Source organism: Panulirus ornatus, chromosome 10 (genome assembly GCF_036320965.1).
Source record: "Panulirus ornatus isolate Po-2019 chromosome 10, ASM3632096v1, whole genome shotgun sequence".
In the NCBI taxonomy this organism is placed as follows: domain Eukaryota; kingdom Metazoa; phylum Arthropoda; class Malacostraca; order Decapoda; family Palinuridae; genus Panulirus; species Panulirus ornatus.
In genome coordinates, this window is record NC_092233.1 from 27,201,472 (window position 1) to 27,273,560 (window position 72,089).

The 72,089-nt window shown below is 43.6% G+C and overlaps 2 protein-coding genes across 3 annotated transcripts in view; both read left to right on the top strand.

The window, feature by feature from the left end:
- Positions 1-7,003: 7,003 nt before the first annotated feature.
- LOC139750837 (alpha-tocopherol transfer protein-like) lies at positions 7,004-57,149 on the top strand. Of its 2 annotated transcripts, XR_011713232.1 has the most exons (8): positions 7,004-7,155; positions 43,005-43,205; positions 46,482-46,703; positions 47,481-47,674; positions 53,048-53,164; positions 53,451-53,544; positions 54,911-56,974; positions 57,045-57,149. XR_011713232.1 is itself a non-coding variant. In XM_071665622.1 (7 exons), exons 2-7 carry the CDS (start codon positions 43,013-43,015, stop codon positions 55,054-55,056), a joined length of 966 nt encoding a protein of 321 aa, XP_071521723.1. In that variant the 5' UTR covers positions 7,004-7,155; positions 43,005-43,012; the 3' UTR covers positions 55,057-57,149. The 2 variants fall into 2 exon arrangements, 1 of the variants encoding a protein (XP_071521723.1); XM_071665622.1 differs by having other exon boundaries at positions 54,911-57,149.
- An 11,748-nt stretch (positions 57,150-68,897) lies between these two features.
- The window catches only part of LOC139750838 (apolipoprotein D-like), a 9,602-nt gene continuing 6,410 nt past the window's right edge, over positions 68,898-72,089 (top strand). The window contains exon 1 of the mRNA XM_071665623.1: positions 68,898-69,022. The gene's annotated coding sequence lies outside the window, so the exon portion shown is untranslated. The remainder of the gene's footprint in view (positions 69,023-72,089) is intronic.

Sequence of the window (72,089 nt, forward strand, 5' to 3'; positions counted from 1 at the left end):
ATATATATATATATATATTATTCGCCATTTCCCGCGTTAGCGAGGTAGCGTTAAGAACAGAGGACAGAGCCTTTGAGGGAATATCCTCACCTGGCCCCCTTCTCTGTTCCTTCTTTTGGAAAAGTAAAAACGAGAGGGGATGATTTCCAGCCCCTCGCTCCCTTCCCTCTTAGTCGCCTTCGGCGACACGCAGGGAATACGTGGCAAGCATTCTTTCTCCCCTATCCCTAGGAATAATATATATATATATATATATATATATATATATATATATATATATATATATATATATATATATATATATATATATATATAAGACACTTTATTTCCTCCAGTTTTTCTCCATTCAAACTCACCTCCCAATTGACTTGACCCTCAACCCTACTGTACCTAATAACCTTGCTCTTATTCACATTTACTCTTAACTTTCTTCTTTCACACACTTTACCAAACTCAGTCACCAGCTTCTGCAGTTTCTCACATGAATCAGCCACCAGCGCTGTATCATCAGCGAACAACAACTGACTCACTTCCCAAGCTCTCTCATCCACAACAGACTGCATACTTGCCCCTCTTTCCAAAACTCTTGCATTTACCTCAATAACAACCCCATCCATAAACAAATTAAACAACCATGGAGACATCACACACCCCTGCCGCAAACCTACATTCACTGAGAACCAATCACTTTCCTCTCTTCCTACACGTACACATGCCTTACATCCTCGATAAAAACTTTTCACTGCTTCTAACAACTTGCCTCCCACACCATATATTCTTAATACCTTCCACAGAGCATCTCTATCAACTCTATCATATGCCTTCTCCAGATCCATAAATGCTACATACAAATCCATTTGCTTTTCTAAGTATTTCTCACATACATTCTTCAGAGCAAACACCTGATCCACACATCCTCTACCACTTCTGAAACCACACTGCTCTTCCCCAATCTGATGCTCTGTACATGCCTTCACCCTCTCAATCAATACCCTCCCATATAATTTACCAGGAATACTCAACATACTTATACCTCTGTAATTTGAGCACTCACTCTTATCCCCTTTGCCTTTGTACAATGGCACGATGCACGCATTCCGCCAATCCTCAGGCACCTCACCATGAGTCATACATACATTAAATAACCTTACCAACCAGTCAGTAATACATTCACCCCCTTTTTTTAATAAATTCCACTGCAATACCATACAAACCTGCTGCCTTGCCGGCTTTCATCTTCCGCAAAGCTTTTACTACCTCTTCTCTGTTTACCAAATCATTCTCCCTAACCCTCTCACTTTGCACACCACCTCTACCAAAACACCCTATATCTGCCACTCTATCCTCAAACACATTCAACAAACCTTCAAAATACTCACTCCATCTCCTTCTCACATCACCACTACTTGTTATCACCTCCCCATTTGCGCCCTTCACTGAAGTTCCCATTTGCTCCCTTGTCTTACGCACTTTATTTACCTCCTTCCAGAACATCTTTTTATTCTCCCTAAAATTTAATGATACTCTCTCACCCCAACTCTCATTTGCCCTCTTTTTCACCTCTTGCACCTTTCTCTTGACCTCCTGTCTTTCTTTTATACATCTCCCACTCAATTGCATTTTTTCTCTGCAAAAATCGTCCAAATGCCTCTCTCTTCTCTTTCACTAATAATTTTACTTCTTCATCAAACCACTCACTACCCTTTCTAATCAACCCACCTCCCACCCTTCTCATGCCACAAGCATCTTTTGCGCAATCCATCACTGATTCCCTAAATACATCCCATTCCTCCCCAACTTCCCTTTCTTCCATTGTTCTCACCTTTTTCCATTCTGTACTCAGTCTCTCCTGGTACTTCCTCACACAAGTCTCCTTCCCAAGCTCACTTACTCTCACAACCCTCTTCACCCCAACATTCACTCTTCTTTTCTGAAAACCCATACAAATCTTCACCTTAGCCTCCACAAGAGAAATGATCAGACATCTCAGTTGCACCTCTCAGCACATTAACATCCAAAAGTCTCTCTTTCGCGCGCCTGTCAAGTAACACGTAATCCAATAACGCTCTCTGGCCATCTCTCCTACTTACATACGTATACTTATGTATATCTCGCTTTTTAAACCAGGTATTCCCAATCACCAGTCCTTTTTCAGCACATAAATCTACAAGCTCTTCACCATTTCCATTTACAACACTGAACACCCCATGTATACCAATTATTCCCTCAACTGCCACATTACTCACTTTTGCATTCAAATCACCCATCACTATAACCCGGTCTCGTGCATCAAAACCACTAACACACTCATTCAGCTGGGAGTGGATCTGGCAGCGGATGGAACCATGGAAGCGGAAGTGGATCATAGGGTGGGGGAGGGGGCGAAAATCCTGGGAGCCTTGAAGAATGAGTGGAAGTCGAGAACATTATCTCGGAAAACAAAAATGGGTATGTTTGAAGGAATAGTGGTTCCAACAATGTTGTATGGTTGCGAGGCGTGGGCTATGGATAGAGTTGTGCGCAGGAGGATGGATGTGCTGGAAATGAGATGTTTGAGGACAATGTGTGGTGTGAGGTGGTTTGATCGAGTAAGTAACGTAAGGGTAAGAGAGATGTGTGGAAATAAAAAGAGCGTGGTTGAGAGAGCAGAAGAGGGTGTTTTGAAATGGTTTGGGCACATGGAGAGAATGAGTGAGGAAAGATTGACCAAGAGGATATATGTGTCGGAGGTGGAGGGAACGAGGAGAAGAGGGAGCCCAAATTGGAGGTGGAAAGATGGAGTGAAAAAGATTTTGTGTGATCAGGGCCTGAACATGCAGGAGGGTGAAAGGAGGGCAAGGAATAGAGTGAATTGGAGCGATGTGGTATACCGGGGTTGACGTGCTGTCAGTGGATTGAATCAAGGCATGTGAAGCGTCTGGGGTAAACCATGGGAAGCTGTGTAGGTATGTATATTTGCGTGTGTGGACGTATGTATATACATGCGTATGGGGGTGGGTTGGGCCATTTCTTTCGTCTATTTCCTTGGGCTACCTCGGAAACGCGGGAGACAGCGACAAAGCAAAAAAAAAAAAAAAAAAAAAAAAAAAAAAATATATATATATATATATATATATATATATATATATATATATATATATAATAATATAATATACATATACATATATATATATATATATATATATAAGTATGCAATGGGACTCATAAGGCGAAATGGAGTATAATCAATTACGTGGTCGAGAAGAGATGATCCTATTTCTACGTTCTTTAATTGTCTATTTATCGAGTGCTAGATATAATATAATATATTATATATATATAACACCTTGTTTTCATCGCTACGTAAGTTACTGGAATAAGCTCTCAGGAAACCCAGGGAGGGGAGCTGCGTGGTTGGAACGGCGCAGGATGGAGGGAGGAAGAGTGTGCTGGCTGATGCTACCAGTGGAATATAAAAGGTGGTGGACGATATCGGGTCAGTTGTCCTCACTGTGGTGGTTTTATGTATGATAAACCGGTCTGGCTAGAAGGATTTAGATGTAATTTACACATTACGTATGATTATGTGATCGATTGTACAAAGCAAAGGTTTAGCGCGAGCTCAAATACACAGGTAAATTTGAGACACTCACGATAAATATATGAGGATGATAGATGAGTGAAGCATGTACAGAGCATCAAATTGGAAAGAGTAGCGAGATTAAGAAGTGTAGAGAGAGGAGGATCAGTGTGTTGAGAAGTATGTGAGAGAATATAGAGAAGAAAGGATTGATGTAGCAATGATGAGAGAAGGATATGATGAAGTGAAGGTAATGACTCTAATATTAAGTACATATTTGGACAGAAGTTGTTAGAAGTAGTGATAATTTGTAGAGAAGTAGGAGGCATTCGCACAACGGAGGAGAGGGAAGTGGATGTCAAATGTGACGGGAGTTGCTGGCACGCGTGTGTGGCCCATGCTTTAATATTGTTCATGATTGGGATTCAGGCTCTACATGGGTGTTGGTAATGTGTCGTGCTCTATACGTGCCGTTACGTCTGGTCGGATAGATGTCTGAAGTGGTTTCGTTGTTGTCCTGACGTAACAGAGTGTGCTAGGACATTGATCAACTAGGGACATCGTATCACTTTGGTACATTGTAAGAAATATAAGGAGTAATTAAACTATCAAAGTTATTAGTTAAGACGGTTGGTGTCAGTCATTGGAAAGTGAATCAGCATGACAAGAATCGGAGAGTAAGGTTGATAGCTAGTCGAGATATTTCACCGATGACCCAGTGACATCGAACTTCAACAGGTTGGTAAAGGGCCTAAAAATGGAACTTGCATTAAAAATCAAACTTGGACGTCACAAATACCTCAAAGCAAAAATGGTAAAAAATGAGGAAATGTCCAACAAATGTAGTTCCGAGGCATGTGGGCATGTAAAGTGGAGAAGACAGATTACATGGAAATGAGAGTCATGTATGACAATGTTTCGTCCGTAGCTTGCCCCTTGGTGTAATCGTGGGTAAGAGACATCGAGTGGGAAAGAAAAGAGAACGAATGTTAGATGTAGGGGTTTTGAATGATTCGGGAAGTAAGATGAGTGGAAAATGACCAAGAGGATATATGTGTCGGAGGTGGAGGGAACGAGGAGAAGAGGGAGACCAAATTGGAGGTGGAAAGATGGAGTGAAAAAGATTTTGTGTGATCGGGGCCTGAACATGCAGGAGGGTGAAAGGAGGGCAAGGAATAGAGTGAATTGGAGCGATGTGGTATACAGGGGTTGACGTGCTGTCAGTGGATTGAACCAAGGCATGTGAAGCGTCTGGGGTAAACCATGGAAAGCGGTGTAGGTATGTATATTTGCGTGTGTGGACGTGTGTATGTACATGTGTATGGGGGGGGGGTTGGGCCATTTCTTTCGTCTGTTTCCTTGCGCTACCTCGCAAACGCGGGAGACAGCGACAAAGTATAAAAAAAAAAAAAAAAAAAAAAAATATAATATACATATATATATATATATATATATATATATATATATATATATATATATATATATATATATATATATATATATATATGTATGGGAAGGATCACAATATTGCGCGTGATCAAAATATTTCTATTGTGTTTCATTTTCCCCGTGGACTCAAAGAAATCTCTCTCTCTCTCTCTCTCTCTCTCTCTCTCTCTCTCTCTCTCTCTCTCTCTCTCTCTCTCTCTCTCTGTATATATATATATATATATATATATATATATATATATATATATATATATATATAAACACCTTGTTTTCATCGCTTCTCCGGTAATTACCCTGGATATGGGGCGCGCCTCAGGACCCCTGGGGGTCGGGGGAGCCTGGCCGTGGGTTGGTCACGGTGCGGAAGGGTGGAGGGAGAGGGAGAGGAGGCTGCTGCTGCTGCTGCATCACCCAGTGCGCCAGACAGGAAGAGGTTGGTGGATCCAGATATCCGGGTCAGTGGTGCCTCACTGTCGCTGTGGTGATCATCAGGTATATAAACCGGTCTCGCTTCACGAAGGATTTATATAAGAGAATGTATATTATACACATTACGTCAATAGAATTTGTATAGATCGATTGATTGACCTACTGTTTTCGCGCGCGCACACACACACACACACACACACACACACACACACACACATATATAGATAGACTGATAGATAGATATATAGATAAATAGAGATAAAAAGATAGATAGATAGATAGATAGATAGAGAGAGAGAGAGAGAGAGAGAGAGAGAGAGAGAGAGAGAGAGAGAGAGAGAGAGAGAGAGAGAGAGAGAGAGAGAGAGAGAGAGAGAGGTACATCATACTATATCTGTACATAATTCTACACATATGTAGGTTATGTATGTTATGTGGATACTGTGTAGAGAAGTGTATGGAGGGCACACACCACACACGGAGGAGGACGGCTTGATGTGTGAGTCAAGTAATGTCGGCGGGGAGTTGCCCTTACCCCCTAGTGTGGCCCCAGCCTCACACTATGGTCACACTGCATTGGGATTCCAGTCTCCTCACACTGGGTGTTGGTATCTGTGTCGTGCTTCTCATACTGCCGTTACTTCTGGGTCATACTTGATGTCACATTGTCGTTATACTGTTGTAACCCTGACGTAACAGAGATGTCACACTAGGGGCACATCGTGTCACACTAGGGGCACATCGTATCACACTAGGGTCACATTGTATCATACTAGGTGTCATAAAGCTATCAAAGTAGTAGTAGTTTAAGACGAACGTCGGTGTGGTGTCATATTGAAATCACACCAGCCTTACACACGAGTCACACTAAAGCGTTACAGTAACGTCATACTATTTTCACCCTAGCTCCACCACAGTGACCTCACACTTACTAGACAGTTGTAAAGACCTTAAACAAGAGAACTTTGCATTAAACACATCAACAACTTGACCTCCACAAATGACCACCAAACAGTTACAAAGAAAAAAAAAAGACAACAACAACAGAGAATTAACATTCCTGTGATAATGTGTCTTAAAATGAAAAACAAGTTTACATTGGAGTTGAGAGTCACCATCGTATCACACATTTTCCTTCCACTCCGCCCCCTTGGTGTCCTTCGGGGGGAACCCAGACCCAGTCGAGCTGGGGAGAAAGAGAACAATGGTTATTTTTTTTTTGGGTTTGGTTTAACATCGAGTGTGTCTCCACGTCTGCCCCTCTCTCTCTCCCTCTCTTCCCGAGACATCAGTTAGATTGGTGGTGGATGGGCTGGCATCCCTAGTGACGTCTTTCACTTAGAATAAGTATAAGCTTTTACCGATGACACCAAATCTAGTTCAAAGCAGAATTCGGCAAACAAACTTCAGTCAGCTTTCCCTCACGTGTGATGACAGCGGCTCGGGCAGTTAATATCTATGACATCCGGAAATATCAAGAAGGAAAATAATTCAGGTTCGTAGGCCGAGGTTGGGTACAGCCCGTCTCCTCCTGGGGTAGCGAGGAGGCGGAGGGCGATCGGTGGTGTGATGCGCGACGGACAGCCGGTCGAGCAGTGTACCTTCAGCCGTGCTGGTGTGAGGTTGTGTGCCGCTCTTGTGCTGCCCGCGAGAGTCTCGTTCTCTTAGTCCGTTCAATTGTCTCAACTTCTTTCGTGGAAAGCTATACGCGTCTGTAGGTAAGATTGGAACCATCCTCTTTTGAATATTTCCATCCATTTATTGTTGTGTACATATATTCTACTAAAACTCTTGAGTGAATATAGGAAATATAAGATACCTTCATAAATCGTAATTGTCATGTTAATGAATTTAGATTTCGAAGGAATGATGGTGGTCAGTGGGTCGGTCGTAATTCACATGGATGCATTATGACTGTCAGGAGCGGACTTACGTAGCGACACGTGTTGCTGGCGCTTGTTATCAGCCGAGCATCAGCTGGGTGGCGACGCGGCTCTTATCACGAAGACGAGCATCTGTAAACACACACACCCACACACACCCACACAGTCATGCATACCGAGATCCGAAAAACACAGTCACGTCAGTGGAGTGCCCCAGGGATCTGTTCTGGGACCGTCATTCTTCTTGATCTATGTAAATAACTCGCTAGAAGGTATGGACTCCGATCTGAACACATTTCCAGATGACACAAAGGCTATGAGGGAAGTACTAAAGAAAGACCTTGACAAACTCCACAGTTGGTCTGACACACGATTGATGAATGCGTCGATCTAAATGTTATCCAGCAGGAAGTGAATTTCGGGAATGTTTGTGTGTGTTTGTGTGTGTGTGTGTGTGTGTGTGTGTGTGTGTGTGTGTGTGAGGGACTTGGGGATCGGAATTGTACCTTATCTGTCGCCAGGGTCGCTCCTGAGAAAAATTATAAAGGAGACAGACTGTCAGTTGTCAAATGTTAAAACTGAATCAAGAATATGGACAAGAAAATATGCATCAAACTATTCCAATCGTATATTTGTGCAAAACTAGAATATGCTTCTTAAATTTGGTCGCCGTAAAAATTGTGGTACAAAGGACTAACAAAGAAGGTACAGAGGAAGGCAACAAAGACAATACCAGAATTAAGATAGCTGAGTTACAATGAGAGATCATAGGTCAGTTACTTTGTCCACCACAGAACAGATAAGAGTAAGGAATGACTTAATTGCAACCTTCAGGGTTCTTTTGTTTACGATCTTGATGATATTAACAGAGAACAGTTCTCCGGAAGTTACCAAGACAGAACAATCAGAGAACATAACATGAAATTGAAGAAAATGCTTATTAGAAACGGTACAAAGAAGTGGTTTTATAGTATTAGTGGTGGATGAATGGGGTAAACTGAATCAAATGATATTGAATGCGGACATCACACGGAAGCTCAAAAGATATTAAAACAGAAGAGTTGGTTAAAGAGATGGAAATCTACGAGTGCAGGAACCCCCTCCCTGTGCTGCACAAATAGGTAATTACTTACTGGCACATGTACACATGAAGACACAAACAAGTAAATGTAAGAGTCACAATAGAAAATGGCAGAATGAACACACACACACACACACACACACACACACACACACACACACGTACTCCCTGCGTGTCTAGAAGGCGACTAAAAAGGGTTGGAGCAGGGGTGTGGTGTCGATGGGGGGGGGGGGGGGGAGAGGAAATCCTCCCTCCTGTTTTACTTTTCTTAAAAAAAAAAAAAACAGGAGAAGGCTAAGAACGTATTTCCCCCTCTAATGCTCAGTCTTCTGTTCTTGACGCTACCTCGCTAACGCGGGAAATGGCGAATATGTATGAACAAAAATATCAAAATTAGCACAATAATCTTAATTCGATATGAATGATTACCTTAAGACTGGAAAACAACATTAAGAAATCAAGAACCAAAAACACAAAAGAAGAGATACCAGTGTGTGGACATGATTAGGGTTCAGACAAGAGAACATCAGAACAACACTTGTGCACTGATGTGAATCCTCGGCAGAACAGGAACACAAAAAAAGCAAAACAATATAACAAACATAGCGGAACACCCGCCTGATTGTGGTTATTGTGTGGTACACGACCACCGGATGCTCGCTAGGACAACATCATCATGGGTCGGTCATGTACTGATCTTGTATGGAGTGAGGCGGTACTTCTGTCTGTCTGTCTGTCTACATCTGTCTGTCTGTCCGAGTGCTTCTGTCTGCGTACCTCGGTCTGTCTGTCAGTTTTTTGTCTATCAGTTTTATTTTCTGTGTGCCTCTGTCTGTCTGCTTCTGTGTCTCTGTTCGTTTACCCAAGTCTGTCTGTCTGTCTGCTTCCACCCGTCTCTCCGTCTATGTTTGCCTCTGTCAGTCTGAAATTCTTTACTTCACCACGAGTCGTTCCACTCAACATCTTGAGAACAATACACAACGATTACGTGGGAAGCAAGAAATCAAACAGCTTAAACTTCAGAACAAAGAAACTCTACTGTTTATTTTGTTGCGACGGCCACTAAAAACTAAACCTCATCTTTATTACGAATAACATAAGACAGTATATATATATATATATATATATATATATATATATATATATATATATATATATATATATATATACTGGAAAGGTTCACAATTTTGCGCGTGATCAACTATATTCCTATGAGTCCACGGGGAAAATGAAACGCGATAAGTTCCCAAATGCACTTTCGTGTAATAATCACATCATCAGGGGAGATACAAGAAAGAAATACAACAGTCAGTTGATATACAACGAAGAGACGTAGCTAGGACGCCATTTGGTAAACATGGCGAGTGTCCAAGATAGACAACGAGCGTATCATAAACTTATCATGTGGACAAGAAGGGGAATTGTTTACAAATTTTATCAACAATAAAGTTATCCAATTTGTATAGACCAATATTAAGGTAATAATTCTTTCAGTATTTGATAAGAGAATATTTCTCGTGGTACTGGAGTTGGTAACTGGAATGGCATTACTCCAGTTAATACAACGATCATAGTTTTTAACGTGATTCTACAAGACATTTGATTTTTGTCCTGTTCTTATACTATATTTAAGTTGCATATCAACGGACTGTTATATTTCTTTTATCTCCCCTGATGATGTGATTATTACACGAAAGTGCACTCGGTAACTCATCTTGTTTCATTTTCCCCGTGGACTCATAGGTATATGTATATATATATATATATATATATATATATATATATATATATATATATATATATATATATATATAGCTTGGATAGCTATCCTTATTGGCAGAATGTACTGAAGAAAAACGTCCTTCGCATAAGAAGTGTTTCCTTCACCCAAACAGCACAACATGGCGCATGAATTTTGATTTTAAGAGAAAGTTGTTTTGTGTTAACTTGTCCAAAGCGTCGTTTATGTTCTTTGAAAAAATCTACTTCTTGACTTAATTCTTCGGTCACGATAATCTTTTTTACGTTTGTCATACTGGGTAATAAAAGCATGGCTATACCTGTGTTTAGCTATAGATCTGACTAGCTGAAACCCTGCCTGATTATAGCCGTTAGTTATAACCCTGGTTCGCTATATCCCTGCTTAGCTATAGCTCTCGCCAGCTACAGTACTGCTCAGCTATAACCCTGTCTAGCTATAGTTCTGCCAAGCCAAAGCCCAGCATAGTTATAACCACGGAAAGTTATAGCCTTACCTAGATATAGAGCTCTGCTCTATCTATGGCTCTTCCTAGCTATAGCCCTAGGTTTCTATAGCCCTGCCTACTTATAAACCCTACCTGATTATAGCCCTGCCTAGCTATAGCTCTTCCTAGCTATAGCCCTATTCAATCATACCTCTTCTTAGCTATAACCCAACGTAACTATAACACTCTGTCACTTATAGAACCATTCTAGTAAATCAAAAACCACAACATTAGGTTAGGTATTAATCAACTCCGCCCACAAGATTTTTTTTGTGTTTCACAAGTTTCTTCATGAACAAAATACGTTATTTTTTTTCTTACGGACACATTTGTTACTGGCGGGTTGAATTTAGCTACCTGTACCTCTTCCAACTCTCTCTCTCTCTCTCTCTCTCTCTCTCTCTCTCTCTCTCTCTCTCTCTCTCTCTCTCTCCACAACCCTCACCTCACCTCCAGAGAGTCAGGTCAGCGGAAGTGAACCGCTAAGTCATGGAGTTGCACAGCTGGCGAGTGTGAGGGAAGCAGACGACCTGCTTGACATACGGGAGTTTGTGACTTGTCTCACACGAGCCGTGTCCACTGCATCATAATCTCTCGTTCTGATCTCTCAAAATGGCTACAAGATCCCGTGTTTCCTCCCTACATATACGACTCGTTGTGTATGTGATTGCATTTACTCGTGACATCTTGAGAGACAGATGCCACCAGTCGCCTTCAGGACCTGTTAGGACGGGCGCATGCAAAAAGCACAAAGGTCTCCGTGCCTGCCGTTACTCACCGTATGCAGTGTTATGAAATGTGAGAGGAAACCTGAATTTGAAAGTCCCTCTGATTATTGAGGGAAATCCAGTTATTTCCAGTTCATTCGTGTGTGTGTGTGTGTGTGTGTGTGTGTGTGTGTGTGTGTCTGTGTTTATGTCTGCCTGTGTATAGGGTAATGCCTGTTGGTAAAGTTATAGAAGCATTTGTTGAGAGAGAGAGAGAGAGAGAGAGAGAGAGAGAGAGAGAGAGAGAGAGAGAGAGAGAGAGAGAGAGAGAGAGAGAGAGAGACCCAGTGGAAGAGAAGAACAGCAGAGGGAAGGTTCTCTCCCCACCGTCCACTCCCTCCGGCAATACGTCGGACGGAAAACGGGTAGAAAAAATACCTTGCAGGATTGATATGCCTCAAGGAAATGTTTATAGGAAAGTCATGATGTAACATACACATGAATATGTCATGTAACCCATTACCAACGACATGCATCCCTTCACATTTTCTTATAAAGAGAGTAGTGAGGATAAACATGAGCTCCAGCCTCTCGACATACCATATATATATATTATTCCTGATGTTGGAGAATGATACAATGATTCTTTTTTGCTTTCTTAAAGCAGGGGACTCAGGGTAATCAGTGTTGGTATGTCACCTCAACATGGCCAGGGAGAGATCGATGATTGAGAAGGTAGCATGATATAATAACTTCATTATGATGACTGATTAAACGAATCGTTCAGTACCGGAGAGTGACAAACCTAATGTTGGAGACATTAAGAGTGTTGCTCTGAACAACAGTTTCTGGGAGCTTATTCCACTCATCAGTAATGTACCTGGTAAAGGAATATTTCGGACAGTCCACATTAACCCGGTGACCTCTACAGTAAGTTTTCGTTAATTTCTTCTGGTTGGTTGTGTTGGCGCTACTGTAAAGAAATTTTCAATATTGACGTTGCTGAATCCTTTAAGTTTTTCAAAACATTCTATTAATTTGCATCGGAAACCTCTCTTGCTCAGGGAGAATAAGTTTAATACTCGCAGTCTCTCTTCATATGGTTTGATCGCAAGGAAGGAGTCAATTCAAATGCTCTTCGCTGCATTGCTTCCAGTTTGATAATATCCCTGCTTATTTGTGTGTGTGTGTGTGTGTGTGGGGGGGGGGGGGGGGGGCAAAACTGCATGCACATTCGAGGTGTGGTCTAACTAGACTTAAGTATAATGGCAATATCACATCCTTGATTTTGTATGTGAAGTTTCTGTTTATAAATCCTAGCATCCTATTTGCTTTCTTGGCAGCTTCATTACAATGCTGGGAGAATTTGAAGTTGCTGGAGACAGTGACCCCAAGATCCCTCACACTTGGGCTGTCCTTCACCTTGTGGCTCATCAGTTCATAACCGAAATTTTTGTTGAGGTTTCCTACTTGTAACAGATGACATTTATTGATACTGAATGGCATTTGCCATTCAGTAGACCATTCAACGACTTTATCAGATCCTCTTGTAATCTTGGCCAATCTTTTTCAGTTAATACGGTATTGTCAGTCTTTGTGTCATCTGCAAATTTGGGCACTGAGTTATTTAGCCCGACGTCAATATCGTTAATATAAATGATGAAAAGTGTTGGCCCAAGTACAGATCCCTGGGGGACCTCACTAGTAACGGGTGACCACCATGATGATTCCCCAGTCAATACGACACTCTGCCTCCTGTCACGTCACCAGGCTTCTGACCAGTTTCCTATGTAGCCAGTGATCCACAAGACCCGGACTTTGTGCATCAATTGGACGTGGAGACTTTGTCGAATGTTTTTTGAAAGAGAGAGAGAGAGAGAGAGAGAGAGAGAGAGAGAGAGAGAGAGAGAGAGAGAGAGAGAGAGAGAGAGAGAGAGAGAGAGAGAGAGTGGATGGGTCTTTCTTCGTCTGTTTCCTGGCGCTACCTCGCTAACGCGGGAAACGGCGATCAAGTATAATAAGAATATATATATATATATATATATATATATATATATATATATATATATATATATATATATATATATATATATATATATATATATATATATATATATGTTATACAGAGAACTGGTCTGCTTTCAACACTACCATGATCTACTCAACAAAAACTTGATTTATTTTTTCATAGATGATAATGATGATATATGTTATGTATTTGATCAAGACGGCACAATCCCAGGGGTATGATAGCGTGGCTTTGACCTGGCTCTTGTTGACCTCTGACCCTATCATAACCAGGGGTCGTACCGTTGTGGTCAAGGGGTTACAGAGCTGTTATCAAATGGATCTTTCTTTCCCTTATTTTCTCATCTATCTGTCTATCTATCTATCTGCCTATTGCACTATCTGCGGTGAGGTCTCCATCACCCACTAACCAGCCAGGTGCGTATGACTGGAGACTGTGTTGACCAATCATCACACGACGTGTGAGAACAGTCTAGCCAGTCATCCGGTCGCTGGGTTTAGCACTTGACTGTAAATACATGACAGTCATAACCAACGGTTGGCAACAGTGGTTCAAGCAGTCATCGGAGAGAATTTGTCTCCTCTGAAGCATTACCAATCAACTGTCAATAAACTCAGTCTAATCTAATATTGGCCTATCAGTGTCCAGTAATATGAAACCCCTTACCCTTCCTGAGATCCAGTCCCTTTAATTCGAAACCCTGTCAACGGAACCACGAAATACCAGGCATCGTAGGTAATCGAAACTGAGCTCACACGAAGAGTTCGTATCCGTTCTGCAAATTACTGAGCTTATACGAAGGGTTCCAATGTGTTCTGCAGACTACTGAGCTTATACAAAGGGTTTGAATCTATTCTGAAGTTTACTGAGCTTATATGAAGGGTTCGAATCTGTTCTGCAGATTACTGAACTTATAGGAAGGGATCAGATCTGTTCTGCACAACTCCGTATTTGGATAAAGGTGATTGTTGTTTTAACAAAAACATTATTAGGTCGAGCGTAGCCATCTGTTCACCGGAACTAATTATGCAGTAATATGCAGTATTATTCTTGATTGTTCAATTTACTCTAGCCATTCTACCTCTATGTTCAAGACTATATAGATTTATGTGTAATATTGACCACATGACCTATGTTGTTGTAAGGAACTAGAATCTTCTGGTCATGTGTAACTAGTGACCTGAAGTGATGGGCAACGAACCATGAACCAGTAACGAACCAGTGACGTACCAAACCAGTGAAAATTATCGGAACAGTGACAAGTAACGAACTAGTGACTAGTAATGAACCACTGACAAAGAGCCCATAACAAGTAACAAACCAGTGTCAAATGACGAAGCAGCAACAGCTAACAAACCAGTGACAAGTAACGAACCAGTGACTAGTAATGAACCAGTGACAAAGAACCCGTAACAAGTAACGAACCAGTGACTAATAACGATCCAGTGACAAGAGCCCGTAACAAGTAACGAAGCAGGAACAACTAACTAGTGAGAAGTAATGAACCAGTAACAAATACACCAATAGCAGTTAACGAACCAGTAAGAACTAACCAGATATTTATATAATGACTGTGTGACAAGTAACAAGTGAACTTTTGAGACGGGTCGATAACTGGACGGGTGGCAGAAGCTGTGGTGGTGATGGTTGTGTGAGAAAGCCTCGGATGTGTGGTCCGGTGACCCACTGTGTCCAGCCTACTGTGGCTCGCTATCCCCTCTGCCCCGATTACCATTCCGTCATCCTTCCTCACCATCCCAGCACCTCATACTGCTAACCCAGTATCCCTTCCTATCATCCCAGTATCCCTTCGGATCATCCCAGTATCCCTTATCATCATCCCACTATCCTTTACTCCCATCCCAATATTCCTTACTATCATCCCATTTCTATCATCCCAGGATTCTTTACTATCATCCCAGCTTCCATCACTATCATCCCAGTATTCCATCCTATCATCCTAACATCCATCACTATCATCCCAGTACCTTCACTTCAGGAGGGACCGGACCCCCAGCGAACCACTCTGCAGGTTTCCTCGTTCCTCCACTCACTCACTGTGGCCGGTGCATTTCTACCCTCATTATATTCCTACCCTCATTATGTTTCCGGTATCGATGCTTCTTGCTCGTTCTGTCCTCCCATCTGGTCGTGCGCTTTTATTTTACCCGATTTCTCCATCTGTAGGACCATATGTGGCTGTCTCATCATCTGACCACCATCTGGAGCTATCTTATTCTCGCCATCTGTGGCCATCTCTCTCACTCGACCTGCCGGTCACCATCTGTAGCCGCTACCTCATTCTTGACATATCACCTGTAGCGATCATACCACTCTGGTGGAGGAGTGACACTCGGATATGGAGATCTCGTAAGGGGTTTGATTTCCTCCCGGCACGACCTTCAAAGAGTAGTTTCCGTGAAACTACATTTCTTTAAATGACGGTTGAAGAAATGCACCCGACGCCATTTGGCAACATGCATGACAAACTGGAAAATATATATGTTGACGTATCTTTCGTAATCACCTCCTCGTTGTGCGCACGCCTACGTCAAACAAGGAGCAGTAGCCAATAGCCGGAGGCAACCTAGACTCAGGATGACCTGCATCTTTGGCGGGAAGACCAATCTCCTCCACGTGAACGCCTCTCGAGGTGGCAACACTGACACAGTAATACTGCCAAATGTCTCCTTGATTCTAACATTATCATATTTTAAAATTATATTTTTCCCTCCGACAAGTAAAGCCATAATCAATTATTTTTCCTTTTTTAGATTATATCATTACATATTGATAACAGAAGGCGATCAGTTATGCCTTCTGAGTAAAGTAAATTACTCCCCTTTATTTTGTAAACTTGCAACTTATGGCAACTTCACAAAGCAGCGCGAGCGTTATTTTTTTTCCCTCTCATTAAATAACTGTTGGTCAGACGGGTTTTGAAACTCTCTAGGGGGTTCGAACCCCTCCGTTGGAGCTGACGAAAGGACTCTAGTCAGCCGGTGAAAGATCGAAAGGGTTGCAAAGAGAGGCCGAGATGTGACGAGATGTGCAGGAAATAGACTGATAAAGAAGTGAGAGAGAGAGAGAGAGAGAGAGAGAGAGAGAGAGAGAGAGAGAGAGAGAGAGAGAGAGAGAGAGAGAGAAAAGTTCCTTACTGCAACTTTTTCTTCCTGACTCTGCCTTGGAGGAAGGTGTGTGTGTGGGGGGGGGGGGACAAGCAATCATGACATGGAAAAATAGTATTTGTTACATCTAATGTTACTTGTTTGTATATGGAGAAAAATTAAAAGTTCATATGATTGTCTAAAAAAAAAGAAATTTATTTTTACAAGTTCTGTAAAGTGCGTAAACACACACACACACATGTCCCAGTACCTCCGTGGTGCAGTGGTTTGTGTCCCTGATCACAAGTCAGCATGGTCCAGCCCTGTGCCGGACCTGCTTGGGTTCGAATTTTCGGCGTTGCAATCGGCCTACATCCAACGTAGGTGTTCGTGTTCACCTCCCCATGGGATAGGTTGATTAATGGGCCCGTGGCTGAGCCTGATGTGTGTGTGTGTGTGTGTGTGTGTGTGTGTGTGTGTGTGTGTGTGTGTGTGTGTGTATTTAATTACCTATCTCTATTGTGCAGGGAGAAAGCTTTACATTGGTAGGGCTCCATCTCTTGAACCCTCTCAACAATCATACATCTTGAATTGACATATGCTATCTACATTAACCATGTCCTCAGTCAATCTATTCCACTCATCCACCACACCTATACTATGGAAGTTCATTTCTACATCCTTATTCACAAGTTTCTTACTTCATGTTATGTCCTCTGGTTCCTCTTGGTTCATCATCTCTACACCTCTCATAATACTGACCACTTATTTGACCTTTTTTAAAAAGTTAAAGTTCATGATCAGGTCACCCTCAGTCTTCTCTCCTCTAAATCTAAATCCTCCAGCCTTTCCCCGTTCCTTAACTCTCTTAATTCTGGTACCATCTTTGTTGCCCTCCTCTGGACCTTCTCTTTGAGTTCTTTGCGCATCTTTCGTATTAGTGACTAAACCCGAGAAGCATAATCTAGTTTTGAACTTGACGATATGAGTAACTTGCCAAGTATCTCCTTATCCATATACTTGAAAGCCATTCTGATATGTATATATTTTCCTGATACTGGACTCTGGCAATAGGTTAGGGGCGATGTCAACTTCCAAGTCCTTCTCACACACAGAATCCTGAGGCTTTTATTTTGTCCCGTCCTCATTGCTATACATTTGCTCGGGGGGAATATCCTCAACCACGATTCAGACGAAACTCGGAGTCTGTTTGGGTCCCTTGAAAAGCTGATGCAGTCTTCCTCGCTTTTCACTTCGTGTGTGTGTGTGTGTGTGTGTGTGTGTAAGAGTGAAAACATAATACATATATACAAGGTTAGGAAATGAGGCAACCCGAGTGTAAAATGCTCTCTGCGTAACACACTGATAGTAATTTAGCACACACACACACACACACACACACGCACACACACACATCTTATTATTATTCTTATTATACTTTGTCGCTGTCTCCCGCGTTAGCGAGGTAGCGCAAGGAAATAGACGAAAGAATGGCCCAACCCACCCACATACACAAGTATATACATACACGTCCACACACGCACATATACATACCTATACATTTCAACGTATACACATATATACATATACATATATACACATGTACATAATTCATACTGTCTCCCTTCATTCATTCCCATCGTCACCCCGCCACACATGAAATAACAACCCCCTCCCCCCTCATGTGCGCGAGGTAGCGCTAGAAAAGGACAACAAAGACCACATTCGTTCACACTCAGTCTCTAGATGTCATGTAATAATGCACCGAAACCACAGCTCCCTTTCCACATCCAGGCCCCACAGAACTTTCCATGGTTTATCCCAGACGCTTCACATGCCCTGATTCAATCCTTTGACAGCACGACGACCCCAGTATACCACATCGTTCCAATTCACTCTATTCCTTGCCCGCCTTTCACCCTCCTACATGTTCAGGCCCCGATCACTCAAAATCTTTTTCACTTCATCTTTCCACCTCCAATTTGGTTTCCCACTTCTCCTCGTTCCCTCCACCTCTGACACATATAGCCTCTTTGTCAATCTTTCCTCACTCATTCTCTCCATGTGACCAAACCATTTCAATACACCCTTTTCTGCTCTCTCAACCACACTCTTTTTATTACCACACATCTCTGTTACCCTTTCATTACTTACTCGATCAAACCACCTCACACCACATATTATTCTCAAACACCTCATTTCCAGCACATCCACCCTCCTCCGCACAACTCTATAGCCCACGCCTCGCAACCATGTAACATTGTTAGAGTATATACATTTTTGCTTTCCGAGATAATGTTCTTGCCTTCCACACATTTATCAACGCTTCTAGAACCTTTGCTCCCTCCCCAACCCTGTGACTCATTTCCGCTTCCATGGTTCCATCCGCTACCAAATCCAGTCCCAGATATCTAAAACACTTCACTTCCTCCAGTTTTTCTCCATTCAAACTTACCTCCCAATTGACTTGTCCCTCAACCCTACTGTACTTAATAACCTTGCTCTTATTCACATTTACTCTCAGATTTCTTCTTTCCCACACACACACACACACACACACACACACACACACACACACACACACACACACACACACACACACACACGCAAACACACACACACATATATTGGAAAGGATCACAATTTTGAGCGTGATCAAGATATGCATGTTTACCAAATGGCGTCCTAGCTTCGGCTCTTCGATGTATATCAACTGACTTATATTTCTCTCTTGTGTCTCCCCTGATGATGTGATTATTACAAGAAAGTGCACATTTTCCCCGTGGACTCATAGGAATATATATATATATATATATATATATATATATATATATATATATATATATATATATATATATATATTTTTTTTTTTTTTTTTTTTTTTTTTTTATACTTTGGGGGGGAAAAAAAAAACCGAGAGGGGAGGATTTCCAGCCCCCCACTCCCTTCCCTTTTAGTTGCCTTCTATATATATATATATATATATATATATATATATATATATATATATATATATATATATATATATATATATATTTATATTTTTTTTTTCTTTTTTTTTTATACTATTCGCCATTTCCCGCATTAGCGAGGTAGCGTTAAGAACAGAGGACTGGGCCTTAGAGGGAATATCCTCACCTGGCCCCCCTCTCTGTTCCTTCTTTTGGGGGGGAAAAAAAAAACCGAGAGGGGAGGATTTCCAGCCCCCCACTCCCTTCCCTTTTAGTTGCCTTCTACGACACGCAGGGAATACGTGGGAAGTATTCTTTCTCCCCTACACCCAGGGATAATATATATATATATACATCTATTTCTATTTTGCCCCGTCGCCGCCCCCCGCGCCCGCGAGGCAGCGCAAGGAAACAGACGAAAGAAACGGCCCAACCCACCCCAACACATATACACACATACACACACACACACATATATACATATTAAGAATATATGGTGTGGGAGGCAAGTTGTTAGAAGCAGTGAAAAGTTTTTATCGAGGATGTAAGGCATGTGTACGTGTAGGAAGGGAGGAAAGTGATTGGTTCTAAGTGAATGTAGGTTTGCGGCAGGGATGTGTGATGTCGCCATGGTTGTTTAATTTGTTTATGGATGGGGTTGTTAAGGAGGTGAATGCAAGAGTTTTGGAAAGAGGGGCAAGTATGAAGTCTGTTGGGGATGAGAGAGCTTGGGAAGTGAGTCAGTTGTTGTTCGCTGATGATACAGCGCTGGTGGCTGATTCATGTGAGAAACTGCAGAAGCTGGTGACTGAGTTTGGTAATGTGTGTGAAAGAAGAAAGTTAAGAGTAAATGTGAATAAGAGCAAGATAATTAGGTACAGTAGGGTTGAGGGTCAATTCAACTGGGAGGTAAGTTTGAATGGAGAAAAACTGGAGGAAGTAAAGTGTTTTAGATATCTGGGAGTGGATCTGGCAGCGGATGGAACCATGGAAGCGGAAGTGGATCATAGGGTGGGGGAGGGGGCGAAAATCCTGGGAGCCTTGAAGAATGTGTGGAAGTCGAGAGCATTATCTCGGAAAGCAAAAATGGGTATGTTTGAAGGAATAGTGGTTCCAACAATGTTGTATGGTTGCGAGGCGTGGGCTATGGATAGAGTTGTGCGCAGGAGGATGGATGTGCTGGAAATGAGATGTTTGAAGACAATGTGTGGTGTGAGGTGGTTTGATCGAGTAAGTAACGCAAGGGTAAGAGAGATGTGTGGAAATAAAAAGAGCGTGGTTGAGAGAGCAGAAGAGGGTGTTTTGAAATGGTTTGGGCACATGGAGAGAATGAGTGAGGAAAGATTGACCAAGAGGATATATGTGTCGGAGGTGGAGGGAACGAGGAGAAGTGGGAGACGAAATTGGAGGTGGAAAGATGGAGTGAAAAAGATTTTGTGTGATCGGGGCCTGAACGTGGAGGAGGGTGAAAGGAGGGCAAGGAATAGAGGGAATTGGATCGATGTGGTATACCGGGGTTGACGTGCTGTCAGTGGATTGAATCAGGGCATGTGAAGCGTCTGGGGTAAACCATGGAAAGCTGTGTAGGTATGTATATTAGCGTGTGTGGACGTATGCACATACATGCGTATGGGGGTGGGGTGGGCCCAGAATTTTCGCCCCCTCCCCCACCCTATGATCCACTTCCGCTTCCATGGTTCCATCCGCTGCCAGATCCACTCCCAGATATCTAGAACACTTCACTTCCTCCAGTTTTTCTCCATTCAAACTCACCTCCCAATTGACTTGACCCTCAACCCTACTGTACCTAATAACCTTGCTCTTATTCACATTTACTCTTAACTTTCTTCTTTCACACACTTTACCAAACTCAGTCACCAGCTTCTGCAGTTTCTCACATGAATCAGCCACCAGCGCTGTATCATCAGCGAACAACAACTGACTCACTTCCCAAGCTCTCTCATCCCCAACAGACTTCATACTTGCCCCTCTTTCCAAAACTCTTGCATTTACCTCCCTAACAACCCCATCCATAAACAAATTAAACAACCATGGAGACATCACACACCCCTGCCGCAAACCTACATTCACTGAGAACCAATCACTTTCCTCTCTTCCTACACGTACACATGCCTTACATCCTCGATAAAAACTTTTCACTGCTTCTATAATGCATATATACGCACAAATGTATAGGTATGTATGTGTGCTTGTGTGGACGTGTATGTATATACATGTGTACGAACAAAGTGCATGTGAACGCGCACCTTCATGTGTATGTGGGTGGGTTGGGCCATTCTTTCGTTGATTCCTTGCGCTACCTCGCTAACGCGGGAGACCGCGACAAGGTATAATATATATATATATAATCTTTAGACGTATCTGTCTTTTGGTTCCAGAGTGATCTAAGTGAAAATAGAATATATGAACTCAAGAAACTTAAGAAAAGTCTTACCTGAGAGAGAGAGAGAGAGAGAGAGAGAGAGAGAGAGAGAGAGAGAGAGAGAGAGAGAGAGAGAGAGAGAGAGAGAGAGAGAGAAGTGGGTGAGGGTCCGTCGAATGTGCAGGAGGTGAGAGGTTGACTGAGAGGAAGGGACGAGGTCAGAGGCACAGTTGGTAATCATCGTCACAGTGATCCGTTGCTTGATGGCAGAGAGGCTGGCAGTGGCCCAGGTCAGGTGGATGTCTGATCAATGCTGTAAAAGGTTCTATGAAGATGTGTGTGTGTGTGTGTGTGTGTGTGTGTGTGTGTCAGTGGTGGCGAATTCGGGTCACCTTTCGAGGACACCATTGGTCAAGTGGTGTTACCACTTCTTGTTATATCATCTCGGATCATATTCTATCAAATCTGGTCACATCAGGTTTACCTCTGATTCTCTGAGGGTGTTTGTGATGAGATTGGGTCATCCCTCGAATTGTCTCAGCTTAGCATTGGTCACGTTCGATCAGGTCATTCCCCGGTGAAACATGATAACCCCTGGTTGCCCAAAGTTACCTGGGTCGCCCCTCATCGTAATCATCATGAAACACAAGAGTAGTTTGCCAAAGCAGTAAGGAGCCTTTGAGTGGGTCAGCACAATTCACACTCGCTCTCACGCTCTTTTTTTTTTTTCCGGTCGGTTGGTTGCCTCAACAAAGGTGTGGATTGCCCAAGAAGCGATCTAACACGATCCTCCAGTGATGGGGTCAGGTGCCACTCGCTGGGGAAGTAACCTTTCACCGGAGAACGAACCATCACTGACAGATCCATTGGGAAGGCCAGGCCTTAATATAGCCTCGCACTCTAGACCTCTTACGTATTTTGGACTTTTGTCCAAAGTGAAGAACATAAAAATAAGCTTCTGTGTTGTTAAAGCAAATGAGAATATTTAAAGTGGACTCTGTAGACGAGTATCTTGTCATACCGTATCCAATGCTTCTTATATGTTTGTTTTCGTACCTGTGTGGCGAGTCGTAGAGTGACTGGGAGTGTCAGGTATATGAGAGTCACTTGATCCGTTCACTGTGGTTGTGTGACCCAGTGCCGGGGGAAGCCGGATGAGCAAGGTCACTCCCTGGGCACACTTTCCAGCACTTTTTGTCTAAGTTGGACGATGGATATGGTCAGTGAATGGTATACTACACATATCGAGTTGTACGTCATTTAAGATGAGATCGAGCGACGTTAGACGGTTTTAACTCAGCGCTGGACCAGCAGGTTTGACAATAAGCGCAGATCACACAAAACAGATGGTGAATGAGAAGGCTCGGTGCAGAGTCTGTGTTCGTGAAAGAGTCCCAGCTGTCGTAGGGCCAGATGAACGGGGAAAACGAAAAAAAGTAGGAAGCTGCCAACTTTCACTGGACGGTGAGCATTATGATCTCTCGTGGAAATGATCACATGTTGACGGTAATCTACCTTCATCATCTCTTTTTTTTTCTCTCTCTCGTTCGTATGAGTTTAATTTCTCCGCCCCAGTGTCTCGCAGGCAGATCCAGGTGGGTTGCCCCAAAGTGAGAATTCGCTGACCTACTACAACTTAACGCGCTTTCTCTTGCAAATGACTACACTTTACAAAGAGTATTTGTACAGTGTAATTGCGACGTCACTCCTGTATATTATCACGTCCCCGAGAGGCCTCCAGGTTGACGTCAGGTGCTGCTGTAAAAACCATTCCACCTTGTGTGTCCTTGTGGAGACTCGTCTCCTACAGCACCAGCAAACATTCTTACTGAGAGCTGTAGTCCAGACGCTTCCCATGTGAGAGAGAGAGAGAGAGAGAGAGAGAGAGAGAGAGAGAGAGAGAGAGAGAGAGAGAGAGAGAGAGAGAGAGAGAGAGATGGCAACAACACTTGCAGTCGAGTCACAGTGACTCCAACGCTAACCTTGATAGGGTGCCAAATCCCTCACGTCCTCCGGTCCTGATATGCTACGCAGGACACGCCAGGATATCCTGGTGTTGGAGAAACACACATGACCGAATATGGGTCCTCCTTCGCTGGTAGCAGTGTCCTTCAGGAGAGGAAACAGGTGGACAATCACACGTAGGCTTCCTGCTTACCATAGACATCAGGAGTGAACGTGTTTGATAGGTTACTCAAACACACCAGTATACCCTACATAAAGAAGCAAGCATAAGAACGAAAAGTTCTGAAGACTATATGAAGAAGAGACGGAGAAGGTATCCGGCTGTAACCCAGGCCTCAGTTGATTCTGTGGTGTAACCCTATATTAGGAAGGTCTTGGCCTCTCTGTGCCCTCAGCCACGCCCTTGCTCTCCTCCTGCCCCAAGCACCTCTGCTGGGAGGTGCCTCACGACATGCCAGGGGAGGAGAGGTACTGCTTAGGTGGTCGAGCCTGACGGTCAGGGTTGGGTAATGGGCAAGTTGAGGTATGGTGGCGATGGGCAAGGAGGCCTCTTGATGAGGAAGGTGGGGCATGGTAATGGGCAAGGTGGTGGTGTGTTGATGGGCAGACTGGAGGGTGAGGGATGGATCTTAAGGTGCAAACTTTACGTCCGTTGCAGACGTGACCACACAGTCTTGCCAGCAATCGCCTGTCTGGGTTAGAAAAACTAAACTGTGCAAGTGACAAGTCTTAACACTGCGTCTGCCTTTGTGTGTACGTGTACCGTCGTAATCTCGGCCATGTTGTGAACATGGCCAGAACAGCAGGACGAACTGTAAAGATGACGTCGACCCGTGTTGTGTGGACACTTACCACGACCACAACACAGGCACGATACTGTGGGGTCGTTTGCTTACGAACGTTGTGGACGACGGCCTTTACAGATGACACCACAGTGTCCAGCCAAAACAGCAACACGACAACAAGAACAACACCACGACAACAAGAACAACACCACGACAACAACAGGAGTAAGAGCGATGCCCGCCCCCCCCGTCCCTCCTCCTCCAGGCATGGCGCGTGACCGAGATAGAGACAGTGACCTATATTGTTGTAGGTACTGGTGGCCAGCAGGAGCCTGATCATGGTGGTGGTAGTGCAAGTGGTGGCGGACATGGTTATGGTGGTCGTGGTTGTGATGGTTGTTGTTGCTGTTGTTGTGTTGGTGGTTGTTTCGGTGGTAGGGTGGTTATGAGTATTTGTGGTGGTGGTCTTATAGTGGTGGAGGGTTTGGTGGAGGTTGTGGTGAGTTTAGGTGTGGTGGTGACGACCGTTTTGGTGGTGGTGGTGGTGAGGGGTGGGTCTGGTGGTGGTGAGGGGTGGGTCTGGTGGTGGTGAGGGGTGGGTCTGGTGGTGTTGGTGGTGAGGGATGGGTCTGGTGGTGGTGGTGGTGGTGGTGGTGAGGGATGGGTCTGGTGGTGGTGGTGGTGGTGGTGGTGGTGAGGGATGGGTCTGGTGGTGGTGGTGAGGGATGGGTCTGGTGGTGGTGGTGGTGAGGGTTGGGTCTGGTGGTGGTGAGGGGTGGGTCTGGTGGTGTTGGTGGTGAGGGATGGGTCTGGTGGTGGTGGTGGTGTTGGTGGTGAGGGGTGGGTCTGGTGGTGGTGAGGGGTGGGTCTGGTGGTGTTGGTGGTGAGGGATGGGTCTGGTGGTGGTGGTGGTGTTGGTGGTGAGGGATGGGTCTGGTGGTGGTGGTGGTGAGGGGTGAGTCTGGTGGTGGTGAGGGGTGGGTCTGGTGGTGGTGAGGGGTGGGTCTGGTGGTGTTGGTGGTGAGGGATGGGTCTGGTGGTGGTGGTGGTGGTGGTGGTGAGGGATGGGTCTGGTGGTGGTGGTGGTGGTGGTGGTGGTGAGGGATGGGTCTGGTGGTGGTGGTGAGGGATGGGTCTGGTGGTGGTGGTGGTGAGGGTTGGGTCTGGTGGTGGTGAGGGGTGGGTCTGGTGGTGTTGGTGGTGAGGGATGGGTCTGGTGGTGGTGGTGGTGTTGGTGGTGAGGGATGGGTCTGGTGGTGGTGTTGGTGGTGAGGGGTGAGTCTGGTGGTGGTGGCAGTGGAAGACCTACATGATTATTAGTTGATTCGAGGGAGGAACTCTTACATGATGTGCACCCTTGCCTCCTACGCCCTTGCTACGCTCTCTCGTTTTCGAGTCGCACCTTTAAGTTACGTCTCTTATTGTATCTCAGTATTACGAATATTACCAAGTCGCCCACACAGCGTGGCAGGCACATTCGTCCATACGTCCTCCTGTAACTTAATTTTTCATAAATTGAAAAGTTTGAATGAGATGCTCACGACCTTTCATACAGTTATTTACAACCATCTAAAGAACTGAGTAGTATAAGACTCATAACTCTAGTTTAAGCCTGGTCTGAGGTAGGCTTCAGTATTGAATAAATTTCACTTGGATCTTAACTTAGCTCATAAGAAAATTCCACCTTCCGACATGGAACCCAGTACAGATATTTACGGTGTCTCCCACACAATATCTCTGCCCCAGTCTTAATCCCACTCCTAATAACTATGCTACCAGCGCTGCAGGCGACGCCGGTATTCCATGGAGGACTCAACGAGTTTTATTAATAGATCGTGACGAGTATAGAAAGACGTAGATCAGTTCACTGGGCACCAGCTACTAAGATTCTGACGAATCATCGTCATACGAACAGAACTGAAGATGATTTTGATATATTGCTGGACGATCACTCAACACTGATGACAAGTCGTCGCAGGTTGGATAACCAAATGCTAACACCTGACTCAGCAGGCTACGTGAAGGAGCAAGCGGTATGGTACGGGAGAGCGACTCCTTAACCTTCTTACGACCCTCCTGAAACCCTCGACAATGTAGTAATGATTAACGCCTCAAAAGAAAAGACAAATAACAAAACTTCAGATCCAGAGAAGAGACTGAGAAATGATTCAAAGATTCTACGATACACTGTGAGTACATGTTGAAAGTGCGACAGCTACTGAAGCAGCAAGTCCCTGGTGACAACAGAGGTCATTCAGAGGACGACCTGGTGTTTGTGTCACCAGGCACGGTGATGCTGGGGACGCCTCACCACACCTGTGACTACTGATGACCTGGGAGGGAGAGCCTTGAGTCCCGGACGTACCGCTCCATGCACTTCTCTTCTCCCTCCATCTCCTCTTCCTCCCTCTCCCGTCCTTCCTTCTTTCTCTCCCTCCCCTCTCTCATCTCCTCCTCTCCCTTTCTCTTCTTACCTCTTCCCTCCCACTAGTCTTCAGTTCTAACAGGCGGAGGCAGGTTGGACTATCTTCCAGCACACTTAGTGACTAGTTTTCAAACTGGTTGGAACAGTGTAAAGGTTTTAAAGTCTATCGTTGATGAATAGTAATGATGTGTGTGTGTGTGTGTGTGTGTGTGTGTGTGTGTGTGTGTGTGTAATTAGTTATTTGTAATTACCTATTTGTACTATACGAGGAGGGAGGTATACACTCGTAGGGCCTCATCTCGAACATTTTCTTCTTCTAAACTTCGGTGTGTTGTCTGCATTGACCATGTCCTCTCAGTTTATTCATCTACCACTTTTATACTATAAAGGAATTTCTTTACACCATCTTGTAACAAGTTTCTTGCTTAACTTCATTTTATATCATATCGTCACTCCTTAGGAAGAATTGTTCACTGTCTACATCATCAAACTGGTTTAGAAATATAAAACTTGTGATCAGGTCGTCCCTCACCCTTTTCTCTTCAGTGGTGGGAAGATTTAAGGCCTCTAGCCTGTACCCGTAACTCAGCTGTCTTAATTCAAGTACCATCTTTGATGCTTTCCTTTAGACCTTCTCTATCAGTTCTATATACCTCTTTAGGTGCGATGACAAAACTTGAGAATCATATTCTAGTTTTGACCTTATGTAGGATGTTAAAATTTCGCTGATTATTTCCTTCTCCATAAACTTGATTGCTATTCGATGATGTGCCAACAACTTTGCATCTTTACCATCCTCAAATTATAGGATTCTAGTGATAGGTCAGGAACAATGTTAACTTCTAAGTATAATTCACACAGAATCCTGAGGCATATTTCCTTTTAGATGATATTCATACTGAGACCTCTCAATTTGTCCCATTTTCATCATCTTTACATAAGCAAGGGTTGAACTTCACCATCAAAGTAACAGATCAACTTTGGAGTTTGTCTCGGTCCCCTTGTAAGCTGATGCAATCCTCCTTACTTTCCACTTCCCTTATGACCCTTGTATCATCCGCAAACATGGCTTGGCAGGAGTCCATACCTTCTGTCAAATCGTGTACACAGATCAAGAACGGCAATGGTCGCAGAACAGAACGGTGAGTCCACTGTTCCCCTCCACTAAGACATATCTCTTATTCATTGGAGATTCCTCCACCTTCTTCCTGCCTAGTGATCCAGATTATTTATGAACCCTCCCTGCAGTATAGTGTTAGGTGTCTCCTGGCACTCCACACACTCTACCTAGCCTTCTCTTTTGTCTAAGACAGATCTCACTCTCTCGTAGAAATCGAAGAGGTTCGTTACAGATGACCCTCTCTCCCTGACACCTTATTGTCTCTCACTTGGGTAAGATTATCTCCCCTACAGGAAGTCATCTACTTGCTTCCTGCTTATATTTTCCAGTGTCTCTGTGTGTACGAGGGAATACGACTCAGATATAAAGGTAGTAGTTATGTGACCTATATGTTTATAGGAACTCTGTAAGGCACATAAGTACACAGGAGGAACTTTAAGTAGCCGAACTGCGTAAAGATGGACCCTAATGAATCTAACTATTCATGGAAGATGTTTTAGAAACACATCCATACAAGGCAAGAATTTAGGGCCTTAATGTAGAGAGAGGGTGTAGCGAGCATAAGAAACGTAACTCTTAAACCCAGGTGAAAAAAGGCTGGGGAAGGTGTAACAAGAAAGGAGCACATAGCCTCCAGTTCCGTCCATCCACCAGCCGGCCCTCACCCTCCCTCTCCTCTTTGTGTCTGTGGGTACCAGTCGTCCACAGAGGAGCTGCCTGGCCGTGAGCAAGATGGTGGGTCATCCACCACCGGTTAGCCTCCAAGTGACCACTCGTAATGATGAATAATTGGCCAGTTGAAGAAGCAGAAATATTCAGGTTAGACTTGACAATTTAACAGATGTTCAGCCCATGGAAACGATGACTTGCAGATGAAGGCTTTTTAGCAATAGGCTTTCAACTTGATGATATAGAGGCGACAGGACTGGGAGAGCAATTTGAATGTAACAATTTCATTTACAAACATTTGAGGTCGGAATTTCTGTAGTAATAACATCTTTAGTGACAGTGTGGGTAGAAAAGGTGTAGCAACAATGTATGGTACCAACATCTGTTAACAACTTGTAAAATTAGTATGGATTAATAATTTAAGATCAACAACGTGAAAGTAACAATCTAATGTAACGAATCTGAAGTAAGAATTTGGTAGTAATTTCTCAGATGTAACGTCTTCGAAGTAACATTAAGTGATCAATAACTTTTTTGTACCGTCCTTCAAGTAACAACTCAAGAGTAATATCTTAAATGTTTCGTTCTTGAAGTAACACCGCGAGAGTAACAAGCGCGTTACACAAGGTTGAGAGTAACAGCGCTTCAGTAACGGCATCATTTCAACCACTTTGCGGGTCTTGCCTCAAGGTCATAACATGAAAGTAAAAGCTGCTCCATAAGGTTATATATCTGGAGGTCACCAGCGGAACTGGCCTGGGATGACCATCCTGTTATCCTCTCTCTCTCTCTCTCTCTCTCTCTCTCTCTCTCTCTCTCTCTCTCTCTCTCTCTCTCTCTCCACCAACGGCTTCCATCCTCGTCTACCACCTCCCTAGTCTCCCTCACCTCTACGTTCTGTCTCATATTTCCTCTCACTCCTCACCTAAAATTTCCTTCTCACTCCCACTTATCTTGATAATCATTGGACACTTACATTCTCTCATGTAGTTCTTGATTTGTGGTGTATATCTTCCTTCATCTCTCCCTTCCACTTTTATGCTTCATCCATTCTCCTAATTTCGCATGACTTTTTATCGGATGGGTAAGTATGTGTGTGTGTGTGTGTGTGTGTGTGTGTGTGTGTGTGTGTGTGTGTGTGTGTGTGTGTGTACGTAACTACATCTGTACATGGATGGAGGTTTACACTGGTGAGGCCCCATCTCTTTAACCATCTCTACAATCATTCAACATCTGTAAGTTGTCTGCATTTACTACAGTCAGTTTATTCCCTTCATCCGTTACTCTTATACTAAAAAAGTTCATCTTTACGTCCTATATAACGAGTTCATTCGTTCATGTTATGGCCTCTGGTTGTTCCATGCCTTTATTCTTTGTTCATTAAGTATATCATCAAGCTGATTGAAAGACTTAAAGATTGTGATCAGGTCACCCCTAACTCTTCTCTCATCCATGGCAGGCAAATCTAAGGCTTTTAGCCTTTCCTTGTAACTCAACTCCTTTAACTCGAGTGCGATCTTTGTTGCCCTCCGCCGCACCTTCTCTAACCAGTTCATTATGCTGTTTTAAGAACGGTGCTTTTACACACACACACACACACACACACACACACACACTTCTCGTGCGAGATCAGATCTAACGTATATCCACAGCTGAGTCGAGCTATTAACACGTACTTCTACTGCACTTCTGCCCGTGAGGAACTTGACCCACTCACGCAGCACCTACGAAGCCTCACACAGCCACGGCATCGAATAAGTAAACACCCGACACAATAGCAGTTGCGAACGAAACAGGTCTGGCTGAAGCTGTGCCAATCCCTGTTTCGAAAGGGTTCTGTACAGCTTCGACCATCGGGGTACCGAGAGTTCAGGTGTGTCTTGGAACTATCAATCAGCTTCACTGTATCATTTGTATCGATTACATACAATCTGTAATGAGGAGCAGCAGCCACTGGTCCTCCTGCCTCAGTCACGGAAAACACACAAGGTAAATATGGTGTCTGTAGACCGTTCATCTGCTGGGTTGTGGACTGGTAGTGACGTGTCATTCCCTTTCTCAACTTTTTGCTTCGATCCCATTGATGGCTGACCTCCCCTGGCTGTACTACCTGTTTAAGAAGTGAACAGTCTTCAGTCTCCCATTATGAATACTTTTACTGTTGTCTGGAAACAGACCTTCCTTGAGATGCCAAGGTTTGAGCAGAAAGCATTTAAAAATGTACCGAGTTGAGTAACAGTCTTCAACCTTTACTAGACTTGCTAATGTATCACTTTTGCCCATATATCTTCCTGACCACACACCGGCCTCGATGTTGAGAGGCCTAAATGTCAACGTTTCCTCTATGGGAACACACACACACACACACACACACACACACGGCGCCGCTTTGTAAGAGGGTTAAGGGGGACACACACACACACACACACACACACACACACACACACACACTACCACCAAGTAAAAGGGAGATGAGATCTCTATATCACTTCGTTCTTTCGTTCCAGAATATTGCATCAATCAATTTTCTCCGGTGAGAGCAATCTTGAGTTGTGTGAGGGTATGGTAGTGTGTTTACCACTAGTCCGGATTTGTGGTGTGCCTGGCGTGACTGGTCTGGACTCGAGGGGCGTAAGAGGATGCTGATAAGACAGCTATCGTCCGAGAGGGACGTTTCTAGATATCACGCTTCACGTTAGGCCTGCCACATAGTCCTTCACTAAAGCCTTAATTCCTAGTCACCATAAACCAGTCCTCAACTCCCCCAGGACTGCGAAGCTCAATTGTTCCCAACGACCTTAATCATGATTAGCAATCCCCCACGCCCCCGGCCTCCCCCCCCCACCACACACACACCTCCACCCCCACCTCTCTCTCTCACCCCCCCCCCCCCCCCTCCCGCTCTGCCTGGTTACAGCAAGGGCCTTGAAGAGGCAAGAAGGTGTGTGTGTCGTCACCTACCAGCTGACGCGTCATGTCCAGCCCTGTGAACCAACTCCCCGAGCTTAATATTACTCCTCACACTATCATAACCCAAGCACCAATTACAAGCGTATGTATGTAAGTGTGGTGGTGGTGGTGATGAGACACTGTGTACCAGCAGTGAGCGGCAGTGGTGGCCTCTCCCACCACGAACCACCACCACCCACCACCACCTCTCTCTCTCTCGGGTGGAGGACACCTTGCTCGTTCATCCACTAATGACAAGTATTTCCTTGGGCTTCTTTTTTTTTTCTTTCGTACTCAGTGGCCTCAAATCCCTCATCTAAACACGTTCCTATGCTCGGCGCTAATCTCCATATCAGTTATTTCTTCCTAGTCTCATCGTATTTCTCTCAAATTTCTACCAACATCCTTCCATTATACCAGGCTGTTGTCATCCATTATGTTCGTGGACTGCACGTGAGGCAAGCAGACAGCGACTGTTTCACCTGGCTCACAGTGATCCCAGGCTACTAGCCTGCGTAGCTAGTGTTCTAGGGTCTCGGGGTCTACGTCTCCTGACGAGACGATTGCTCTCCTACAGGAGTGCCTCGGGGAGACTGCAGAAGCCTCCTCACCCCGTACGTGTACCTTCACTGCCAACGTGATACATATATATGATTACCAGGTACTGAGTGCCTGGCAGGAGAAGATCCGTTTTGGCTGTGAATCTGCTTCAAAAGGTCAGATTTAAAGTGATAAACTAAATCTTGGGTTAATCATGTTGATCCAAAACGACTGATTAAGGAACCATCGAGGCTCCTCTGTAAGACTGTATGTGGTACAGGCTTAAACCCTGGGTCACAGTACAGTGTTAGATCTTGGGTTACATAAACCCTGGGTCACAGTACAGTGTTAAATCTTGGGTTACATAAACCCTGGGTCACAGTACAGTGTTAAATCTTGGGTTACATAAACCCTGGGTCACAGTACAGTGTTAAATCTTGGGTTACATAAACCCTGGGTCACAGTACAGTGTTAAATCTTGGGTTACATAAACCCTGGGTCACAGTACAGTGTTAAATCTTGGGTTACATAAACCCTGGGTCACAGTACAGTGTTAAATCTTGGGTTACATAAACCCTGGGTCACAGTACAGTGTTCCGTCTTGGGTTACATAAACCCTGGGTCACAGTACAGTGTTAAATCTTGGGTTACATAAACCCTGGGTCACAGTACAGTGTTCAATCTTGGGTTACATAAACCCTGGGTCACAGTACAGTGTTAGATCTTGGGTTACATAAACCCTGGGTCACAGTACAGTGTTAAATCTTGGGTTACATAAACCCTGGGTCACAGTACAGTGTTAAATCTTGGGTTACATAAACCCTGGGTCACAGTACAGTGTTAGATCTTGGGTTACATAAACCCTGGGCCACAGTACAGTGTTAAATCTTGGGTTACATAAACCCTGGGTCACAGCACAGCGTTAGATCTTGGGTTACATAAACCCTGGGTCACAGTACAGTGTTAGATCTTGGGTTACATAAACCCTGGGTCACAGCACAGTTTTAGATCTTGGGTTACATAAACCCTGGGTCACAGCACAGTGTTGAATCTTGGGTTACATAAACCCTGGGTCACAGCACAGTGTTCAATCTTGGGTTACATAAACCCTGGGTCACAGTACAGTGTTAGATCTTGGGTTACATAAACCCTGGGTCACAGTACAGTGTTCAATCTTGGGTTACATAAACCCTGGGTCACAGTACAGTGTTAGATCTTGGGTTACATAAACCCTGGGTCACAGTACAGTGTTAAATCTTGGGTTACATAAACCCTGGGCCACAGTACAGTGTTAAATCTTGGGTTACATAAACCCTGGGTCACAGTACAGTGTTAGATCTTGGGTTACATAAACCCTGGGCCACAGTACAGTGTTAAATCTTGGGTTACATAAACCCTGGGTCACAGCACAGTTTTAGATCTTGGGTTACATAAACCCTGGGTCACAGTACAGTGTTAGATCTTGGGTTACATAAACCCTGGGTCACAGCACAGTTTTAGATCTTGGGTTACATAAACCCTGGGTCACAGTACAGTGTTAAATCTTGGGTTACATTACAGCTTTTAGCTTTGGGTCACAGTTCGGTGTTAAAGTTTGATCCACAGTACAGTCTTCACCCTTGGGTCACAGTACAGTCATGAGCCACGGGTCACATTAAGGTGTTCAGCCATGGGTCACACTATAGTGTTGAGCCATGGATCGCATTACGGTATTCAGCCTTGGGTCACAGTACAGTGTTCAGCCTTGGGACACATTACGGTGTTCAGCTTTGGGTCACATTAAGGTGTTTAGCCTTGGGTCACATTTCGGTGTTGAGCCATGGGTCATATAAAAAAAAAATTGACTCAATCCATCGGAAGGTTTGAACCGCTGAGGTGAAAGCTGAAAACTTGAAGAACGTTTGGGTGGAAGTGTGTATGTGTGTATCTGTCTGTCTTTCATTAGGTTGAGGAGAGAGAGAGAGAGAGAGAGAGAGAGAGAGAGAGAGAGAGAGAGAGAGAGAGAGAGAGAGAGAGAGAGAGAGAGAGACTTAGTATAGGACTCGAAACATAGCATAATTTTTTTTTTCTAGTGTGTGTTACGTACGGTGCTGGTCGCTGGGTCAAGGGAGAGGGGGCTAAGGTGTGGAATGGCCTTTGGGAAACCCGAGGTTTGACTAAACATTCACTCCGGCCACCTTCACTGACAACAGCAGTGCTGCCTGCTCCTCAGATGGTGTGTATGTGTGTGTGTGTGTGTACAAACAAAAAAGTAGATAAACAATGATGAGGGTATTTCCCCCAACAGACATGTACGAGATGTATGTTAAACACTTGGTATAATGGAAATAATGTCGGTAGAAATTTTTGGTAAGAAGAATATGTCAGTAACCACAAACAAATACAGAACAAATATACGAGTACACAAACACAAGACTTACTAACAAACCAGAGGTCTCAATATACACCTGTCGCAAACAAAATTGCTAGTCAAACTAGGTGATTCGATACTTGGTCGAGGCTACATAGAACCCATCTATCTCTAGTTGGTGAAACATATGCTCGGTACAGCTTCGTTCAGGCTTGTTCCCCGTGACATGTGTCTGCAGCTGTATCTCGCAGCTTCAGATATGATGAAGTTATTTCCTCCTCTCAGTGTTGACCGCTGCGCACATCACAAGCGGTTGTGCCACATCTGTATATGCATCTGGATCTGCTAAGGACCGCCATCTTCTGTTCGTATATTCAAGAGTCAACGATCTCAGTTTAACTACACCGCTGTGGGAATGACGTGATAGATGGTCAAATAATGATATATGATATTCTGGTTGAATATTCTATCATCTGGAGCAGAATATTCTATCATCTGGAGCAGAATATTCTATCATCTGGAGCAGAATATTCTATCATCTGGAGCAGAATATTCTATCATCTGGAGCAGAATATTCTATCATCTGGAGCAGAATATTCTATCATCTGGAGCAGAATATTCTATCATCTGGAGCAGAATATTCTATCATCTGGAGCAGAATATTCTATCATCTGGAGCAGAATATTCTATCATCTGGAGCAGAATATTCTATCATCTGGAGCAGAATATTCTATCATCTGGAGCAGAATATTCTATCATCTGGAGCAGAATATTCTATCATCTGGAGCAGAATATTCTATCATCTGGAGCAGAATATTCTATCATCTGGAGCAGAATATTCTATCATCTGGAGCAGAATATTCTATCATCTGGAGCAGAATATTCTATCATCTGGAGCAGAATATTCTATCATCTGGAGCAGAATATTCTATCATCTGGAGCAGAATATTCTATCATCTGGAGCAGAATATTCTATCATCTGGAGCAGAATATTCTATCATCTGGAGCAGAATATTCTATCATCTGGAGCAGAATATTCTATCATCTGGAGCAGAATATTCTATCATCTGGAGCAGAATATTCTATCATCTGGAGCAGAATATTCTATCATCTGGAGCAGAATATTCTATCATCTGGAGCAGAATATTCTATCATCTGGAGCAGAATATTCTATCATCTGGAGCAGAATATTCTATCATCTGGAGCAGAATATTCTATCATCTGGAGCAGAATATTCTATCATCTGGAGCAGAATATTCTATCATCTGGAGCAGAATATTCTATCATCTGGAGCAGAATATTCTATCATCTGGAGCAGAATATTCTATCATCTGGAGCAGAATATTCTATCATCTGGAGCAGAATATTCTATCATCTGGAGCAGAATATTCTATCATCTGGAGCAGAATATTCTATCATCATCTGGAGCAGAATATTCTATCATCTGGAGCAGAATATTCTATCATCTGGAGCAGAATATTCTATCATCTGGAGCAGAATATTCTATCATCTGGAGCAGAATATTCTATCATCTGGAGCAGAATATTCTATCATCTGGAGCAGAATATTCTATCATCTGGAGCAGAATATTCTATCATCTGGAGCAGAATATTCTATCATCATCTGGAGCAGAATATTCTATCATCTGGAGCAGAATATTCTATCATCTGGAGCAGAATATTCTATCATCTGGAGCAGAATATTCTATCATCTGGAGCAGAATATCTGTTCCGTCCATTGTTCCATTTGGCAAAAACAATATAAGTATTGTTCCGACCTTTCACATAACGCGTCGTTTTACGTTTCTGTTCTTTCTTATTTTTAAATTTTTGTCTGTGCTCAAGATGTGAATGATTTCTGTTCCTGAGATAAATTTTGGAATAGTTTGTTCCTTCTGTTGTCTTATGAAAACTTCTTCAAGAGGTTAAAAGCGTCATCTCCGCTTGGGTTCAACCGCTTTGAGAACCGTTCACGGGGATGGACACCACCGGCAACCAAGTGTGGAAGGCACGCGAGGCGCAGCAGAACGCAGCTCGGAAGCGACTTGCAATGACCCAGTTCATGTGGCTGACACAAGGTTGTGACCTGTAGATCCATCTTGCCTATTAGGGCTTGAACTTTGCTCAGGAGACGACTCAGTCGTGTGAAGCAATGATAATAAACTTTATGAACGTGCTGAGGTGAGGATATAACATGTTACCATGCACCTGTGTGTAGAGACGCCTTGGGACGTGATCCAATCTCCACCGTGACAGATGTTAGGCTAAAGCTTCCTCTTGGGGCGGATGGGACCTGTCACCTGTGTGTGTGAGGAGGGGCCTGACTGTGAGAACCACTCGTGGTCAGACTTCCAGGATCAGTTCATCTTCTCTCTCGTGTCCTCACGTCCTCCATCATCTTCGTTGTTCCATCAACTCTCGTTTCTCCATCTCTCTCTCTCCTTCTACCATCTGTGACGTAACTCTATCGTTCCCCAACATTTTCCTCTTCTCCCGCTACTGCTCCTACTGTGCCACCTTTGCCGTGACGCCACTGCTCTGCCACCGCCGTTGTGACACCGTTGCTCTGCCACTGTTGCGTCATCGTTGATGTGCCGCTGCTCGCTAGCTGTCTGAACTGTGCTACCATAACTAGCGCCGTGTTGTCATTACGAACTTGAACTCACTCACTCTCATCTCCAGTGATCCGCATCTCCCTCATCCGTAATTACCGGACTGACTCCTCCCTTGCCAACAGTTTTCTTTTATTGCCCATATTTCAGTTATCCGGAATTGCGATCGTTAACCGGCATATATATATATATATATATATATATATATATATATATATATATATATATATATATATATATATATATATATATATCATCATGATGAAAAAAGATTTAGCTTATCCTCATTATTTTTTCCGTCCGCCTTCCACCTATATATTACGAACATTTATCTTTGGTTGAATGGTCTTAAATGTACTGAATATAATTAAGAATAAAGAGACAAAATAAAGAAAATGAACAACCAATAATGATAGTAATGGAGCAGTATGAAAGGATACAGTATACATTAATGTTACATCATTGGTACATATACATCACTGTATTTAATCTATCTGTATAAAATTACTGTACTGGACTGTTAAGACCCTTTATCTCATTCATTAAATGGTAACCCATTTCATAATCATTAAGACGTTTAGAACAACGTTGGATTTTTGTGTCTTGAAATAATGATAATCAAAAAAAGATTAAACTGTGTTCAACTAACGTTACGTCCACCAGAGGGCAGAGCCGTCGTAACTGTGAGGGTTCTTACGACGGGACGTTCACCGGAGGGCAGAGCCGTCGTAACTGTGAGGGTTCTTACGACGGGACGTTCACCGGAGGGCAGAGCCGTCGTAACTGTGAGGGTTCTTACGACGGGACGTCCACCGGGAAACAGATCCGACGTAACTTACAGACGTTACAACAACAGCAGCGTTTGTGTCGCACCTTAACTGGCACGGGGAGGTGGATGTGTGGCTATAGGAGTGTGGAGCAATGACCAGGGGGAGGCGGAGGGTGGAAAGTGGGGTGGGAGGGGGGAGGGTGGGGGGGGAGAGAATCCAGTGGAGCTGTTGTGGTGGAGATGGCGGAGAGAGAGAGAGAGAGAGAGAGAGAGAGAGAGAGAGAGAGAGAGAGAGAGAGAGAGAGAGAGAGAGAGAGAGAGAGAGAGAGAGAGAGTCGGTTGTCACTGTGGAGGCACGGGAGGGAGCAGTGACTTGTTGGACACCTGACTGACTCTGTGCCTCACACAGTTCACAGTAAAGCCTCCCTCACTACTGACATACTTCTGTACTGGTATACACACACACACTCAGCCACCCTGACGCACTGACCTGTGGAAGCCTCTTACACTCAAGTGCATCCACTCACACTTAGAAACACATACTTAAGGAGTAGTAAGGCGTTCACTCATCATAAGTGTGTGGTGAAAATAAGATCAGTAAGGAAAGCCCACGTTTGTATTGAAATGTACTGAAAGAAAATGAAGTTATTTGGCCACCTTTATACCAAGAGACTCGTACAACAACAGGCAAACCATAGTACTGGAATACACTCAAGTGTGACGTATGTCCCAAAGTATGATCATAAGATAGATGGATAAACCAACTTAACAAAGAACAGACACATGTAACAAAACACACACACACACACACACACACACACACACACATATATATACACCATCTCCGTAGGAAAACCATCAAATTTCCTTTGATTCTGAACTTGTCTATTTTTTTCTTATCACTGTTTGGCACCCCGTAAACGTACGAGTTGATGTCACTGCTCGACCTCCCGCGCTTCAGTTTGTGTTCGAAATAATGTATTCGAACATATCCCATTGTGTCGCTGGTTCATAAACATACAATGAATCTTTTAACAGGGTCAAGAAGGAGCTTCGTCTGTTGTAATACCATTTTCGTCTTGGGACTTCCGGTCAAGAAGGAAAAGAAAATGGATGTTGGGTTTTTCCTGCCTTCGTCAGGAGATACAGGAAAGGGAGGGCGTGAGAGTACCTGGTGACCTTAGAGTGGGAGAGTACCAGGTGATAAGGTGATTCTTACAGTGGGAAAATACATGATTGCCACTAGGGTAGGAGGATACTTGGAGACCCTAAGGGAAGGAGAGTACCAGGTGACCACTAGGATGGGATAGTACCAGGTGACCACTAGGATGGGATAGTACCAGGTGACCACTAGGATGGGATAGTACCAGGTGACCACTAGGATGGGATAGTACCAGGTGACCACTAGGATGGGATAGTACCAGGTGACCACTAGGATGGGAGAGTACCAGGTGACCACGAGAGTGTCAGAGTACCAGGTGACCACTAGAGTAGAAGAGCACTAGGTGACCACTAGAATGGGAGAGTACCAGGTGACCACTAGAAAGGGAGAGTACCAGGTGACCACTAGAATGGGAGAGTACCAGGTGACCACTAGAATGGGAGAGTACCAGGTGACCACTAGGATGGGAGAGTACCAGGTGACCACTAGGATGGGAGAGTACCAGGTGACCACTAGGATGGGAGAGTACCAGGTGACCACTAGGATGGGAGAGTACCAGGTGACCACTAGGATGGGAGAGTACCAGGTGACCACTAGGATGGGAGAGTACCAGGTGACCACTAGGATGGGAGAGTACCAGGTGACCACTAGGATGGGAGAGTACCAGGTGACCACTAGAGTGTCAGACTACCAGGTGACCACTAATATGGGAGACTGTCAGCTGCTTACTAGAATGAGAGAGTTGTCACTTGTTGCATCTCCCACCACACACACACACACACACACACACACACACACACACACACACACACCCGCAAACCACCATTACCCTCCTCACCCTCCCTAGCTAATCCCTCCCTCCCTCCCACTCCCTCACAACATCCTCCTCTACTCCCTCCCTCATCCTCCACCCTTATCATCCCTCTCCAGGCCCAGGACACTGCCATCATTTCCATCATCATCATTCTGGCCATCAACACCATAATTACATTATCACAGTCATGGTCATTATAACTGCGTTAGTGTCAATCATCATCATCATCATCATCATCATCATCATCATCATCATCATCACTAACGTCACCATATTCCTGTGGTCTGGTTCGGGTCACTATCATCAGTTCAGGGTCACACATTTTCGTCCTGTTGTGTTGTGATCAATTCATTCATAATATTAAAGGCTTGATCTCACTTATCATCACATCTATATATCTTCACTATCTCTCCAAGATGTTTTCATGGTCACTATAACCTAACCCCCCCCCCCCCCCCCCAGCCCCGTCTCGTCTCGTCGTGTTTAAGGCATAGCAGTCAACCCCAAGTCTTACCCCCCCCCCCACTGCTCGTCCGCCCCCCCTTGGTGGAATGACGTCACAGATGTCGGTTACCCGGATGCCTCGGGTGAAAGTCCAGGATGAGAAAGTCCGTGTGTTTTGTGTGTCGGTCGCCAGATGTCACGCCGCGCGTCTACTCTAGTTCATAAATAAGTAAATATTCAAGTCAGTATTATCATCTGTTGCCTGTGTTTTGTGTTCATTATCCTCATCATCATTGTGACTGTCATGTAAGAATGCGTCATTAATGTAAACGTTGTCGGGGAAGCAGGCTTTCCAAGGGCTGGAAATAAACGAAAGATTTCACGAACATGAACATCGTAAACACCTTTCGTTTTAATCCCACATAGAGGAGTCACAAGGTCATCTTCACACACATGATGTAAGAGTAAATAAACACGTGGAATCAGGACACCCCACACACACACACACACAAACGAGTTCTCTTCGGGTTGAGTGGGCCGTGAACGACATCAATTCATTGAGTATATTTCAAGTCTCTCCGATGTGGCCCGAAGTTCAAGGGCGGGAGATGTTAGTCAAGGGCAGCTACCGATTTCCACCTGCCGAAGAACACGCGTAGAACAGCTGTGAGAAGTCGTGAGATGTGCGAGTCCAGAGAAAATAAGTCTCTTGTTCTTGTAACCAAAGAATATTTACAAGACTAGAAAGTGATCAACAACAAAGACAAACAAATAGCATTAAAAGGAAGAGAAACTCTCGAGGAATCTCAGCGATGAGCACGGAACGCGAGTGTTGCCACCACCAGGTCACGGTATTTCTGTAGTAGCAGCTTCTTGACCCAACGACGACGAGACGGGACTTTGGCCCTTACGTCTAAACAAGGACGTTAAGCAAGTGATAGATATCCCGAACGAGGTTCTGGTGAGTAAAGCAGGTGAGAAGGGAAGTAATAGTGGACAGTACGATCAAATATACTTGGATTTCATCTTACAAGAACATCATAGGAAAGTATTCGAGAAAAACGAAAACGTATCACACATCCCTGTGGTATATCTGTTGCAGAAAGTCATACAAACAGATACGAATGGGAATATAACTTTTACAAATGCAGACGTCCATTTAACATAGCTTCCGCTGCTGTTAGTTAACAGATTTAACTCTCCGTTAACTCACGATTGACCCATAATGTTCCACCGTTGCGGTGATCCTGGGCGGAGGGTGTTGGGGAAAATGGCTGCTGAGTCACAGATTACATCAAGTTCATTACCCATCTGGACGCAAGACCCAGTGACTCAATCCCAGACACAGGAAACCGCAGGCGGACGATAATCTCCCTTCCGTCTGGAGTTCCTAGGGCTGAAATTCCACTTAGTAGTTAATCCCTTTTGATGGTCGGATTGGCCTTACGAGACTTTCCTCTCACTGTACCGCTCGGCCCCCTTGCCTCACACACCGCTCCCAGGTCGCCCTACAACGCTCACCCCTCGCCATATACCACAGTCTTCAATCCTCTCTGAAAAATAATCTATTCAAGATGATATTCCTTGATCCTTCTTCTGTTCTCATGTTTAGAATGCGATCGTGTAAGAGAAGAGGATTTCCAGATTCCTCTCTACTGATGGTATCTTCTCTTCCCTCTCTCTATACACACATCTCTCTCTCTCTCTCTCTCTCTCTCTCTCTCTCTCTCTCTCTCTATATATATATATATATATATATATATATATATATTGATTTTAAATTGTGTCCACTATGCGTATTATATCTAGTCAAATTCTTTGTGCTAATAAGATTGAACCAATGGATGACATTTACTCCTCTTAAGCCATTTATGTATCGTCTGTTCTTAAAGTCAAACTTTCACCTCTGTCATCTAGTGTACTGCATGTTGACTGGCTGCTGTAGCCATTATTCATACACTAGAGGCCAGAGATGACGAAATATTTTGCACCATTTTTTTTATGTTTCTTCGTGTTGCCGCAACTGAGGAGGCCTTGTGGGTTGTGTGTCAGCTGGTGGATGGAGGTAATCAGTGTGACGACTTGGTTTTGTAAGGTTATCAGGCTAATGAACGGGAACGTCGAGGTTGTCATTGGGTTAAAGCTGAAAATCATCTTTACACAACGTGTAATATACATCACCAGAAGAATGTCACACACACACACACACACACACACACACACACACACACACACATACACACACACACACACACACACACCCAGACAGACAGACACTAAGAACAGAATGCCACCATCACAAATTATCACAGAACAGGAAACTCGTAACAATTGTTCCCGAATTCTGTAATGTTATGCAAGTTACATCATTTCTGATACTAAAAAGTAACGAAAGTTTGGGATTGTAATTTCATTTTTTGTTAATCGCCGATTTATCATTTAATCGTAAGTCCTAAAGTTGTGATCAACACTGTCTTCCAGGCCAGCATGTAGTCGCCCTTCGACAATTGTGGTCACTACTGTGTGTGTCATTAAACACTGGCTAATTCCACTGTCCTCTCTCTCTCTCTCGGCCAGGCAGGAGGATGGGGAGCCCTTACGGAGTTGGAGAGGTGAGCGGGGTGCTGGGGCCTGACGACTACGTCTGCACCCTGCCTCCCGAGGTGAGGAAGGTGGCTTCCAGGGACCTCATGGAGGACGACGTGACCCGCGCCGCCGCCCTCCACCAGATGCGTCAGTACATCACCAGACACCAGGCCATCAGCAAGTGTAGGCTTGGTGAGTACACACGCCACACCCTACACTCACCATACCACCAGGTGACTCTTTGGTGACAGTCCACACACATGACTCCCCCAGGACCGTCACCAAGGCTTGGTGAGCGCCTCCTCCTCCTCCCCACCTGGGAATATACCTCCCCCATTCCCTTTGTATTCCCCCCCCAACCTCTCCTTGGCAACTTGATCCACTTTCGGAGGTCGGCTTACCCACCGCTTGCCCTGGTGAGAACCGGCTGCTGGTTACTCACGGTAACCAGAAACACGACTCGTGGTGAACCAACAGACCACAAAAGGTCATTTCAGTGTTCCAGTACACCAAGAAGTTCAGGTCAGGTCAGCTGACTCACCATGCTTCAGGGTACATTCTTTCGAAGTCATGTACTAAGCTTTGACCTGTACCATACCAGGTGGACATGTACCATACCAGGTGGACATGTACCATACCAGGTGGACATGTACCATACCAGGTCGACATGTACCATACCAGGTGGACATGTACCATACCAGGTCTACATGTACCATAACAGGTTGACATGTACCACAGGTGGACATGTACCATACCAGGGGGACATGTACCATACCAAGTGAACATGTACCATATCAGGTGGACATGTACCCTACCAGGTGGACATGTACCATACCAGGTAGACATGTACCATAACAGGTGGACACGAACCATACCAGGTGGACATGTACCATACCAGGTGGACATGTACCATACCAGGTGGACATATACCACATCAGGTGAATATGTACCATACCAGGTGGACATGTACCATACCAGGTGGACATGTACCATACCAGGTGGACATGTACCATACCAGGTGGACATGTACCATACCAGGTGGACATGTACCATGACAGGTGGACATGTAACATACCAGGTGGACATGTACCATGACAGGTGGACATGTAACATACCAGGTGGACATGTACCATACCAGGTGGACATGTACCATGACAGGTGGACATGTACCATACCAGGTGGACATGTACCATACCAGGTGGACATGTACCATACCAGGTGGACATGTACCATGACAGGTGGACATGTAACATACCAGGTGGACATGTACCATACCAGGTGGACATGTACCATACCAGGTGGACATGTACCATGACAGGTGGACATGTAACATACCAGGTGGACATGTACCATGACAGGTGGACATGTAACATACCAGGTGGACATGTACCATACCAGGTGGACATGTACCATGACAGGTGGACATGTACCATACCAGGTGGACATGTACCATGACAGGTGGACATGTAACATACCAGGGGACATGTACCATACCAGGTGGACATATGCCATGACAGGTGGACATGTACCATACCAGGTGGACATGTACCATACCAGGTGGACATATGCCATGACAGGTGGACATGTACCATACCAGGTGAGCATGTACCATAACAGGTGGACATGTACCATACCAGGTGGACATGTACCATACCAGGGGACATGTACCATACCAGGTGGACATGTACCATACCAGGGGACATGTACCATACCAGGTGGACATATGCCATGACAGGTGGACATGTACCATACCAGGTGGACATGTACCATACCAGGTGGACATATGCCATGACAGGTGGACATGTACCATACCAGGTGGACATGTACCATACCAGGTGGACATGTACCATACCAGGGAACATGTACCATACCAGGTGGACATTACCTTAAGTGGATATGAACCGTACCAGGTGGACATGTACCATAACAGGTGCACATGTACCGTACCGGATGGACATGTACCATTTCAGGTGGACATGTACCATACCAGGTGGACATGTACCATGACAGGTGGACATATACCACACCAGGTGGACATGTACCATACCAGGTGGACATGTACCAAACCAGGTGGACGTGTACCATACCAGGTGGACATGTACCATACCAGGGGACATTTTTCATACCAGGGGGACATGTACCATACCAGATGGACATGTACCATTACAGGGGGACATGTACCATATCAGGTAGACATATACCATACCAGGTGGACATGTACCATAACAGGTGGACATTTACCATACCAGGTGGACATTTACCATACCAGGTGGACACGAACCATACCAGGTGGACATGTACCACACTAGGTGGACATGTACCATAACAGGTGGACATTTACCATACCAGGTGGACATTTACCATACCAGGTGGACATGTACCATACCAGGTGGACATGTACCAAACCAGGTGGACATGTACCATAACATACGGACATGTACCACACCAGGTGGACATGGACCATACCAGGTGGACATGTACCACACCAGGTGGACATGTACAATACCAGATGGACATGGACCATACCAGGTGGACATGTACAATACCAGATGGACATGGACCATACCAGGGGGACATGTACCATACCAGGGGGCATGTACCATACATGAGTGTAACTTCTTAATCATGAAGGTCTGTCCTAAATGTAACGTATCATCCTTACCTACGGTGACTGGAGCCTGAAATCTCTGAAAGACGTGTCATGGGTAATAATGACAACAGATTAATGATCATCATTAATGACTAATATGACGGACGATAAAGTGAACTGGTTATGTGGACAACAGACGGGGAGAGTATTGCTCCCGCTCCTGGGGGCCGTCCTTAGTGATGTGGCAAGTCAGTTGAGTAACAACGATGACGACCAATCCTGGGAGGGGCTTATGTGATGATGTCACACCTACACTGAACTAAAACAATGACGACAAAAAAGAAGGCGGAGCTTACTTAAAACGTCACACCGTAGGCGGAGCCTTCTCATACAAGCCACCAATCATCTGTTGCTCATCGGCGGTCTTTAAACGTTTACGGTAATTCAGACCAATAATGTCCCAGCGTATTGTCCATACCTAACGTACCTGTGTCACTCATGTACGGTACTTTAAGGACTGTGAGATACGTGGACATGAACAGAAGCCTCGAACGCATCGACGTCTGTGATGCTATCGTCGGCGGGTGTCGTAATGAGAGGTGTATCGGTGAAGCAAATGTAAAGTTTCTTCCTGTCTCTCACAGCCAAGGTGAACCTATTGAGCTGATCCAGCTGCTGATGACAGGTTAACCGTCTGTCAATCTATCTGTTTCTCTCTCGCTCTCTGTAAAGAGCAGCTTTTCATTATATACATTTTTTTCCATCTGTGTAGGAACCATCCTTTACGTTTTTCTTATCAAAGATCTCAGTTCTTATTGTACAGCCTTGAATCCCATCCACTCTGCAAACATGTAGCTCACGGTTCCTTACGTCCGCAGATAGCAACTTCTTGCTGCGATTTCTGCGGATGAAGAAGTTCAGGATCCGTGAGTCGCAGGACCAGCTGGAGAAGTACCTCCGCATGCGTATGGACCATCCACACTGGTTCACAGGGTTAGACGTACGCGATCCAGCGCTCGAGGACCTCATCGACACCGGCTACTTCTTCGCCCTGCCAGAGAGGGACGACTCAGGCCGCAGGGTGTTCTTCAGTGTGGCAGGTAAGGGGCTTGGGAGAGTGTGTGGTGAGGGGCGGGGGAGAGTGTGGTGAGGGGTGGGGGAGTGTGTGGTGAGGGGTCGGGGAGAGTGTGGTGAGACGTGAGGGGAATGAGGTAAGGGACCCAGAAAGTGTGGCAGGGAAAGAGACAAGATAGTAACGTCCACGAATTGTAACACGTGATGAAGATCAAACTCGTCACAAGGCATCAGAAGAAGAGTTTGGCTGGCGGCCTCCCTCTGTGAACCCTCCTCATCTACCTGTGACTGGCAGCCTCCCTCTCTGATCCCTCCTCACATCCACCTGTGTCCGGCAGCCTCCCTCTCTGTACCCCCCACTTATTCACGTGTGACTGGCAGCCTCCCTCTCTGTACCCCCCACTTATTCACGTGTGACTGGCAGCCTCCCTCTCTGAACCCCTCACATATCCACGTGTGACTGGCAGCCTCCCTCTCTGAACCCTCCTCGCATCCATCTGTGACTGGCAGCCTATAAGACTGTTTCTACCAGCTTGCTGTTTATACGTAATGAAGTTCATAAACACATTCTGAACACTTTTCATTGGACAGTACATATTCTCACTGAACGAAAATACTTTCAAAAATCATTGTGCCCCCTCGACCTTGTTCTCAAAGCATTAGATAAATAAAAAAATGCACACCGGAAGAAAACAGTGGGACGGATGTTGAAATATATTTCAATTGAATGGCTAATTATTAACCTTTGTTTTCTTTGAAACTATAGATTCAGTGGTGTAAAAGACAAGGTTCTGTGTCAACAGGAAAGATGGATCCCTCTCGCTTCACGACAGCAGAGCAAATGCGATCCATGCAGGTTGGATTTGAATCCCTCTTGGAAGACGAGGAGAACCAGGTTCGAGGTTTTACTTACATTTTCGACGAGAAGAATGTTGGACTGTCCCTGATCACCCTCTGGACACCGTCTGATGTAGCCAAGGCCTTCCAGTGTTGTGAGGTAGGTTGGTGTAGCACTGCAAAGTATGGTAGAACCAGAATTAAGAACTGATTATGGTACTGAAAAGTCTTGGTTGTGATCTATTGACTTAATAAACTTCATACACTCCTCACCGAATTCTAATACTATGAGGCAAAACAAACTAGCAATTTCAAGTGATGTTCCTCAATGTATCAAAGACTGAACTGCATCAGAGTCAGCTTCTTACCTTCTAACGCAAGTGTCAACTGATTTTGTAATATTATATTCTGCATCATAGGTTACAAGGACACCATGGCATCAACTTCTAGTGGCTTTTGAGTCATATCACGATATGTGTATAAGAGATTATTATCTCACGTGAGGTGTAAAGATATGTATATAAGAGATTATTATCTCACGTGGGATGTAAAGATATGTATATAAGAGGTTATTATCTCACGTGGGATGTAAAGATATGTATATAAGAGATTATTATCTCACGTGGGATGTAAAGATATGTATATAAGAGATTATTATCTCACGTGGGATGTAAAGATATGTATATAAGAGATTATTATCTCACGTGGGATGTAAAGATATGTATATAAGAGATTATTATCTCACGTGGGATGTAAAGATATGTATATAAGAGATTATTATCTCACGTGGGATGTAAAGAGTACTCGTGGTGATAACTTACAGTGTTACATACTGGACAATTCCAACACAGTTGGCATGCACCAACCAAATGGAAAGTCATGGGGATGGGAGGGTGAGGCAAAAGCAGATTTTGACCATAATCTTGTCAGGAATAGATAACACGAATCCATTTATGATAAAGATTCGAACAGTGGTTCTCAATTTCGGGCCGCGATCGAAATCAGTGTGGCGGGAGGGTTCGTCAGTAGGTTGGCGGAAGGTCGTCAGTAGGGTTAACACACACACACACACACACGCGTGCGCGCGCGCCACAAATATCGACACGAACACCACAAACAAGGTAAATGCCTACAGAACTGCACCGGATCAGAAGAAAAACGAATCCCTTCCTAACCTCCACAAATAATTCATCCGCTCCACCCTAAACTACGCCTCGAACTTGCTTGGTCACTTACTTTGTCTAAAGCTGATATCAAATATCTGGAGACCATACAGAACAGAGCAGTCAGAACAATCCCCGGCTGCCTAGCAACCATAAGACTTCATCATTTGCACAACCAAACAAGGATACTCCGAGTACAATTTTACCTCACTTTGCTCGGCAATATTATTTTTTTTTTTCGGCAACAATAGACCCCTCTCATCCAGAACAGTCCATAGCCAAGCACCAACAGAAATAAAACTTCCTTGCCTCACTCTTGAACAGCACATACTGAAACAACTCTCCCACCTCCAACAAATGCCACACTGACCAGACATCTACACATCGTAAAAGGCCCACAAAAGAAAAACACACTCATGGAATTTCTCTCAACTCAATCTTAAACACCTCCCTCACAAGACATACACCCCATCTGAAACTACACTCTCTACAAGTGAACGAGTTACACTTTCCTGTATATGCTCTGGACACTGGTCGTCCCCTCGAAATCATAGACACCAACATATCATAAAGATCCTCATATTAAAGATAAAACCTCTTGTGCTACAAACATTGGACACATAACACTTGTCTTGTGCTTACTTCACAAAAACGCACACAAAACATCACTTCACTTTTTGACCCACAATCCATCCAGTGAAGTGGCCGACTTCCTGATTGCTGCAAGACTCAACACGGCTTCTGGAGAAGAAGTTCAAGTATAGTTCTGTTACCACAGGATCCCTTTTATCGGTCTCTTGCAGCTTCGAGGCTGCGCTACAATCAGAAGCAGGAAAATGATGGGCTCCAATTGAGCTAGACTTTTCTGGGCAAGACCCTTCCCTTTTGTCAATTGCCGATAACTCAGCCTCGCCAAAGGTGACTTTTCACTCGCAGTGTAACCACAGGCAGGCGGAGATCTGGGAATACCTCGGGTCAGGTGATATTCAATATACGAAAGCGCTTGGGGACTTCTGATTTCTTCGTGGTTATAAGAAAGTACTTGAATCACGCATATCGCTATGAATTAGTTGCATATATATATATATATATATATATATATATATATATATATATATATATATATAGACAGAGTGGCAGATATAGGGTGTTTTGGTCGAGGTGGTGTGCAAAGTGAGAGGGTTAGGGAAAATGATTTGGTAAACAGAGAAGAGGTAGTAAAAGCTTTGCGGAAGATGAAAGCCGGCAAGGCAGCAGGTTTGGATGGTATTGCAGTGGAATTTATTAAAAAAGGGGGTGACTGTATTGTTGACTGGTTGGTAAGGTTATTTAATGTATGTATGACTCATGGTGAGGTGCCTGAGGATTGGCGGAATGCGTGCATAGTGCCATTGTACAAAGGCAAAGGGGATAAGAGTGAGTGCTCAAATTACAGAGGTATAAGTTTGTTGAGTATTCCTGGTAAATTATATGGGAGGGTATTGATTGAGAGGGTGAAGGCATGTACAGAGCATCAGATTGGGGAAGAGCAGTGTGGTTTCAGAAGTGGTAGAGGATGTGTGGATCAGGTGTTTGCTTTGAAGAATGTATGTGAGAAATACTTAGAAAAGCAAATGGATTTGTATGTAGCATTTATGGATCTGGAGAAGGCATATGATAGAGTTGATAGAGATGCTCTGTGGAAGGTATTAAGAATATATGGTGTGGGAGGCAAGTTGTTAGAAGCAGTGAAAAGTTTTTATCGAGCGATGTAAGGCATGTGTACGTGTAGGAAGAGAGGAAAGTGATTGGTTCTCAGTGAATGTAGGTTTGCGGCAGGGGTGTGTGATGTCTCCATGGTTGTTTAATTTGTTTATGGATGGGGTTGTTAGGGAGGTGAATGCAAGAGTTTTGGAAAGAGGGGCAAGTATGAAGTCTGTTGGGGATGAGAGAGCTTGGGAAGTGAGTCAGTTGTTGTTCGCTGATGATACAGCGCTGGTGGCTGATTCATGTGAGAAACTGCAGAAGCTGGTGACTGAGTTTGGTAAAGTGTGTGAAAGAAGAAAGTTAAGAGTAAATGTGAATAAGAGCAAGGTTATTAGGTACAGTAGGGTTGAGGGTCAAGTCAATTGGGAAGTGAGTTTGAATGGAGAAAAACTGGAGGAAGTGAAGTGTTATAGATATCTGGGAGTGGATCTGGCAGCGGATGGGACCATGGAAGCGGAAGTGGATCATAGGGTGGGGGAGGGGGCGAAAATTCTGGGAGCCTTGAAGAATGTGTGGTAGTCGAGAACATTATCTCGGAAAGCAAAAATGGGTATGTTTGAAGGAATAGTGGTTCCAACAATGTTGTATGGTTGCGAGGCGTGGGCTATGGATAGAGTTGTGCGCAGGAGGATGGATGTGCTGGAAATGAGATGTTTGAGCACAATGTGTGGTGTGAGGTGGTTTGATCGAGTAAGTAACGTAAGGGTAAGAGAGATGTGTGGAAATAAAAAAGAGCGTGGTTGAGAGAGCAGAAGAGGGTGTTTTGAAATGGTTTGGGCACATGGAGAGAATGAGTGAGGAAAGATTGACCAAGAGGATATATGTGTCGGAGGTGGAGGGAACGAGGAGAAGAGGGAGACCAAATTGGAGGTGGAAAGATGGAGTGAAAAAGATTTTGTGTGATCGGTGCCTGAACATGCAGGAGGGTGAAATGAGGGCAAGGAATAGAGTGAATTGGAGCGATGTGGTATACCGGGGTTGACGTGCTGTCAGTGGATTGAATCAAGGCATGTGAAGCGTCTGGGGTAAACCATGGAAAGCTGTGTAAGTATGTATATTTGCGTGTGTGGACGTATGTATATACATGTGTATGGGGGTGGGTTGGGCCATTTCTTTCGTCTGTTTCCTTGCGCTACCTCGCAAACGCGGGAGACAGCGACAAATATATATATATATATATATATATATATATATATATATATATATATATATATATATATATATTGTTACGAACTCAATACTTATTCGAGCAAGGTCGCCAGTAACATACATATGTTACAAATACTATACTGATCCTTGTCTTTGCAAGGACGTTAGATTTGCTATGTTGCACAACTCAGGATAACGCTATCTTAACGTAATGGGATTAAAGCATACACCAGGGTTAGAATTACTTATAATGAAAGAATTCAAATGTACACGGTGAACACATACATCAGGCACGAATCATTTACGTTATTACTGAAATAGAGTTTAACATTCCAGATAAGATTTCAAACCAGATCTCTTTCCTTCATGACACTTTGTTCAATAACATTACACTTAGTTAGACCTGACGTAACACAGTAAACATCATCGTTACACTTAGCTAAACCTGACGTAACACAGTAAACATCATCGTTACCCTTAGCTAAACCTGACGTAACAGTAAACATTATCGTTACACTTAGCTAAACCTGACGTAACACAGTAAACATCATCGTTACACTTAGCTAAACCTGACGTAACACAGTAAACATCATCGTTACACTTAGCTACACCTGACGTGACACAGTAAACATCTTACAATCTAGGGCAGCGGTGGCTACGGGGTTCGAGACAGGGAAAGCCTACATTACCTTGCTGGGCTCGGGACTGCTGAAGGAATCGACTCCCAGACGATCGTCTGAGCCTTTTAAGTGAAGGACCAGCAAGGCAGGAACAGCTAGCCACGCCTTGACCCGCCACCTATGGCTACGATAGGTCAGAATGACACAATTGCCCTTGATAGGTCAAAAGACTGATTGTCACTCCCTCATCTTGACGTGATTTGCTGAAGGAGGCGTAAGGTCCGGCCCACATATGGCGTGAATTCAAATTCCTTTGTTCCTTTGCCCATAACAGCAGCGAACGTACGGGATGACATACCCCGCAGCTGACCCCCACGCCTTGACCTGACGCCACTGAAAAGGGTTTGGGTGCTGGAGGACTGGTCAACATCTGCTTCAACACAGAATTACTAAGACAATCAACACGGTCAGGGAAGTGAGGTCCGAGCCGATAGCAACAACACCCTACACACCGGCACACCATACACAAAGACACACCATACATATACATACGAACATGTGGGCACATACACCATGTTCGTAACAATATATATTTACATCCCAGAGAATAGAGGAGGAGGAATACCACCCACGTATTCCGTGCGTGTTAGAGAAAGCGACTAAGAAGGGTGGGAGTGGGTGGCTCGAAATCTTTCCTTCCTGTATTACTTTCCAAACGAAGGGATAAGAGGAAGGAGCCAAGTGAGGAATGTCCCCTCTGTGGCTCTGTCATCTGTTCTTGTAGTTAAGGATAATGAATTAACTCATGTTGTCCTGAAGTTGCCATCATAACCATCTCATCATTACCTCCGACAGAAAACCATCCCGATGCGGCACAAGGAGATTCACATCGTGAACTTGCCCACTGCACTCCTCGCCATCTTCGAGTTCGCCAAGACTCTCCTCTCAGAGAAGATCAAGAACAGGTTTCAGGTAAGAGGAAAAGAGTTGGATGTAGTGTCTGGCGTCCCGCTGCTCTAAATATCAATAACTTCTACAAAAACAAAGAGTTACTTCTTTTTTCTGTCATCGCCTTAATTATTTTGTAGATTGATGAATAATTATGAAATTATACTTACAGATAAATGATTTTTATACAAACGTGAAAATAACTCAGTGTGAAAATTATCCAGTATCATAAAACTTTAAAAAGCTGAAATAAATGATTTGCTAAAGTTACGTTTTCTAGCTTGTATTTTGATTGTTATTTCTCGTGCAGGTGCACAGTGATGAGGCGAAGCTGAGAAAGTCTGTTCCACTGAGGATACTGCCCAGGGAATATGGCGGCACCATACCCATGGCTGAGATGATCCGTAAGTAACCCGGAAGAAAATGGGAGGAGGTGGTGGTAGTCTTAGAAATGTTAGAATACAGGAGGGGAAGAGTAAAGAGTGAGGGGGAAGGTGGTGTGCAGAATGGTGGATGTCAGTGGAGGAGGCAGATCTTATTTTTTTCATATATATTCGCCATCTCCCGCATCATCAACGTAGCGCCAGGAACAGACGATGTATGGCCTCATTCGCTCACATGAGAGATATCGGTTAAACTCACGCACATTAGGGTCAGATTATAAGAACAGAAGAATGGAAGGAGAAAGCAACTGCTATATTCACGAAAAAACATAAGAAATTATAATAACTATCAAAGTGAATTAACGTTGGTAAATCATAAAAATACAATTATAGATAGATGAGATTTTCTGTATCTGAAGTATTTTTATATACGTTCATCTGGATCACTTTACTGTAGACGTAGCTTGGGAAATATAGAACTTGGTTACAATTTCCACATCAATATGACTAAGATCTAACTAATAACTCATCCTTGTGAAAACTTCTGTATGGAAAGTAGTGACAAATAAGATTCACAGTATGTCCATCTTATTGTAATTCTACCGCTTTTATTCTTGTTCAGTTGTCTTTTGTTTTCCTGATAATCAACCGTCTTTGTATGTTCCTACACACATACACTATCGTCTATGTCGACATAACAAAGTGTGATCTAGTATCACTCTGTTTACCAGGGGTTGAGGTAGTGGAATACAGTCTCCCTTACAACTCGTACTTACACAATCGTCAGATGAGCACAGATGAAACATGAAGTCCTACACTAATGTACTGTCATCTTCTGCACAGACTTTATCTTCTCTTGTTACCTCCAGGTATACGCTGTTACGTATCTCCTCGACTTACCCAAAATTTGTCATGAATTTCACATGGCCACACCATCTCTCTCTTCCATGACCCTTTCTAAGGATGTTTTACACCATATATCATTTTTATCTCCATTCATTATTCATTCCCTTAATCCCTACTTTACGATATCATTCATACATTATGACTGGTCTTCATCTTAACACAGAAAAGCTCAGGTATCGCATGCGTAGATCAGGTTAGGGATTTGTGTACTCCATCACGCAGGCCTCTTGCAAATCCTGCTGCACTCATCTGTTCTTCTCAGTCACGAGAAACTTTCATTGACCCTCCAGGTCTTCTGCCTCACAAGACTCCAATATCATCACGATCTTTCACATGAACAACCTCATGCGTACCATATTCACATGCAGTATCCCTACATACACTATTTATCAGTGTTCTTATCCATACACTATCTTCTGTATTGTCTTCCCTACTTGGTGTCCACAAGGGTCGTGAGCTATAACGCCTCTTGTCTTTACAGAAATGTACAAAAAGGAGCTGCTGGCGGTGCGGAGCCGGGTGCTGATGCTAGACCAGATGCATATCAACAAGAAACCTAAGATTAAGAAGATGGAGAAGGCCATCAACACCATTCAACGCAACTTTAAGAAACTGGACATTGACTAAACACTTCCTCCACTACTTCTAAACCTGTGGTCCAGAATCTGGAACACGATGAACTAGCAGGAGCTACGTTGCTCTGAGGCTTGACCTTAAGAGCCCATCCGTTTGAAGGGCATAATTTAGAAAGTTCAACAGCTGTTTGACATCTTGCTATGTTAAGATGCTATTTTGTATCACCTACAATATCTAACAGCTGTGAAACTTTCACTGGAGAAACCACAAAGCAGCATATGTAATAATGCTTCATTGAACTAATCAAGTATTGAAAATAATGCTTCGAGGCTCTGAGCACACGAAGTACAGTAGCTGTTGGACTCTCAGAGACTGGGGCCTGACGTACAGTGGTGCTGTAAAGATGCTGGAGGTCATCTTGCGAGACATTAACACCATGATGTGAGGGACTTAATTATTTGAGATTGTAACATGTGACATGACCTGGAGTGGTTTAAGAAACTTTTAAGACGTTTTTAATTGCGAAGTTTAAAGGTACAAACATACAGAATGAACGTGACAGTAACTGACTGTTCAACTCCTCCTTACCTCTGGCAGACAGAATGAGGGGGTCAGTGTGAGGCACGACAGGAGACACAGCCTACCACGAATGAGAGGCTCAGTGTGCACAACGCCAGCAGACACTGCCTACAAGGGGATGACGTGGGCCAGTGTAGACAACGCCAGCAGACACTGCCTGCAAGGGAATGACGCGGGTCAGTGTAGACAACGCCAGCAGACACAGCCTACAAGGGAATGACTCGGGTCAGTGTAGACAACGCCAGCAGACACAGCCCACAAAGACTTTACTTAGCAACATTCCAGTGTTCTACTGTTGCTAGAGACGTGGAGAGTTGCCTGTCTTAGGATGGTCAAGAGTGCAAATCAACAAAAGTGCAAATTGTAAGTCGTAGCAATCCTTTCTCCTCCCTCATCATCACTGTATAGTAATTACATACGCCACAAAACCCAGCTATTGTAGTCTTGTATAACGAGTAGATAATTTCACTAACTCTGAGCACTGTTTGAGGCAGGGGGACGATATCCATATATAAGACAATGTGATGCGAGTGCTGTAGGAGAAGTCTGCTACATGGTATCCGAGCACATTAGCAGGATGATGAAAAACTTGGATTCTCTTCATAAGAGACAAAATTATCCAAAGTTTGGCTCATCCGTAAATGGCAATTCCCCGGTACATGTATGTACCTGTGATGTCATTTTGAGCATCTGTGATGACAGAATGAGAATTGGAAACCAATTACTCAGGATTTTGAGTCCATTATAAACTCTACTTCCCTGGTTTTAAGTTACTCCTCATGGTGTCTTGTTTACTGTGCTAATGAAATATCCTCCTAATATATATATGTATATATATATATATATATATATATATATATATATATATATATATATATATATATATATATATATATATACTGTCATACTTCATTTTGTGTATATATAGCTACCCTATGTTATGTGGAGCCTCTCAGGGTCAGGTCTGCCTCTATATGAACATAGTGCCATGATATACAAAAGCTGTTGTCAAAAGCAACTCAGAGCTTTCCCCTCCGTACTTGTGTATACAGTCATGAAGTGTAAGAAATAATATCTCGTTCTTCTGATGTCTTCACCGTGAAGTGCACATCGCCAGGTCTTTCATAGAGCTACGTCCGTTGGTCATGATGTAAGTATACATTTCATTCATCAACAAACGAACTCTAGTCATATTTTAGGAGTTCTCTCTCATGTTCATATTCTGTATGACTGGAGTCACCACCACTGGAAACATAAACACTTCTCAAGTCACTACCACTGTGTACAGTCGAATAGTACGATTGTTCTTATGTATATTTCTAATACTATTTATTATTGCTCCTGTTATATATATGTATGTGTGTGTGTGTGTGTGTGTGTGTGTGTGTATGTGTGTGTGTGTGTGTGTGTGTGTGTGTGTGTGTGTGTGTGTGTGTGTGTGTGTGTGTGTGTGTGTGTAGATGGAAGTGTCTGTAACTGTGCTATATAAATAATGAGGAGGCGTGTTAGGTCAGTACTGTACTGAATCAATACCGTTGTGAATAAATGTATTTTAGAGAGATGAATTGTGTTCTGTTATTTTCCTGAAATATATAAATTTCTTACCGTTTATACCATTTAAAATATTGAACACATGAAATTATATATACTGTATATAAAACCAAAACATTAAACACTTAAGAACACATATTTTGGCACTTTTTATTAACCAAAATATCACGTTCAGTATATATATATATATATATATATATATATATATATATATATATATATATATATATATATAGCGCACTTTGTGCCCACCAGTGTATCACTGCCTTCATAAATGAACGTTGTCTTCTTGGACGTTGCCAGTGAGGTGTTCACTGCTGGTCAGTGGTCGTCTGCAAGTGTAGCCTGAATGTTTCACATGTAACCCACGTCATACTGGTCACTATACTATAAATCATCATTTTCTCTCCACTAAACGTTTCTCACTCTGGTTAAGTTTTATATCATAATCACCTTAGCTCCCTCTGCTCTTTACTAAACTCCACACTCCAGTTACATACATAGCCCAGGTATAAACCTCATTCACCATTAGCCTCCATCACTATATGCCACTCAAGGATCAAATAACTCTTGTGTCAACTTCCCCTGAACACAAGAACATATTGTCCACTGTTCATATTCACAACAAGACATTAATATTTCTCATGTTTCCAAATCTCACTTTTGCTACGTACAAACCCATGAAACGAGGACAGACATATGCACGCATGTACATACAGGTTTGGACATACACTAACACAAATACACAAAGTGGTACGAAGGAATTCAAACACAAACAGACCACTGGATCCTTTCGAGGTTGTTTGTGATAATGGATGATATCAGGCACTCACAGAACAGTGTGGTAAAAGATAGAAGGTATATAGGCAATATAAAGAGAATAACCTGGAAAATGTTAATGCAACTTTGGTGGTGCCAATAATGGAATGTGCCCCGTAGTCACATTGACAGTTTCCAGATTATTATCTCTGAACTGTCTATATACCTTCTGACGTCTACCAGGTATGCATAAACACATGCATAAGACGGGGCAACACTAGTGGAAAACTCCTCTTCACCTCTCAACACACTAATGGTAATAACATCACCGACACAGTAACCCATCCTGGCGTTACAGCACCACATCAGAGAGATACTAGTGAAGTAAGTAGATTATATGCTGATCAGAAATGAAAAGTGAAATTCAGCACTTGGATGACAAAAACATTTTGCATACCTTCAGCATCAAGTACCCTTAAGTTAGGGAAAATCATACCACGTTTGTTCAGCATACCCGAGGAAACAGACCCGATGGAAAACGGCTAATGAAAGACACTGAAGACATTACCTGAAGTGAGGATGGTAAGTTATCAGGTATGTGGCTGTATGTTTACCCACAGTGGGAGAGAGATGACAGACTTGACTCCAGTTTTCCAGCTGTCCAATCAAAGTGATAAAGACGAAAGTGGTTATGTGAATCTTCAAAGAAAAGGCAACGAGAAAGCGAAGCGAGAGAAATGATAGATGTGAAGTACTTCCACAGTAACATAGTAGTGCATACCAGGAATGGGTTGAATAATGAAATAGTGAATACAAACGGTATACCGTAATACAGACGGTATACCGAAATATAGACGGTATACCGTAATACAGACGGTATACCGTAATACAGACGGTATACCGAAATATAGACGGTATACCGTAATACAGACGGTATACCGTAATACAGACGGTATACCGAAATATAGACGGTATACCGTAATACAGACGGTATACTGTAATTCAGAAGGTTGTACGACTGTTAATACAGGCTTAAGATGTAACCCCTTACAAGTGAAAAACTCTCTGCACGACCTATGCAATCAGGAAATCATATGAACGCACACACATGAAGCTCCCTCATAGTGCTAGAATCCAGAGGTACACCAGATGCACATTCAGCGAGAGTTCCATACATGTCTTTAAGCTTTTAAAGATAGTAACCCTCACCTTCGTCCAGTGTCGTAGTCTACCTGTATTTCATTATGGGAAGCTTTAAGTTCCCTCCAAAATAAAAACGAAAATCCTTAGGGATGTAATTATAGCCAACACCTCGACCAGTGACGGTGATGTAGCTTTTGAAGGTTAGGTCCCTCAAGAGATGTCATCTCCCTCTCCTTAGGGGAAATTCAGAGACACTAACACGTTTACAATTTAGTCTTACAGCTTTAGGTATACGAGTCTTCGATGGGTCGAAGGACTTTTCAGTATCCATACAAGTATGAGGTGCGATTATGGACACGAAGCAAAGACCTGCACTTCACGTAGCTATGAAAAAAAAAAAAGATTCTAGATTAAGCTAACTCTACCCACTCTGGAAATTTCCTGAGATTACGTCTATCATATAATGAAGCTTCTTTCCCCCCGTCCAACCCCCACGCTTCTGCATCCACTTGAATGCCATGTTCACCAGTTTACGTTTGTTGTTTTTGTTTTTCAGTTTTGGAATATTAGTTTTCCCACCGATTTTAGAAATGGCCACCTGTTCAACTGAGGTTTCTGTCAGATGTCAGACAGAACCCAAGGTGGTACGAGGGTTCAGGAGAGACCACTGCATCGTCGTGAGCTGTAGCAGTGGGGTTGGTGGGGTTGGTGATGACGAGAACACTTAGGAAAGCGGTAGAAAAACACCTTCAAGAAAAATCTGTGGATCCAAGCAAGATGATGCACGGTGGACGTTGCATTTGTCCCCATTTTTCTGTGCGACACATACGGAAGGGAATTCAAATAGGAACAGACCAGTGGGTCCTCTCGAGGCTGTTTGTGGCGGTAGGAGGGAGCAGAATCTCACACAGTAGTGTGATGAGATGCTTAGAAGAGACGACACAAAGTGAATATTCGAATACTTTGCAAACTTGTAGTTATAACATACGAATTTCCTCCACACAAACCTCACACACGGAGAATGATAATTTGGTGGTGATGAAAACGGAGTTTCAGACAGCTCCATTATCAAGTTCAATATTCTTATATTAACAAACCTCGTATCAACCAATAACGTACGTCAACACTGAACAAATTATTTTCTACCGTGCTAATTTTTCACTAATTTTTCGGCGGTAAATATTCGTAACAATATGAAGCATTGATTCAGAATATTCGCCTTAAGTTGAGAATACTTTCATAATCTTATTTTCCAATCTGATTTTTTCTTTTTGAAAAATACCCCGAGATATTGCTCGCATTTTTTGTCGTTTTCATTTTCCTTTAGGGAAAGATTTCCTTCCAGACCTCAGTGTTGGCCTCCGTGGTGGAGGGGTTAACAACGTTCACAAGCAGACCGGGGTCGCGGGTACTGGTTCGATTCTGGGGTTTGATGTCTTCTCTTTGGACTGATAAGTCCTGCAATTTTAGCTTTGAAATCATTTCATTTATTTCATGATTATGTTCTTTATGATTATAGAATACTGTAAGCTATGATATCATCCCATACCAACCTCTCGTTATGTTAGATAGCAGCAGTTAGGAAACAAAAACTATCTTGACCTTGAAATACTTTCACGAACATTGAGATGAAAATGATAAACGCATAAACCTTAATCACTTGTTTTTTACCCGTTTACTTGTACGAGTATTTGAACTGTTGTTGTCAACACGAAAGATGTAGCTGTTAACATGAAAGTTGTAGGTGGCAACACGAAAGATGTAGCTGTTAACACGAAAGCTGTAGCTGTCAACATGAAAGTTGTAGGTGGCAACACGAAAGTTGTAGCTGTCAACACGAAAGTTGTAGCTGTCAACATGAAAGTTGTAGCTGTCAACACAAAAGTTGTAGCTGTCAACACGAAAGTTGTAGTTAACACGAAAGTTGTAGCTGTCAACACGAAAGTTGTAGCTGTCAACACAAAAGTTGTAGCTGTCAACACGAAAGTTGTAGTTGTCAACAAGAAAGTCGTAGCTGTCAACACGAAAGATGTAGCTGGGAACACGAAAGATGTAGCTGGGAACACGAAAGTTGTAGCTCACGAAAGTTGTAGCTGTCAACACGAAAGTTGTAGCTGTCAACACGAAAGCTGTAGCTGGCAACACGAAAGATGTAGCTGGGAACACGAAAGTTGTAACTGTCAACATGAAAGTTGTAGCCAGCAAAACGAAAGTTGCAGCTGGCAACACGAAAATTGTAGCTGGCAACACGAAAGTTGTAGCTGGCAACACGAAAGTTGTAGCTGGCTACACGAAAGTTGTAGCTGGCAACACGAAAGTTGTAGCTCACGAAAGTTGTAGCTGTCAACACGAAGGTTGTAGCTGGCAACACGAAAGTTGTAGCTGGCTACACGAAAGTTGTAGCTGGCAACACGAAAGTTGTAGCTGGCTGCACGAAAGTTGTAGCTGTCAACACGAAATTGTAGCTGTCAACACGAAAGCTGTAGCTGGCTACACGAAAGTTGTAGCTGTCAACACGAAAGTTGTAGCTGTCAACACGAAGGTTGTAGCTGGCAACACGAAAGTTGTAGCTGGCTACACGAAAGTTGCAGCTGGCAACACGAAAGTTGTAGCTGGCTGCACGAAAGTTGTAGCTGTCAACACGAAGCTTGTAGCTGGCTACACGAAAGTTGTAGCTGGCTACACGAAAGTTGTAGCTGGCTACACGAAAGTTGTAGCTGTCAACACGAAGGTTGTAGCTGGCAACACGAAAGTTGTAGCTGGCTACACGAAAGTTATAGCTGGCTACACAAAAGTTATAGCTGGCAACACGAAAGTTGTAGCTGACTGCACGAAAGTTGTAGCTGTCAACACGAAGGTTGTAGCTGGCAACACGAAGGTTGTAGCTGGCAACACGAAAGTTGTAGATATCATCATAAACGCTGTAGTTGAAAAAAAAAAGTGTTGTAAACGGCAACATGAACATTTTAGTTGGCAACACAGAATCATGAAAACACCAGCGACGAAGTAGGAGACATCTGGGGATAAGCGACCCTTGCTATGTTTACATTATAACGCCTCTGATCCCTGGAAACATTCCATATATGACATAAACACCAGCCGAAGGATGTACGTTACCGGAACTCTGTCCAGAACAACCGAAACAAGTGAGAGCGACGCTGAAGGAGATTCACCCACTTATGATAACACGATGGCCTGTAACTACGTGTTTTGTTAGCCTCTGTGAGTGATTGGTTCAGTCCATTTGAAGCTTCCTGTTTCGAACGTCACAGACCCGGAGGTAAAAGAAAGACGAAATGGTGTTTTGCGGTTCAACTTTACCGCAAATATACAGCTTACTTACCGGGAGATGCGAAGTCTCGGTGCAGACAACTAGATAATGAGTCGCCTCGCCAGAGTTATCCCTCCACACACAAAGCCACACTGTGAACGTCTAACGTGAGGAGAGGCAGACTGAAGGCGTGGTGGACCGCGTGGTACTGACAGCGGACTGGGCATTGAGGGGTGGGTGGAGACACGCACTTCACCAGGGAAGGTGGTAGTCAGGGTGGTTAAGTTGGTGCTCTTCACTGTTGTCATGTCGTGTGCCACAAGAAGCTGACACATCTGTATTCATGATTTATTTTTGAGGTATTATCTTGCGTTTATGATTTGTGCTGATATAGGAAACGACAAGTAACTTCTCTGAAAGATGTACGACAATCTTGTGGTTATGGTTCACCTGCCACACGACAGAGGGCACTGTACCTGATTGCTTTATCTGGTTATCCACTGACTATCATCTGACACCATAATGACAGAAAAGCACTTTGACGCTTCAGTAAGCAGAGACGCGTTAAGACATGATTACGTCTATGACGTCTAATGGAACCAAGCAAATATTACCAACCCAAATCCAGAGTACACAGTGTGCGTTGCTGGCTGTGTGGCCACTGGACTCGGAAAACATCAACGCGACACCAAGTGCGAATCTTACACGATCATCTAGACACCTCTCGCCAGAGATCCAGTGACACAATAGGTTGTCCATACATAGCATTGGACAGTGGAGTCATTTCCCCAAGCATGTTGATTACTAACAACTGGTTCATTGATACTCAACTGCGTATTAACGAAAAATGTGAAGCGATATATAAATGTTACAGAGAATTTCCCTCCTGCTGGTTGTCTGGTTTACGAATATGTTCATAATAATATCCAATCATAAACAATTATTTTACAGGATGTGCGTCTTGATGAATCTGTTGATTGCTGTCTCAGGTGAAGTGTTCTGGACCATCAGTGTGGCACTGGCCTAGCAACAGTGATGTTGTCATGGTCACCCAAGCCATACCTCTCAAGGACAGTCGACGAAAACACACGAATTGAAGGGAAAATCATCTTGATGATTCAAGTTGTCTTCCAACTCTCGCTGAGTGTGGTTGTGAGGGGGTCTGTGGTTTACCTTATATTACCCACAAGAGAGATACATTGCTTAGTCTTTTGGTCTCAAGTGGCATGAGTAATGAATGTAGAAACCTTCGTACAAGAGAGGAGGCCAGGGAGAGTGTGTTGCTTCAGATTTAGGCATCATCTTGGACGTCTGCGCAATAGAAAATAAAGGAGTAATGAGGAACATCCGGATGAATGCAATGGTCTAGTAACAATGAGATGGTCACGCTCGCCTGCTGCTGACGACCTGCCAGGCACGAGAGAGGAGGGAGGGAGGGAGAGGCCCCAGCTGGATGTACGGCCTGGGAGAGGAAGGGAGGGAAGGAGGGAGAGGCCCCAGCTGGATGTACGGCGTGGGAGAGGAAGGGAGGGAGGGAGGAAGGGAGGAACTATAGCAGGGAGGGGGGGGGGGGATGAGAGAGGGGACATTAGGTACATCCCCACCTTAATGACCGTCATTTTCTCTGCAATGGTAAGTAGGTGGAAGCGATGACTAAGTGGTATCACGAACCCTAAAGTGATTCTAAGAAATGTTGGCCTGACGGCCACTGCGACGTTGGCAAGCGATTTCAGCAGAACTAGTTCACTGGCCGGAGCGTGGACAGGCGCGCCCCATCCAGGAGGAACTAATGACACTCTGGCCCCATCCAGAGTGTACAGTTGTGGAGGTTTGGTATTAAACGTTGCCAGAATTCTCATACCTTTAAGGCTTCACTACCACATGGATGTCATCAATGACGTCAGGACTAAAGTGCAAAATGGAGAGGTGGGAGTTGAGGAATGTATGGTGGGGAAAGTTGTATGACAAGCAGCATAAACATGTAGATGAATGGGTAAAAGGTGAACATCTGTATAGTGAATGTAAGGGGATAAGTCTATGTGTAGCACAACAACTTAATTCTAATGACTTAGTATTTGAATCCAGGGAAGATGAAATGGTTCCGGGCACCATCTCAACACTTCTACGTCAGGAAGACAGTACTTCCCTTAGTGGGTTCTATGTACAATCTACTGACACAGGAGAGTGTAAGTTGCTTCCCTGCCTCACTGCAACACTCCTAAAGTCGGGAGGGTAGTGTCTCATGGACGGCTGGTAATGCAATGCTTCATACAGAATTATCGCGATCAAAGCTGTGTTCATGTTAACCTCACAGCCAAAGGATAACTTCCTGGTGGGCGTAGTATGTTCTCAAAGCCAAGAGGGAGGAGGAGGAGGAGGAGGAGGGCAGCAGAGCCGAACTTCATTTACGATGATCAAAAGACCCGGCGATGGGGACGGTAAGTCTGGTGGCGTTGTCGGGGAATCCGAAAACATTTTCATGAGGACAAAAAATATGGAAAAGTCGTTTTGTATTGCGACCATGAGTATTACCAACAGATGCTGATCCCGTATTTGTAATCTTCTGATCGGATTCTTTAGAGAATGAAACAAGAATTTGATTTATATTTTGTACCGAATAAGATCAATGTAGCAGATCAAGTGGCAGTGGAAGGAATCTTACAACAAGGTAGACACAGCAGATCCTTCAAGTGTTATGAGGTGTTTCCAGACGTCTAACTTATAACCCACCTGCCGAGGTTGTCCTAAAGGTCCATCAACACTCGAACTGTGAAGTACTGCACTGGTGGGATCCCCTGTGAAGTTACTACCGCATAAGATAAATCACGTCCACAAGCTGTGGCTTTACCAGTTTACACAGGTGTCATTCCTGTAACATCCACACTCTTTTATATGTAACATTGGTGTCACTCCTAGTGTCACCCGGACCCAGATGTACGTTACAGTGACGTCATTCTTGGCGTAACACGAACCCAGATGTACGATACAGTGGTGTCACCCCTGGTGTATACTTTACAGTGGGAAGTATGAAAAGGAAGAATGGCAGTGGTTATACCACTGGACAATACCATTCTATCGTTCTCCGACGAATTGCAACGGATTGTTGTTGTCAGAACGTCTGCTCAGTGTAAGTCCGAGTCCAAATGCCAGTGGCAGGGAGACAGTGGCCTAGAAGACCCGATCCTGCTGGTTTGTGTAGACCAGCTCACTCTGTCATGAATATCTAGAAGATTCTATCTAAGGCCAAGCTACTACTCATTTAGGTAGTTTCTCTTTTCCAGTTGCTATGTCATCATCCCTCCAGCGTTTTACAGACCACATTGATTAGAGACACTGACTGGTCTGTGATTCAGTGTAGATATATGATCTCCTTTTTTAAAGACAGACGCGACGTAACATGTTCCCTCACAGTCCCTTGGCGCTGCCTCTCTCTCAATGAGTTTTTCTGAGGAACATTTTCATTCGTCAGTCAAGCGTTTCTAAGAGCCCATTTCAGCACATAAGGAGAAACATTACAAGGGTTACGTTTCTTACATAAATCTTGACCTTTTGGTATACTCTTCATATCCTTTCTATCAGTGTCAGTGGTTCTCAAAGTCCTTTCTAACCCATCTGGTTGTTCTTGATGGTTTTTTGTCTTCTACTGTGAAATTACCATTTACTTCCGTCAATGTTTTGATCATCTTCCACAACTCTTCCCTCTGAATCCCTGAGCCTGATCAGCTGAACTTAAACTGACGGTTTCCTCCTGATGAATCATCACCTGGATTATCACCTAATGTGACCAATCTATTCTTCAGAGTTTCTCTGCTCCTTCTTCTTCATCGTGCTTCACTTGATATTCTGCCTCTTGTATTTCTTATCATACGATGGTTGGCTCTTGATGGGCCTTCTCGCCTCTATCTTCTCCACAGTACATCCCTAAACTCTTCTGTTTTTCTAACATCTTTATTAGACCAAATTTCTCCCTTCTCAAACTTTCTCTCTCTCTCCATTTCACCGCAAAAAGTATTCGTGTACTAAACCCCTTATCATAGATTTTCTCAAACCTTCCATAGAAATATTGTGTATTCTATCAACGAAACCCCATTTTCCTGTCTATCTTCTCAAAATGATTATTTAGATCCATGTAGTTTCCACAGTTGTATCTCCTCTTTAAGTCTGGCTTTCTCTTCGAGTTCCTCTTCATGTCCTCAGTAACCACGTACTCAAACTTAAGCACTACAAGGTCAGTTCTTTCGACACTTACATCAAACAGGAGATTTTCAAGGTCCATGTTATCATATGTCAAGATAACAGATCATAATGATGGCGTGTCATTCCCTTCTGACTCCAGTGAGTTTGGTGACATAATGACACGGGAAAGTTTCCTGACATACACCAACACCTTATGTCTCCATGACTCTACATCTTCATGAGCATCTAAATATTCCCAGTCTATTTCTTTATAATCATGATCCCTCATAACTTTACTCTCCCTAAGTAGTGCTGTCTTGCTGCTTCCTGCATCATCCTGATTTTGTCTCCAGTGTTTTCATTAAGTACTTATCTTAGTTCCTCAAAATTCTCAAGTTGTTGTTAATCATCAACACCAACATGCAGATCTTACACAGATTTAGTCTTGGTAACCATTATGTACTCATTTGTCGACCATCATCAGTCACTGTTACTTCAGCCTCTAAGTTGTCATTTACTAAGAGGGCCAATCCACCTCCTCTTTTATTTTCTTTATCTTCCATGTTATCATGAATCCCTCCAGAACTATCAGTATGATCAGTTTAATAAGTTTAATCTCCAATACTCCAACAAAATCCGCTTTATCTTCCCTACATATCTGGTTTATCTTCCCTATTTGGTCTCCAAACTTCAGTTCTTTTCCATTTACAACCAGTTCACCTACGTTCGTTTACATTACCGTCTGTCTAGCATTGAAACTGATCTGTACTCTATCCTCTTCTGATGACCCGCCATATATTCATGCCCTGGCATGAATATATGGCAGCACTGTTCATTTCTGGCAGCACTGTTCATTTCTCCTTCGCTCTTCATTTAGTCTATCCCTGTGATGGACACTTCAGTCAGTACTTTACTGAAATTCCCTAGCCTGATATAGCACCTCCTGGCTACACATCTACACCTTGGTCATTCGTTCCTAATTCTTTTGATTCCATAATCCAGACCTCAACATCTATTGTGTCTATGACTTCTTTCAGTCTTCCCATCTGCAGAGATTCCTAAACTAATCTTTATGTCTTTGTGTGGAATATGGTCTTCAGTGATAACGTCTGCTTACCTCCATGTCAACTAACTCTATCAGATTTCATACAAAAACTTGCAAATCAGATGCTCCTCATATTTCCCTTAGACATTTGTCTCCAACGGATCATATCGCACTCCCTGTAACTTCACTAAGTAGATTTCCTCGAACCTTTGCTTCAGTGTTCCCAGTAACCTCTTTTGCATCAGTCACTCATTATCCGTGGTCCCTCTTCTTCAGTCCTAGAGAATAGTTCCTCTTCCTGTCGTCTGTATACCTCCACACTCTGTGATCTCGGTGTAATGGGCGATTCATTTGAAGGTCTAACCTTCTCCGTGATAAGCTCCACTTTCTCTCTCACGCTAACCCTTACCCCTAAATGCGTCCCATTTTTCTCTAAATGTTTTCATTTCATTCGATCCTTTTGATATAATCTAATTATGTTCTTTGATGGTATTCCTCAGTTTTCTAATTTCTTCATCTATTTCCTGGCATTTTCATACTTTTTGACGATAATCCTAAAATTTCCAAATTTCTTTCATTCATTTGTTGTAACGTTTTATCCCGTTTCACTTTTATTGATACAGATTTATTAGCCACAGACGTCCCAGCGGTTTCATCTCTTACTTCTTTTTCCAGTCCTTGCTCGATGCGATGTCAGGACCTCAGAATCACCAACGGGGCTCACTGGCTGGTGTGGTGTAAGTTATCTGCTTACTTCCTCCAATGGCTGATGGAGATTCAGACAGAACCTAACCCAAGATACGAAAAATCTTCTGTTAAAAAAACTACGGTATAAAAGTGATAACTTTCACTTGAAAATATCAGTCTACATTGTTTACTCAAGGGATCGGCAATATGTCTAGAGCCAGGCTCTTGTGCCGTTCATAATACTATTTTACAAGGATTCCAAACAAATATGTGAGTTTACGTGCTTGCCTGCATGCTTGCGCAATTGCGTGTGCAAGCCTGTATGACGTGACGCACAAGCATCACAAGACGTTACGCAAAACTCTCTTTCCTTGATTTTACGGCAAGACTCACTCCGCCTCGGATGGACCTCAATCCACCACAATACTGGCTCTGGGTCCACTGAGGCAGGCTAGACAAGCCGTGTGTGTATGCCTGTATGGTGCAGAGGTTTTGTCATCCATCATTTTCCTGGGAACCTGACCATACACAATGCCACGTCCAGGAATCCATTATAGCTACTCTGAATGCCTCAATAAGCGTAATTCCTCCTGCTAGGGGTGGGGTAACCTGGTGTATGCTATCCGACGATTTCCTTAAGTCTATAAGCTTTTATATTGCAGTATGAATACCACCCCTGGTAGTATATGAGGGATAGCCTTTATTACATGCAGGCCTGGGCGGACAGCGGATGTTCTTTATATATCAGGCAGTTGAGGAGATGATTCAGTAGCGTCCTGACGCTGGTACGAGAAGGTTGTGTGCAGGTGAGTGCCAGTCTGTGGTGGTGGTGGTGGTGCTATCGCAGGGAAGGGCATGACTACGGACTAGTTGGTGGTGGTGAGGGTGGAGAGTGCAGTGTTGGAGAGGGATCATGGTTGACTACTGGTAGAGACGCAGCTTGACGAGGGAATGGCTGAGTCATGTTCTCCTGTGTTTCGAACTTCGGGATTTTTTTTTTCACTGTTGGAAAGTCAGTGCGAAGCATCGAGGGCTTTAAGAAACTGAAATGGATCGTTGTAGTAAAGAGGGTCCAGGGACTAGCAGCCATTGGCTTAAGACGGGTTGAGCATTAGATGGGTTCAGATGCTAATAGAGGTTTACCAATAAAGGCTCCAACGACTAGATGGCCAATGGCTTCAAAGGGAAGACATGAACCGCGAGGACACTAGCGACGTGTCTGTGGTTGGCTGATATACTTTGGAAAGGTTCGGGTGGTGGTGGTGACGGAGGATGTCGTGCGAGCCAGTGAAAAATGCTTTGCTGATGAGGAAAGAAAAATGGGCTCTAAAAGCTCATTTTCCAATTTGAATATATTATTGTGAGGCTTTGAAAATGCTTTAATGACACTTGATCAGACGAACGGACAATAAAAGCAGGTTGTACCCCCGACTCTCTATCTCTTCCAAAGGACGATTATGGAAAAAAGTTTGACAATGAAGTAAATATCAAAGACCCAAGATAAATCATGAATGAAAAACTAAATGTGGAGATAACACTGGACGGAATTGTGCCTATGTAGTTAAGTTATAATCAACGCGGTAATGAAAACTTTTACAGAGTTTAAAAGTTGTTGATAAAAATGCTCAAAAGAGGCGAAAATGAAGCATTCTACAAGCGAAATTGAAGAAAAGAAATCTTGTGGACTGTCATGAAAAGATGGAAGACATTACGTAGGATTAGCAGGGGAATAGAAAGTATAGGTAATCTATGACAACGAAATGAAGGAAAGAAAATCTATTTAGACTATCACCTTCACTGTATGGAAGAATAGCCATATTTATAACAACATCTTGGAACAATGAAAAAGCCGAGATATATGACAACCCAACAACAACAGAGAAATGGAGACGCTCTTGAGGCATATATATATATATATATATATATATATATATATATATATATATATATATATATATATATGCATTCAAATCACCCATCACTATAACCCGGTCGCGTGCATCAAAACCACTAACACACTCATTCAGTTGCTCCCAAAACACTTGCCTCTCATGATCTTTCTTCTCATGCCCAGGTGCATATGCACCAATAATCACCCACCTCTCTCCATCAACTTTCAGTTTTACCCATATTAATCGAGAATTTACTTTCTTACATTCTATCACATACTCCCACAACTCCTGTTTCAGGAGTACTGCTACTCCTTCCCTTGCTCTTGTCCTCTCACTAACCTCTGACTTTACTCCCAAGACATTCCCAAACCACTCTTCCCCTTTACCCTTGAGCTTCGTTTCACTCAGAGCCAAAACATCCAGGTTCCTTTCCTCAAACATACTACCTATCTCTCCTTTTTTCACATCTTGGTTACATCCACACACATTTAGACACCCCAACCTGAGTCTACGAGGAGGATGAGCACTCCCCGCATGACTCCTGTTTCCCATGAGTAATGTGGCAGTTGAGGGAATAATTGGTATACATGGGGTGATCAGTAATGTAAATGGAAATGGTGAAGAGCTTGTAGATTTATGTGCTGAAAAAGGACTGGTGATTGGGAATACCTGGTTTAAAAAGCGAGATATACATAAGTATACGTATGTAAGTAGGAGAGATGGCCAGAGAGCGTTATTGGATTACATGTTAATTGACAGGCGCGCGAAAGAGAGACTTTTGGATGTAAATGTGCTGAGAGGTGCAACTAGAGGGATGTCTGATCATTATCTTGTGGAGGCTAAGGTGAAGATTTGTATGGGTTTTCAGAAAAGAAATGTGAATGTTGGGGTGAAGAGGGTGGTGAGAGTAAGTGAGCTTGGGAAGGAGACTTGTGTGAGGAAGTACCAGGAGAGACTGAGTACAGAATGGATGGACCAATCCACAAAGTAGGGTCTGGGGTCAGAGGGCAGGCTTAGGGAATCAGTGATGGTATGCGCAAATGGTCAGGTTAAGTCGATGGAGTTTGGTACCTGAATACAAAGACGTCAGGAATCGATGTAAGTACTCTGAATGTCTCATTAGGTAATTCTCGTAGGGGTGGGGTAACCTGGTGTTTTCAGGAAATTTCTTAGTTAGCTGTTATGTATAAAAGAAAGTAGACAATCAGAAGCAACGAGAAAGAGGTATAGATTGAGGGATGAGCCTTTATATTACATGCTGGGCGAAAAAGATGTTCTTATATTAGGATAATTGGAGATGTTCAGTAGGAGCACTGGACTTAGAGAAGGTGTGCAAGGTGAGTGTCAGTCTGTGTGTGGTGGTGTGTAGACGAGGAGAAGGGCATGTATTTGAGTAGTTGTGTGGTGTGGATGAGTGGCTAGTTGAGGGGTCATGGTGCGATTGGTGGCCAAGTTGAGAGGATGGTAGAAGATTGTCGGTACGAACGGGAAAGCTTTCTGTAACTGTATGAAAAGCAGGCAAGCACGAGGGCTTTAGGTAAATGAAATGGATTTTGTAAAGGGGTCGGGATGCAGCATTGGTTAGTAAGGTATTTGAATTAGATGGTTCAGTGAGAGGTTTGACATTAGGTCCGAACGTACTAGTAGCCATGGCTTCAAAGGGAGAAAGACGCGGGACACATACGAGTGTCGTGGTTGGTTATATTTGCCTGGTTGATGTGGTGGGTGGGTGGTTGTGGGAGGCAGTGAAAATGGCTTTGCTGATTGAGGAAGAAAAATGGGCTTCAAAGCTATTTTACAAATTTGGAATAGATTGTGGGCTTTGAAAACTTTAATGACATTGATCAACTAAGGAAAGGCAAAGAGTTGTACCCTAGATTATAGTCTTTCCAAAGCGATTATGATAAAGTTTGAAATGCTGGGAAGTATAGATATTGGTGTGGGCAGTTGTAGACATGAAAGTTTTCGAGGATGTAGTGTC

Coding starts and splice junctions, on each gene's coding strand:
- LOC139750837 (XM_071665622.1), top strand. CDS start 43,013: ATGGGGAGCCCTTACGGAGTTGGAGAGGTGAGCGGGGTGCTGGGGCCT. Junction 46,704..47,480: donor GGTGTTCTTCAGTGTGGCAG/GTAAGGGGCTTG, acceptor CTGTGTCAACAG/GAAAGATGGATCCCTCTCGC. Junction 47,675..53,047: donor AGGCCTTCCAGTGTTGTGAG/GTAGGTTGGTGT, acceptor TACCTCCGACAG/AAAACCATCCCGATGCGGCA.